Source organism: Cajanus cajan, chromosome 2, assembly GCF_000230855.2.
Source record: "Cajanus cajan strain Asha chromosome 2, NIPB_CcT2T_4, whole genome shotgun sequence".
NCBI lineage: Eukaryota > Viridiplantae > Streptophyta > Magnoliopsida > Fabales > Fabaceae > Cajanus > Cajanus cajan.
In genome coordinates this window covers 68,507,023-68,578,408 of record NC_138518.1, presented here as the reverse complement: position 1 = coordinate 68,578,408, position 71,386 = coordinate 68,507,023, and the positions used below count along the sequence as shown (strand labels likewise).

The 71,386-nt window shown below is 31.8% G+C and overlaps 7 protein-coding genes across 12 annotated transcripts in view; 2 read left to right on the top strand and 5 right to left on the bottom strand.

Annotated features, from left to right (window-relative positions):
* Positions 1-1,304, top strand: part of LOC109810731 (Protein kinase superfamily protein) — a 3,957-nt gene extending 2,653 nt beyond the window's left edge. For 2 of the 4 annotated variants that reach the window (XM_083068833.1, XM_083068834.1), the window contains 4 exons: positions 51-139; positions 325-436; positions 528-634; positions 808-1,304. In XM_083068833.1, coding sequence (XP_082924959.1) covers positions 51-139; positions 325-436; positions 528-634; positions 808-907 — 408 coding nt within the window. In that variant the 3' untranslated portion in view covers positions 908-1,304. Of the gene's footprint in view, positions 1-50; positions 140-217; positions 241-324; positions 437-527; positions 635-807 lie in introns of those variants that run through there. The other 2 variants (XR_014431739.1, XM_083068835.1) reach the window with 2 other exon arrangements.
* Positions 1,305-6,196: 4,892 nt separating this feature from the next.
* LOC109810727 (zinc finger CONSTANS-like protein (DUF3537)) lies at positions 6,197-10,282 on the bottom strand. 2 transcript variants are annotated; one of them, XR_002240786.3, is made up of 5 exons: positions 9,502-10,282; positions 8,651-9,082; positions 8,260-8,566; positions 6,788-7,295; positions 6,197-6,599 (listed from the first exon to the last, which is right to left on the bottom strand). XR_002240786.3 is itself a non-coding variant. In XM_020374269.3 (4 exons), the coding sequence occupies exons 1-4, from the start codon at positions 10,096-10,098 to the stop codon at positions 7,165-7,167; spliced, it is 1,467 nt and encodes a 488-aa protein (XP_020229858.1). In that variant the 5' UTR covers positions 10,099-10,282; the 3' UTR covers positions 6,197-7,164. The 2 variants fall into 2 exon arrangements, 1 of the variants encoding a protein (XP_020229858.1); XM_020374269.3 differs by having other exon boundaries at positions 6,197-7,295.
* Positions 10,283-14,821: 4,539 nt separating this feature from the next.
* LOX6 (PLAT/LH2 domain-containing lipoxygenase family protein) lies at positions 14,822-19,788 on the bottom strand. The gene is made up of 9 exons (XM_020374268.3): positions 19,391-19,788; positions 18,364-18,641; positions 18,008-18,245; positions 17,388-17,720; positions 17,206-17,291; positions 16,782-16,889; positions 16,380-16,681; positions 15,986-16,252; positions 14,822-15,733 (listed from the first exon to the last, which is right to left on the bottom strand). The coding sequence occupies exons 1-9, from the start codon at positions 19,752-19,754 to the stop codon at positions 14,974-14,976; spliced, it is 2,736 nt and encodes a 911-aa protein (XP_020229857.1). The 5' UTR covers positions 19,755-19,788; the 3' UTR covers positions 14,822-14,973.
* A 5,594-nt stretch (positions 19,789-25,382) lies between these two features.
* LOC109810700 (urease) lies at positions 25,383-32,428 on the bottom strand. The gene is made up of 18 exons (XM_020374237.3): positions 32,179-32,428; positions 32,027-32,100; positions 31,785-31,830; positions 31,360-31,465; positions 30,773-30,915; positions 30,394-30,504; positions 30,083-30,246; positions 29,584-29,968; positions 29,387-29,495; positions 28,920-29,059; positions 28,639-28,776; positions 28,476-28,567; positions 27,785-27,914; positions 27,550-27,708; positions 27,125-27,292; positions 26,411-26,545; positions 25,942-26,013; positions 25,383-25,843 (listed from the first exon to the last, which is right to left on the bottom strand). Exons 1-18 carry the CDS (start codon positions 32,302-32,304, stop codon positions 25,622-25,624), a joined length of 2,520 nt encoding a protein of 839 aa, XP_020229826.1. The 5' UTR covers positions 32,305-32,428; the 3' UTR covers positions 25,383-25,621.
* A 4,972-nt stretch (positions 32,429-37,400) lies between these two features.
* Positions 37,401-44,487, bottom strand: LOC109810728 (RNA helicase family protein). The gene is made up of 16 exons (XM_020374270.3): positions 44,208-44,487; positions 44,042-44,134; positions 43,854-43,958; positions 43,528-43,745; positions 42,917-42,969; positions 42,572-42,688; positions 42,173-42,264; positions 41,362-41,448; positions 41,053-41,267; positions 40,697-40,789; positions 40,276-40,399; positions 39,818-39,962; positions 39,383-39,452; positions 38,720-38,880; positions 38,232-38,407; positions 37,401-38,112 (listed from the first exon to the last, which is right to left on the bottom strand). The coding sequence occupies exons 1-16, from the start codon at positions 44,399-44,401 to the stop codon at positions 37,962-37,964; spliced, it is 2,094 nt and encodes a 697-aa protein (XP_020229859.1). The 5' UTR covers positions 44,402-44,487; the 3' UTR covers positions 37,401-37,961.
* A 1,672-nt stretch (positions 44,488-46,159) lies between these two features.
* Positions 46,160-48,128, top strand: LOC109810720 (uncharacterized). Its single transcript, XM_020374263.3, has 2 exons — positions 46,160-46,322; positions 46,784-48,128. Exons 1-2 carry the CDS (start codon positions 46,296-46,298, stop codon positions 47,660-47,662), a joined length of 906 nt encoding a protein of 301 aa, XP_020229852.1. The 5' UTR covers positions 46,160-46,295; the 3' UTR covers positions 47,663-48,128.
* A 9,193-nt stretch (positions 48,129-57,321) lies between these two features.
* Positions 57,322-62,164, bottom strand: LOC109810694 (U-box domain-containing protein 7). Of its 2 annotated transcripts, none has more exons than XM_083068830.1 (6): positions 61,910-62,164; positions 61,141-61,247; positions 60,559-60,744; positions 60,340-60,447; positions 58,843-60,005; positions 57,322-58,403 (listed from the first exon to the last, which is right to left on the bottom strand). In XM_083068830.1, exons 2-6 carry the CDS (start codon positions 61,192-61,194, stop codon positions 57,617-57,619), a joined length of 2,298 nt encoding a protein of 765 aa, XP_082924956.1. In that variant the 5' UTR covers positions 61,195-61,247; positions 61,910-62,164; the 3' UTR covers positions 57,322-57,616. The 2 variants fall into 2 exon arrangements, with proteins under 2 accessions (XP_082924956.1, XP_082924957.1); XM_083068831.1 differs by lacking the exon at positions 61,910-62,164 and adding an exon at positions 61,369-61,880.
* Positions 62,165-71,386: the final 9,222 nt, after the last annotated feature.

Below are 71,386 nucleotides of genomic sequence, written 5' to 3'. Positions count from 1 at the left end.
ACATTCTTGCTATCACATTTATATTGATTTATGTTATTCTACTCATGCAGATTTTCCGGATTCTTGGCACACCAAATGAAACAATTTGGCCTGGCTTCTCAAAATTACCTGGTGTCAAGGTCAATTTTGTCAAACACCAGTAAGTGCTTATGATTTCCTTTTGTTAAAACGTTAGTGTTCGATTACATTGTGCTTATGTTTGCCACTGTTTTCCCAGGCTTCCAACTTTGGGTGGTTCTGGTCTGACTATCTGGCCTCCCTTGGTGACTTTTACTGTTGAACAAATTTTGTATTTTGTATTAACAACAGGAATGTTCCTTTCAGGTTTAACCTCCTGCGTAAAAAATTTCCTGCCACGTCATTCACTGGATCTCCTGTCCTTTCTGATTCTGGATTTGATTTGCTGAACAAGCTTCTAACTTATGACCCTGAAAAGGTAAAAGATTACATGAGCTAGATGAATTAATTTGGTAATAAATATTTATCTGATATCTGAATATTATGATAAGACTTACTATTTTATGTAGCGAATCACTGCTGAGGCTGCTCTCAATCATGAGTGGTTTCGTGAAGTTCCTCTTCCCAAGAGTAAAGAATTCATGCCTACATTTCCTGCTCAACATGCTCAGGACAGGTATTTTGACCTAATAGGAAATGCTGTAGCAATTTTGTTTTTAAGAAAAACTTTACATAGCTGTTCTCTAGTCTGAACAAAAGTGGGCAGTTATGTGAGTATTGTGAGTCTATATAACATCCTTCAATAATTTTTATTTTCGACAAGTTTTCATAATTTCATCATATAAATAGGCGTGTGCGGAGAATATACAAGAGTCCAGATCCTCTAGAGGAGCAGCGCAGGAAGGAGTTACAGCAGGGTGAAACAGGGACTGGTGGAATTTTTGGCTGAGAATGGTGCCTACCAAAGCTGTCTCAATAATCTTTTAACACACTCCAGTGAATGTTTTAGTGTATGAGGTGAGGGTATGCACTGAATGGAAGTTGGAAGCATTGTTTGTTAGACGATCACTCGTGCTGTTTTTTAGCAGGAACTTGTTGGTTAAGCGGAGGTGTATTCTTTTTACCTTCTGGGAACAAGATTTATTTCAGGTTAACATTCTTGATGCTTGATCATTATATAGAAATGCATCTGGGACACGGCTTGCTGCTCAAGGTGTGGCATTATTGGCTTCTAAAAATAGGAATTGTCAGTGTCTACTGAAACTTTGTAACATATATTTCCATTGGCATATTGTAAACAAATTTTATCTGGTTTTGAGTATTAAAGAACTATGGATTTTGTAGCAGCTATATCTTCTTTCTCTTTTAATATTCACATTGTGTTTGCAAGAGACGGTTGGTGTGAAGTGGAAGAGGATCTTCTGTGCATCTTATCAAAGAAATTGAATGACATTATGCATTTAAAGGTAATGCATTCCTTTGATATCTCGGATATTAAGGAATGAGGATATGTATTGTCTGTGAGAGTGATAATGTTTAGAATCTGTACTTATCCTGCTAGCATGGGTGATTTTTAATGATTGATGGTTTTGACTTAACTTTTTTGGTTTGGGGGAGGAGAATTGTTTATACTTGGTTGTGTATTTGTTCCTCACAAGATTGCTACTTGCCCAAATTATTGGTCTATTATTAGTCATCTATTGCATTTGAAACATTCTTTTGAATTTAATTTTGTGGATGGCATGCTTTACTATGAATTAATTTATTGTGGACGTGACAATTTTATGTAAAATCAAGCATCACTTGTTTGGATTTTAAGTGGTTTCAACTTTCAAGTTTCAACCTCTTCTCTGGAGCTCAATGACTGACTCCAAAGAAAAATGCATTCTATAATTTTATTGGATCAGAAGTATCGGATTTGTTATACAAGAATTAATTGATGTCAATTGGTGAATGTTACGGATTGTAGTATGTATAAGCGAAATGAATTGCCATGAATTTCATGGGCTCCTGTGTTTAACGGTTATGCAATGAGAGAAGTTTTTTTGCATTTGCTTTGTTTTTGAGCTGTTGTATTTCAGTGTAAATTGTGAATACTGCCTCAATGAATGTGAAACATGGGTTTTTCTTTTTTCCCACCATACCTGTTGGTTAGAAAATCCTAACGTGTAATGTCTAACAGCTATTTTTGAAAGCATTTTAGTGCTTTCTTTGAACAGGTGCTGTCTAGTATTAGTGACCACAACTTTGAACTAATTTATAACTAATAACAGAAGGAAATATACAATTTATTTTCAGCTTTTTATCCCCCTTGTGTTCGTTGACTGGAGTATAAAGTGCTTAAACGCAATGTGGAAATTAACCAAAAAAGTTATGTTATTTTCTTTTCTATTCGTCATCTGAAGATTGAAGGATTTTTTTATGATATTTGTCTGCAAATGTCACTGCAGTATCAAAGCAAGCAGGTTGAGGAGGTTACCAGTATATCCTAAAGTATAGAACTTCCATTAATTGTTCCTTCAGTCTCTCTAGAGGTACAATGCAAAACTTGGTTTGTTATGTGTTTTTCCAGTTGTTTTATCTTGATAGATTTTTAGGATCTGGATTATTTAGTTATTATGCTGTAGTTGTTTCTTGTATATTATGGTCGCTGTCACCTTTTTTTTTCTTCCCTTGAATGGGATATGATAGATTTTGCCATTGAATTATTATTAATTGCTCAAATGTTTTGTTAAATTTATGGTATAGTGTTTTGATTAAAGCATCCTTTGGAGCAAGTCCTTGTCTGTTTTTTGTTGACAAATTTTTTCCCCTTCCTATGGGTAATATATGAAACATCCCATCAACTAGTTGTAAGAAAATTGTGCAGGGTCTGTATAATGTAAATTTCCGATCCTTATGGCTCTAACCATAGTTTTTGGCTAGGTTCTGTAAATTTGTGGGTGTGGCTTTTCCTTTCTAAATTCTATGTTCACCTCATACAAGTTACTACTAAATACTATGTTGCCTCTACACTATTTGCATCCGGCTCCAAATGACATTAGTTGAGTTTTCTTACTCATGCACTGGCTGCATTGTAGCGGTTGGAAATGATGAATTTTGCTAGTGGAAAATTATCCCGTTGTCTAATGTTGTGAAGATTGTTTCTTGGCTAGTATTAAAATATGACCATGAGCTATTTTGCTGTTAAACAGGAGCCAAAAACTAAATGATGGTTGTTTTGATAACCCATGATTTCTTTTTTAATATTCCAATTATCTTTTACCCATCAAACCTGCAAGTAGTCAACTGGTTCAGTACGGTGGTATTAATATTTTCCTCCGATTTTTACACACTTTTACAGCCAAATAACTCTCTTAGCTCTTGTTTTTTCCTTCCCAACGTTGTCATCGTGGGTGAGGATTTTTTTTTAAGATGGGATCCAGTTGCTTCGCTTTCATGATTTCTGCAATAATTGATGCATTTTTATAATGCTCATAATATAATTGATAATTCTATTAATTGGTACAGCTGGGAGATGGGTTTGCTAAGAGATATAAAGCATCCACTTCTCATTCAGCATCTTTTACTGGATGGGCGATCTAGTAAGCATAAGCTGTATGCCTTTTTTTTTTTTTCCCCTTATGTTTTCCTCTTGCTTTCTGTTGGTAGAAGGCAGGTTCTAACATGAAATATATTAGGTTTGCCGAGTGTAAGTGCGGGTTGGTGGGGTTGTATTTAGGTTGCCAGTGTTCTACATGTGAATGTTCAATCATTTTTACTTGCTGTGAAGGTAGGAATGTGATTGTTGTATGTGATCACATCTTTTTGTTAAATGAGGACTAGACTATGTCGGAGGATTTTGGGAGATGGTTAAAATGGACTAGTTAATAGTGTTTTAGGATTTTGAAAGATAGATAATTGAATATGGTCAAAATGTAGATAAAGAGTTTTACCAAGACTTGCTTCATGCTGCTTTACTACGAATGTGCAACAAACTTTTTCTACAAGAGCAGTACGGAATCCATGAAAGAAGATACACCAGACCTAAATGTCTTCTTGCACGGTGTGAAAGTGGGGGAGCCTTTACTTGAATTTAAAGATCGATGCAACATACATGACGCATGCAGAGGCGGTTTATTACATATACACGTATCGTATTTTGTTTCGGCCTTTTTTTTTTTTTTTTTCTTTCCTATTTACATTTTATCTTCTCTCTTTGCGAGGCGCCATCAATGAAGCATTTTTCTCGACAAAAGTAGGAGGCTGGAATCGGGTAGTTGAACAGTGCGAGCAAAACAATTAGTGACCCTGTTGTAGTTAAACTTATATTTTGTTTATTCATTTTCAGATGGACGTGTAGATTTTTAAGTTTTTATGTGGGAACGAGTACGAGGACGATTGTCGTAGTGGGTCTATAATCCGATAGCGAGGATATGATGTCGAGCCATAAGGTTATACCACCTGAATCATCTGAAAGTGCATATTGGATTTTATCACAATCCGAAATAACGTATATTAAACCGAGTATCTTTGCTAACTATTTATATATAATGTTTTTGTTCGGGGTGTTCATCGGTTTGAATTAATTTGACAAACATGATAATTTAAATTGAATTAATTAAATTGACTTATATATATATATATATATATATATATATATATATATTTTTGAATTCAATCTGAATCAAATTAATTAAATCTGTTGTTGATTGATTTAGGCATCATATTTACACTTTTAAAGTTTAGGGTTAAATTAATTTACATATTATATTTTTAGAGTTAATTAATATTTATATATTATTTTGATTATTTTGAAAACATTTGTATTGAGTTTTTTCATTCCTTTTTATAAATACCTAAAAGAAATCAAGAATTATATTACAATGTAATAATGCCAATTTTATATATTATAGGGCAATTAAAATATTTAAAAAAGAAGAATTATATTGTAAATTTATTAAATTAATTAATTTTCAATAATATACTAACTTATTTTATATTGGAAAATCTATTTTCATTAAAAATTATTGAATATTTGGTGATCCAAATTGAATTAATCTAATCAAGTCGGTTATTTAGGTTAAGCAAAACAATTTATAAAATATAAACTAAAATTAATTAAATTTAATTGGTTCAAATTTTCATACAAATCAAACTAACCTACCTATAAACACCTCTATACACCTATATGTTTATGTTTTTGTAGCGAACTTAGCATTGTTTATAGGACAGGTTATACATTAACAAAAAAATATATAGTATAAATTTTTTTAGCCTAATGTAGGTATATTTTAGAATATTAATTTAAAACTAATAAAAATGATATTATAATATGTTAAATGATAATTATCAAGTTAGAAGTCATAGTTTTTTTTTTATTTAAAAAAAGACATTAGTATTACATAGTTGCTAAGATTAAATTTTAAAAAATATATAACACGGGATCTAGTTGAAATGATTTGTAAATATAAATTAAAATTTAAGCTGAGATCAGCATGCTGACGGTAAGAGTTATAAATTGTTATTGCCTGGTGAAACATTATTTTCATTTTTTTTACTCTAGACACAATGAGGCATTCAAATTTAAATTTTATTCAAGTTTATATCCATTTTTTTAAAAGGCAGGTAAAATAGATTAAATGGATAAATATATATTTGCATATTTATTAAAATTGAAACGAATTATATTTCTTTTTGGTAAAGGAAACAAATATATTACTCGTATTCTCGAGTTTTCTGCTGTGATTTTATTTCATAATATCTTACGAATCTATCCAAAAACAAGGATATCGATAAAACTTCGGGAAGTAATTGACTAGATTAATGTTATACTGGAATATTGCACGCAAAATAAATTTACACTGTAAAGTGGCTTCATCCTTTTATTGTTATCACGCGTCATCCTCTGCTATAACCCATTGTCTATATAATCATCCTCTGCACACTTTAAAAATCTGGGACTGAGATTTTGGCCTGCTTGTATTATGAAAAAGATTATTACTGCTTGATACCCTGTAGTATGTGTTAGGTGCGAAATTTAACGCTCCCATCGATCGCGGCGATTGACTTTCTGAAACCATAATACATACTCCCTTAACCGTTACTTCAAGATTGTTCGCCAAGAGTCATTAGTCAAATAATTCAAAATTAGGACTTGGATCTTTTAACAAGTAATTACTTGTGGTAAAGGCATCATTGCTTATGTAACAAACAAAAATCTAAATTTCCAATCGATTAAGGATTACTTAAATAGCCATTTTGCTAGGAAGAAATTAACATATATTTTGATAAGTAAATGTTAAAAAGGGTTTGTTGCACGACCCAGCAATAAGTACATTTGTCCTTCGAAATACGCAAACATCATTGTATTCATCTCTTAAGCCGATTTCTTAATTCTAATGCACGATTCTGAGATGTAGTATACAAAGGTTATCAGGTCAGCAACTTTAAACAATGCAAATCATTGTAAACCATATACCAATTTTTCTTTTAAAAAATCACTGTAAACTAACTAAATCAGAATTCTACAAGCACAACATTGCTTCGTTGGTAATGACCATCCATCAAGAGTTGCACACCCAACATGGTCCTTGGTTCTCCTCCCCATATTCTTTAGCTAAAAATTTAAACCTGTGTCCTAGTGCCCAACACCTTGCTTCCTACTACACCAAAAGCAAAATGCATAAGAATTCAACAGGAGAGGTCACATATGTCCAAAGGCTGGTGCAATCTTCAACACAGGGGAAGACACGACAACAGATATGATCCTTCCATTTCAAATTATGAATCGGAACAATTTGATAAACACTGCTTTGAGGAGCCCAAGTAGAGAGAAAACAACACATACCTCTTTAACTAGCATAAATTTAAGTTGTTTGCTTGCATAATGTGCACATCATAAGTCATAAGATGAATGATGATAAGTATGCTGATGAGAGGAATGAGAATCACGAACAGAACTTTGGAGACATCTGTGGCGCTACGGATTGGGTTAGAGACCAAGGGCATTTAACAACAGTGCCATAAATCTCAAGTCCACAGGTGGACGAGACACTGTTCTTCTACCTTGCATGGTTACTGGGTGCATGCAACATTCTTGCACGACATATAAATTCAGTTACCTTGGTCATCAGGAAGAATTATGGCTATAAGAGGGGGGCTTTCAATCAAAATGATATGGAAGACCTAAAACGAACGGGTTCCTTGGTGTCTGCAAATTTTGTCTTAGATTAGCGTCTGACCAAGAACAAAGGTAACCAGACTTAATTCAAGGAAAAAAATTGTGTTCACTAGAGACCGGTCGACTGTCCACCCAAATATTGTGATTCCTCCTTGATTCGTCTGCAAATACATCACTGCATATTTAAAGGAATCAATAAGCATGAGATTCCCGTTTGCATAAAACAAGCTAACAGCCTATATTCAATTGTTTCAACCAGAAGTTTTCTCAACTTGAGAATACATTCCAAAAGCAGGTTATATAGCAAGTCTTGTGTAATTTAGCATGACTGTTAAGATATCAATAATAAATAAAGTCATACATACATATGAACAAGGAAAATTCAGTGCACAAAGCTAACAAAATACACAATGAGAAAATTTACTTTAGCCACAATGGTGATCTAGGTACTAATTATTATGAGGAAAATGGAATAACCTTGTAGTCCTCATGTGTAAAATGAAACTTTAGGCTTTCAATATTTTCAAGAGAGATCACATGCTTATGGCACATTACATTACACATGGAAAATGGTTCTAAGAAGCTAATTTGCTAATCTAATAAGGTAATATTATAAATAAATGCTAGCATAGCCAGCTCTACTGAAACAAAGTAGCCATATGAAGCTAGTTTTGGTCCATGATCATGGGAGATGAATAATGAAAATGAATATCAATCTGATAAAACCTTCCAAGTGGAAATTACCAGACATGTTTTTGCTTCTCTTAGACAAGTTAAATACCTCATTAGCTGGACTAAATGTTTTTAATCTGCCTTGTATGTTGAAGATAAAGAATTAAAGATACAGATTTCACAGTATATGAATCACAAATTGATGGATCCAGAAAATTACTCTCTAACATACATAATCTGTTCTTGAAATATTAATTCATCTCAGTTGGGTCTTGCCACATACACACCCCTATACCATTTACCGCACTTCAATACTTCATGTAACATTATAAGATTATTTTAGGTTCCCATGGAAGATGAAATCATAGATAGCACCGATGAAGCTTATAGGATGTTTCTATTTTTTTCACTGTCAAGAAAACTTGTAAAATTCAACAGTTTACAGACAGCAGGATTGAATTACATACCAAAAGCTTGTCTCTTGTGATGAGAGGACATATGGGAAGCCCATTGGGTATTCATAGACATTCCAGCATAATCCATTGACTCTAGATCACTTTCAGAATAGTCTATATGTATTGCGTTTAAATGGTTTGCCGCCTCCAAGTTCGCTGTACTAGCAGAGCTTCTCAATTGAGATGCATCAGAAGATGTGCACGTTACCATTGCATGCCACCTGCTTGCAAGTGAAACAATGCCTTGAGCTCTATGAGAAATTCTTGTTGCGGCATGCAGACAAATAATAATGCCCACCACCTGAACTAGTGTGGATACCTAAAGGAAAGACAGTACAAAAAAAAATGATGACACTCTTCATCTAAATGCCTAAACACTTTAAACATCAAGAGTTGAGCTTACAGCAAAATCTCCACCATTAATGAAGGTAAGCATCTCCCCATATCCAGTGACCTGCAGCAGAGTCACAACCTGACTAGCTGTGACAACCAAGAACTCTAGAAGAAGATAGATTCTGAACCTATGACTTATCTTGGATAGATGATAGCGCAACCGAATGTGCTCCTCCATAAACACCAACACATCACTCTCCCTTTGCAAGAGTTTTCCATAATCATCAAAGTGGATCACTTGCAAATTGCAGACCAAGTGAAACAAAATGCAAGCCGACAGAGAGATTGTACTCATATAAGTCCAAGATATAATCAAAGCCGAAAAAATAGCAAACGAGAGCCACCACGACCCATGTTGTACATACGAAATACGAATAATTTCTCGCACTGTCTTCAAAAGGAAACACGGCAACACCCACAGTATAAGCAACCGCATAGATCCCTGGTAACAGTAAAAAAAGAAAAAGTTCAATATTAGTGTAATTTATTTTATTTTGTGAACTAATCAGCGATCATCATTGGTATGACTTTCTAAAAATAAATTAACCTTATGTTCTAAAAAAGAAATTAGGTTTCCTTAATAGGGAATAGTTAATTTTTCATATCAAAGTTGAGAGAATAATAATATGATCATAAAAACGAACAAGGAAGAACTGAAACCTTACACGATGATCTACCGTGATATTTTGAAAAAATCTCAAATAAGGCGAATGTTTAATAATAATAGAAGAATAGCAACAAATTCTGGTTCCGAATATAATAGAAAAACAAAAACGTATTCTGCAGGTAACGTTTCAAACATGCATATGAGAATGAGAAACAGAGCATTGAAGATTGGAGGCAGTGAATAAGGAAATAGACCGAAATCTGAGCGACGTAGTCGCGGTGAAAGCAATGCATCTGTCCGGAGTAGCGGTCAACGAAGAGGAACCTGCGGAGACCGTACTTGCGGAGGTTGTGCGAGAGACAGAGCAAGGAGACGGCGGCGAGACTCGCCTGAAACGCGACGATGATCATCTCGAAGCTCTGAATCTCGTACCTCTCGCACTCCGCACAGTCGCACATGGAGAGCGCCAGCAGCGGCGCCACCACTCCCACCGCCACGAACACACTCCACGAAACCACTAAACTGAGGACCGAATCCTGGTTGAACCCTAACACCGTGAGAAAACGGTCCAACCGCGCCAAGCTCTCCTCCACTTCACTCTCCTCCTCGTTGTCTCCGTGACCGTGACCGTCTTCGATTTTCTTAGTATTGTCATTGTTATCACCGTTCTCTACTCCATGATTTGAAGATAGGAGCGGAGTTTGACTCTGAGGGGGCTCCTCTGTTTGTATTTGCAGATTGGTCATCTTTGTTGTTTTGCGGATAATCCAACCCAAATTACTATCTACTATCTTATACTCTACCACTTTCTCTCTCTTTAATTCCCACCTTTCGCCCACAACGAATCCCATTGCAGACCCAGCTGCACACGGTGTGCCGCCCAACCCTGGAATCCAATGCAATCTGCGTCTCCTTCTGACGCGTGGCAACACAGGGAAATTGAACCGTTGGATTCAGGAACGGGTGGGTTGCGGAGTGGGTGAGCATTTCCATTGCTCATTTCTTAAGCAGTGTATCAAAGTTGGTGACATCGGATACAGGAATCAATTATTTATATTTATTTTACTTAACCTGCTTTGGGGTTTGGCCTATCGCCTATGCACCTGACTCTCTGACTCTGTCTGTCCTCATTTTTTTTTCAAAAATAAGAAAATTGTAAACTAATAAATATCTTTAAGGTATTAAAATAGTTTTATTTTTACTGAAAACAATGATATAAAAGTACAATAAAAATATATTATTTTTCTTTTAAAACTATTTGCTTTTATTTTAATTAATATCGTACAAATATTCATTTTTATTATTCCTTAATCGAGAAAGTGCCAGAAGATCTTAAACCCTAAACAAACTAGACAATGCCCGCATAATAAGGAGTTTTGATCTCTTTAACTAATTGAAAGTATTTTTTTAAAAACTTTTAATACATGATACAAACTTTTTTTTAATATCAATATAAAATATTTTATTATATATTTTATTTATTATCTTATAATCTATGTATGTACTGTATAAATAGAAAAAATAATTTAAAAATAATATATAATTCATAAAAATGATAATAATTTTTTTTTATTTTCATCAATTTATAATTTTATATATTAAAATAAAAATATCTAATTTTTAATTTTAAAATATAAAAATTTGATTCTCTCACCAAATCGATATATTTATTAATTATTAAATTTTAACATTTACTTATATAATGTAACATTTAATAACATATCATATAAAAATAAAATACTAAAAAAATATAAGTATAATTTTATTAATAAAATAAATATTAATTATTCATAAAATTAAACATAAAAAATTTATTTTATTTTTAAATTTTCATTATTAAATATTTTAAATACTTAAATTATGAAAAATTATAAAAAAATCTCAAAATTTAATAATCAACTGATACTAAATTAATGATAGAATTAAAATTTTATGATTTTGAAATAAAAAAAATTAAGCGTCTCTATTATAAAATAGAAATAATAAATTAACGAAAATAAAAAGCGTGCGAAATTGCAAATAGTTTTGTAGATAAACAGTTTGAAAAGCGGTGTTTTGGATGGGGGTGATGTATGATTTTTTTTTTTTTTTTTTATACAGAAAGCGTCGTGCTAAATACTAATTTCAAACGACAATATTATAACTATTTAATTTACTTCTAAAACATGCATGAAGGTTAATTCACGTCATTCACTTATAAAAATAAATAAAAGATTTAAAAAGTCTTAAATATATTTGGTTTTTATAATATATACTTTTATTTTAGTACTTATAATTTTTTTATAAATTTTATCTTTATGATTTTGATTATTATATTTTTTTATTTGTGTAATATGTAAATAATTTATTTTTAATTTTTTAAAAACTAACATAAAAAGAATAAAATATACTAAAAAATAAATATATCATAAGTACTAAAATAAATAAAAACTGCAATTTTAAAAATAATTTATAAAAATTAAAACTAAAAAGATACATTATAAGAATTAAAATATATTTAAACTTAAAGTAAGTAAAGAACCAAAGCTTACTAATAAGTAAATATGAGACCAACTTCAAATAATAATAATAATATTATTATTTTTATCTACCTTTTACAAAATGTATATGATGAAGGGCAAAATATTTGTGTCTCTCTTATGGAAATAAAGAAAGGTTAGAGCATGTTCGAGGAAAAGACTAAAATAGTAAGTGGGGAGTGGGGAGTGGGGTTGGGCCATTGATATCTCTTACGAGTTACGAGAAGTTGGAGGGTGTCAGTTGACACTTGATACTTTTCGCTGCAACAACATAACACTTTTTCACTTCACAATCTCTGACCCACCAAAAATAATTTTTGGCCCTTCAATCCTCTGTTCGGTGATTTTATCACACGTAACCACAACTCTTTACTTTTTTATTTTTATTTTTATTTTTATTTTTATTCATATTTTAATTTAAGTTAATGATCGGCTGATAATATATTTGATAAGATTATATTGATAAATTTTCTTGTTTCGATAATAATTGAGTTTGATTTTTATCGAAAATAATCATTAATTATAATTTATTTATCTCTTAATTCAGTCAAATTAATTTAAGATAAAATATTAAAATATGAATACAAAATAAAAAAAATGATTAATATGATAATTTTTAATATTTATTTTTATATAATTGTTAAATTTTTTAAAATATTAAAATTTAATTTAAAATTTGGTAAATTAAAAAAAGATAGATATACATATTATTATACAAAACTAAAAAAAGAGTAGTTTAAAGTATTTGAGAAGAAATTTTTAATTAGTTAGGGGAAGGCAATCTAATCATGACCACCTAGGATTTTATTACATGTTAGATTGATTTAAAAAAAATTGTTGTTCGTGTAATACTCCAAATTTTTTAAAATGCTTAAAAAGATATTTTATTAATTAAAGAAGATTTTATAAAATATTTTATTAGAGGTTTTAAATAATTATGAATTTTTTAGTTAAGTAATACATATTTTTAAAATTTATTTTGTATAATATTTATTGATGAAATATGTGTTTTATGGTATTTTAATATATATATATATATATATATATATATATATATATATTCATTAATTACTATTATTATATTTTATTATAAGTATTTGGGTTGATTTTAATAATTGTTTTGATTATTTTATATGTATATGATATATTATAAGGTTTTATAATTAAATGATTTATTTATTTTATTAAGTGAAGAAAATTTTTTGTAATTGGAGTTAAAATGTTTTATTTGTTACAAGTTAAAGATAATGGTCTTAATTTTCTAAGAAAATTAAAATCAACTTGATAACATATATATAACTCTAGATAAAGTGTTTGGATCACACAATGTCTTAAAAGATGAAGTTATGAAATTATAGTTTGTGAACGATGATCATGAATAAACTTATCTTTTAAGTGTTTGATCTTATGAATGATTGAAAATACTTATATCAATGTTTAGGAAAGATAAATTATGAGAGAAATCAATTGTCAATAAGTTATGATGTAAGTTGATGGTTAACGACATGAGATGTTTTAGTGATAGCAATGTCTTGGGACTTAATGTGTGATATCGATAATGTTGCTAGACTAGTTAAGTTATTGATTTAAATGTTTAGTGATGTTGATCTCTTTGTAACTATGGTTGAGGTATTAACAAATGATTAGATAATTTTATAATGATTCTATCTTGATGTGTATCAAATGGTTTTGCATAATTGTTGTGTTTGAATTGTGAACATGTATAATCATTGTATTAATTAATGTTGATAACTAGTTGTAGTATGTGAGTATGTTATTCACATGATTGTGAGTTATGTAGAATTGATTGATGTTCTTTGACATTGATACAGTTGATGTGTATGGATTCTGTGAGAGTCATATGATGAGAAGTTTAAGCAAAACTTAACTATGATATAATATGATATTTTAATGTAGTAATGTTGTTTGACATGCATCATATGCATAAATATTTTTTTAAGGTACAATATGGAATACACCGTTAAGAATGAACTGTGTAAATGCTTGGGAATCAGTCCTTGGAGACAATCATGTTTGGAAAGTCTCAGTCTTACCTATTGTGTGCATGAAGCAAAACGTGCATGATTCCGCTCCTGATTAGATTATGGTAGTTTACCCTCTTAGTGAAAATGAGCGAAGGTGTGACTTGATGTGTACTTTTAGACTACTCTATATGTTGTTTAAGACAATATACCACGTAATATTTTTATCCCATGTTCATTGCATAAATGCATATGCGCAATCTATTGTGTTGGCTTATTATCTTATAGATAATTGTAACATATATGTTTTAGTATCACATTAATGTTTTACCTCTTGTTTGTGTTTGGTTATCCAACTATAGTCTACGCTGTGAACTAAAATGAAATATTTCTTATTCTCCTTGATTTTGTTTTGTTCTTTTATTTTTGTTGTAGGTAATCTTTAGCATGTTGTTGAGTATGTTTATGATGAAACTTAATCCTTTTTGACGAGTTATACTCAAAGAAAATATGATATCGAAGTTTAGTTAAGAATTTCTTTTATAATATGTTTTAAGACAATTGTTATTTCCTTTATAATTTTAGTTAGTTTAAGTTATTATTTATTTAAATAAAAATGTAATACTCTTTATGTGAAACACGTTCTCATTTATGAAAGATTTGTCATTTAATTTATTTATTTTAATGTGTTATGATATGTGGAATTGAGTGTATCATGATTCCTATAATAGAAAAGACAAAAATGACAAAGTAATGGATAGAGAGACGACGGTGAGAGGTTGAACAGGCTAACAAACAGATTCACTACAATTTTAGGCCAGATAAAATGCTTTCTATACTAATTACTAAACAATGAGTTTCACGAAGATAATTTGAATATCACTATTTTCTGGGAAGTGCCACCACTTCTTATTTAGTAACGAATTTCACCTGATAAAGTGCGTGTTTGAAGAATCCTGATCATATAAAACAGGTGTAAATTATTTGTATCTTCTGCAAATTTTCATGGTTTCAAGGTGGTTTTCACCTTGACGTTGCGACAAAAAAGTATAGTAGTACCAAACAGGCAGAAATTGAATTGCGTTGTAAGGAATGGTTAGAAAACATACTGTTATTAAGTTAACATTTCCCCCCATAAATATGTATGCTTACACGTGGTTTCTGCTAAGAAAATATGAATCGGATAAGAGATAGTAAACAATAAAGTTCACATCGATGCACTTGATCATATAGATATACTGTTGGGAATTCCACGACCGGTTACACCTGGCCCTGAAGTGGGAAGCAACAGTTCATAGGGAGGAACACCTGCACCACTTCTGTTTCTCAAACGGGGGTCCTTGTTTCTTGCATTTATTATTTCCTCTATCTCCTCCAGCCTAGTAGAGAATTTATTAAACAATTCGAGGATTTCATGGTCATTGATCCAATGACTATGCAGAGGGTTCAAATGGCCCAAATACTCTTCATCAGGGGAATGAGTGGAGAGTGTGTCCTGAACAGCCATTACTTTGGTGGCTTGAAGTTGAGTAGGAAGTGATGATAGGAAAACAAGCTGAGGATTTTGAATGAACTTCTCGTAATCAGGATCATTCTCCTGTGGAATGAGTTTCCTCATGAGGGTAGGACGGTTAGGCACGTACCCTCCAAAGGGATATTGTCCAAAGTTTATGGCAGCATGTTGGCCTGAAGCAACCCATATCATTGTGGTGAGTATACCAGATAGGTCCTCTTTGGTATCGAGTTTAGGCCACCAGGGCTCATTCTTTTTGTCACAGTGACCCTTTAGCTTGATTTCACTCCACCATGCTTGGAGCTCAACATCTGATGTGACTGAGTTTGGATCGGAGTAGAAGTGTCCAACATAAGATTCTACCCATTCTTTTATGGCAGACCAGATCAAGAGTCCATCTGCAGCATAAGGGTAGTCTTCGATCACAAGTTTTACACCACAGGGCATTGAAGGGTCTTCTACTGCCATACCCCTGAAAAGAAGATTGGCTGTTAAGTATTATCAGACTAATAGTATGCTATGTTATGTCCTATGAACAAAAGTAAAAATGGTAGCAAAGCCATGTTACTAATAATTAAGTGAAAAAAGGACAACAAAGGAAGATTCAAAAGCATTGAAATCAATGTTACCTCCGAATAAGATCTGCTGACAGTGACTCCATATCAAATCGCCACAGAAAAAAGGACAACAAAGGAAGATTCAAAAGCATTGAAATCAATGTTACCTCCGAATAAGATCTGCTGGCAGTGACTCCATATCAAATCGCCACAGGTTCTTGTAAGCTGCTGAACTAAGCTCCATGGCATACTTTCCTGGACTGAAAGATGCTTCAATTATACCCCCTCCATTTATCAGATTTTGCCGAGCAAGTGCATTAATTTCTAACGTGTAGCGCATGTGAGGGTGTAGTAGCTTGTATATTGGATGCATTGAGCTTAGCTGTCTATGAGTAGCAATAATATATGGCTCCATGCATGCATGAGTCCTTAACCTGCACATTACAAATTTACACTGAATGTTACTCTAAAATCTAAACCAAATGTGAGAAAATGCACCATTTCTTGTGAAAAAGTCATTTAGCTATAATTTGGAATTTCCATGATGAGTTGCCTTATTACCAATGATTTACTAGTTGATGGATGCCAGCATCATTAGAGCAAACATGAGCTTTTGCTAACTTCCAAATCCAGTGTGTTGTGGCATCATGCCCTTGTGTGTAAACTCGTTTGTTTGGTGGGGAAGAATGCGTTTCAGGAAGTGAAAGCTCAATTGCTATAGGACGCACAATACCAGTCTTTGCATAAAAGAGAATTGTCCGAGAGGCATAAGCTTTCCTCCCAGGCAAAGAGTTCATCTTCTCTATGAACGGCAAAAGCATGTCATGGTAATCAAGGATAAACAGTCTCTTTTCCTCAATAGCCTACCAATATATATAAAAATAATTGGTAGTAGCTAGAGCTAACGAATTTTTGCCAGATAAACAGGTCAAGCTCAAGTAACAACAGAAATATAGAGCAAACCTGTTCCAAGCTCATTCCACCAAGTTCTTGCTCTAGAAGTTCCTTTGTTATCGCTGATTCGGGAGGGCCATAGACAGCAGGATCTAGCTTGCTGCGGATAGGAAATTCCTGTGGAAGTCAAAGAGAACACAGATAAAACAAACTGATACTCTTTCAAACTCCTAGAAAATTATTTGATTATCTAGAATTGTGAACATGTTTGATACAAATTTCAAGGAATTTTTAAGAATTTTCTATTTAAAAAAGTTTTTCTAAAATTGTATCCAAATCGTCGTGATCAAGTACCAACCAATTTCTACCTGACGACGCTATTATTCTTTTTTATAAAATGAAAAATGTGGTTATGTGTCAGGTATAGATTAATCAGGACACATGATCACCGACTATGTAATAATTCCTCCTCTTAAGAGATATGAAAAACTACCTTCAACAGCTCAATATTCACTGGATTGACCCCAGCTAAGGCTTGCCTCGCAAATTCATTGTCCCGCAACCAAGCAAATCTATCCCCTGGAATCATACAAAAGGAACAAGTGAAATGAACGTTGTTTTGGGATAAAACAAGGTTGTGTACTTGTGTTGTATTTGCTTCAATAGCATGCATACCTTTTATAACCGCAGGGATCTCATATTTCAACAAACTCTCCCCAGCACTCAGGACCTGTTTCATGACCTTGCCAACCAGGAGATTTTCCACCACCCCTTTGTGCTCCTCATCTCTCAAAAGAACACCATCGATATAAAGCTTGTCAATGTCGGAGAAGCACTTGAAAGGAATGTCTGAACTGGACAGAGTTGCCGCGAGGGAGGGTAATAGATTGTGGAACAGAGCTTTCAACCTTCCAGCAGAGAAAGTGTTCTGCTTGATCTCTTCAAAAGTTTCATCCCGCGGCACATACACCGGATGAGGCTTTTCAATTCTACTCTCAGACAGCGGATCTAATTGCATTTGCATAATATCCATTAAGCCATTACACACCCCATTGAACATGCTATTCATTCATTCAAAAAACCCAACACAAAAAATATCTAATAAGATAGCAGTTTTATATTAACAAGTCGTTAGTCCTGAACTCGATTATTTAGAAGTCTCAGGTTCCAGTTTTGTAGATGACAAAAACACCATTAGAAGAAGAAACTCCAGTAAAAGTGTTCAAACAAGTTTCTCAACAAATATCAACGGATGAATATTATGGTTATAAAAAATAATTAATTATGAAGTGTACCAGAGAGAGCGGGAGATCTGCCAGTTCTACAACGACGAGGATAAGGCCTCTCATGACCCCCAAGAACTGGCCTAGCAAGTTCTTGGTCCTTATCAGGGTTGCCCAAGTCATTGTACGTGTCATAATCATAGATTCTCTCATGCTCCTTTCTTTGGCCTTGTTGGTTACCCCTTATGCTTAACAAGTCCTCACGTCGAAGATCTTTGATACCAGCTGGTGTTTGTGCCGGTAAGTATACCTGTCCACGTGATAGTTCATATATAATTATAACAACTGTTACACGAGAATTAGTTTGATCATAGACATGGGATGATCATGCAATGTTTTCTCATTAATTTGGCTTAGTTGTAACTGACTTGGTTGTTGAATATGATTCTGCTTTCGGGGTTGTGATTTCGCGAATGAATCCACGTGTTTGCAGGGAAGAAAATGGGTCCTTCCTTGAAGCCCTTAACGATGATCTCGACTAGGTAGAACTCTTTTCCGTGAAGATTGGTGATGAGAACAGCACCAGGACATCCAAAGTCACTTGGTACGGTGAAATCAGCGGCGTATTCCACAATGTTAGCAACGTTCGACGGCTTCGGTAGCCACCCTCTTACGTAGGATTGCACGCTTTTCCCAGAATTAGTGTCTCATAAACAACATAGCAATAGCGCAAATCAGATAAAGACGTAATTAATTTATTTCATTAAGTAAAAAACTAAAAATATGAAAATAAATAAATAAAAGCACAAGTAATATGTTTTAAATTTAAAGTGCGAATTATTTTTTCCCAAATTTAATAATTTGTATTTATAGTTTACGAATTTAATTAGAATATACGACACTAATATTCAATAATCTGAACAAGACTTTCTTGATACATTCAACCCATATGAAAAATAGTGAAATATTTTTGTACTGATAATAAAATAAAATTAAACTCATATAGTTTTTATCAATTTAAAAAAAAAATGAATAACTAATTAGTATGTCTTGTGTAAAGTGATTTTATAATGTTATGTAAATACAAACCATTACATATTTATAATAATAATGATAATAGTTTTTAATTAGTTGACGTTAAAAAATTGTTTCCACACAACTTGTATATAAATATTATTATACTATAAGATAGTCTCTTAATTATGGAAATATTAAAATAAAAAAGTGCTTCCATACAGTGTGAGGAGAGACTAGAGATAGAGAAAACGAGTTTTTCCTTTTGGTCGAAGAAGGGGACATGAAACTAAAAAAGTTTCTCTTGTCTCTCACTAATCATAATTGGTGTGCAGCAAAACAGTTTATAAAGTGAAAAAAAAGTAGTGCTAATAAATAAAGGTAAAAAAAAAAAGAAAAAAGAAAAAGAGTTGAAGGTGAAGGTTTAAGAAACGAACTAACGAGGGTGAATTTGGTTACTGATGAGATGAATCTGTATTCCTTGACCAACAGCGTTGACCAAGTACTCCCATTGATCTCCAAGCTTGTCACTGATCTTCTCCTTCATCTTCTTCCTTATTGTAACCACCGCCGTCACTTGTATCCCTTCATCAACAACTGATACCACCGACTCCTTCTCCTTCCTCTCTTTCCTGTCCAGCGGAGAAGACGTCGTCGCTGTCTTGTCCCCGCCGCTCACCGCCGCTCTCCGCCATGTGGAAAGCGGGAACTGATTCCCCCTCGGCCGGCGGTTGCTGGCGAGGATCGCCGGAGATGGGCGGAGGGAGAGCTTTGAGTTGAGAGGCTTAAGCGCGAACGTGTCCATGCGTTCTGCATCTGCTACCTTTCTCTCACAACTCACATGCTTTTCATTTTATATATAAAAATAAAATCATCATATGATTCCTCCGCCAATCACTGCTCACCAAATTACTTTTATTTCTCAATTTTAAAATACTACACAACATATTAAAATTTTATATCATTAATAATATTAATAGTTTATTTATTATTTCTGTCTGTATAATAATAATGTGTCTGGAGTTTGGTAAATGCCGACTTCAATTGAGTATGGGATCGCCACTGACTGCATGCACCAACTGTTGTTAAACAGAGAACCCAGCTCCCTGAAATCCCAAGACGCGCCAAATACTCCTATTTTTTTTATTATAAATAATTAAAAAAATTACGAATATTTACAAAGTTAATTATTTATATTAAATTTTATTATTTTCTTTTAAAAAATTATTATTTATTTAAAAAAATATATATAAAAGAAAAAGAAATACAAAGTGGAAGGACCACACCAATCCACAAAGAAAAGCAACTTAGAATTCCAACAATACAAATGGAGCACAACCACTCCTACAGTACATGCTACAGCAGAATTAAGAGGATTTGGCAGATGTGTAATTTCTTCCTTTTCTTGACTTTTGATGGAAAGCATCTTGAGCATTCCTATCATCCAAAGTATATAAGGAGAGCTAAATATTTAAAAACATACATAATGAAAATCACTTGTTAAAGAAAGCTCTCTAGTAACGGAATGTGAAGGCTTTGAAACTTGAGCCATATCATCAAAACTATATATTTTTAAATACATAAATTATATTATTTATAATATCTTATTTGATTCTTTTAAAAAAAAGACAAAATTAAGCACTTTTAAAAAACTAATCGCACGTCATTTTCATACGGTCTAGTCGTTTAATGTTATGTTAGTAAACACATGGATAATGAGGGACCAAAGTCAATTTCCTAACCATTAAGTGTACTTTGAGAAAGACATCCAATGACAAAAGTTGTATAAAAAGTTATAACGTCTTTTTCTTTCCAAAAAAAAGATGACGTTTCAACTTTCAAATCAAGATATAGAAATATCTGAATTCGAAAAGTATTTACAAAAATATTAAATTGACTTTAATTTAGAAAGACTAATAGAGTGTCAAATTTAAGACTCTATCAAGCTTCAACCCTTGAAGAGTTACGCGTAATAGTGTAATACTATGTTTGTGGTTCGATTTAAAAGTTTTTCAATTTATTACCAAAATTATAATTTAAGTAAATATACTAACAATGTAATTTTTTTATACTGATTTCTAATTATAAATTGATATGTATAATAAATTTATTATTTTTCTAGTCTTATTTAAAAAACTATATTTAGTATATAATTTATAATTAGTTAATAATATGAAAACTTTTGGATTGAAAATGTATGAAAATTGAATACTAAACTCTAAAGATAAATCATGATTTGATTCAAATTAATTTGAAAGTAATATCAAATTTAATCTAATTTAATTCAATTGAAAGCGGTATGAATTGAGTTAAGTGATATTATTTTTATATTTTTTTTCTAAACATATAATTTAAACTTTCAAAATAAAAATATACAATAATGACAATAAAAATTAATTTAAATCATCAACTACTACATCTAAATTATAACAAAGTTAAAATAATTTTAAGATTTAAATTTTCATAAAAGAATTAATATGAAAATATATCTACTGCATAATAAAAATATTAAGAAAATAAGTTAGTATAATAATTCAAATTTTACTTATATTTTTTTGGTACACAAATTTTACTTATATAAATATGAGTTATATGATAATTTTATATACAAATGTAACACTGTAAGTTTTAGAGTTGATATTTTTAAATAATGTATATGTTGTTGTGATGTTTTGTGTTGAGTAACTTTGAAATATGAATATTTCTTATAAGTAAGTGATTTAAAAGATTTCTCTAGATTGAAGTTTAGCTTGACTTTGAGGGATGAGGTTCATAAGGTTTCTATTCAAGATAGAGTCCCATAACTTAAAGTTCTCAGAATCTTAGAGAGAGAAAATTATAGAGAGATAGACTTTGGTCCATGGATTCCTTCTCCCTTGAAGTTGCTCTTCTACAAGATTTATTCTCTTTCATAGCTAATTTTAGGTTATTTGTTGTGATTTAGGTTGTGGAAATCTTTAATCAAAGTTTGTAGAACCTTGTTTTTCTCCTCTTCTACCTTGGTTTTGTGCTACCTCAAGGTAAAGGAAGCTAAATTTTTTGTTTAATGGAGTTGTTGAGTTGTCAATTTGGTTATGAGCTAAAAGTTGTTAGAATCTTTGAGACTCGTAGCTTGGTGGATTGATTTTCTAATTGGGTTGCTTGTTGACATTTGAGTTTTGGTGTTCTCAATGAAGGAAAAAGATTTGATGCATTGGTTGAAGATTTGGTGGTTGCGTGCTCTTTTTTTCTTCAAATTTTGAGTTGCACGTTGATTTGTAGATGATATATAATGAGTTGCATTAGGAATTGAGTCTAATTGTGAGGATTTTAACATTTTGAGGGGAAGGAACTTTCTTGAGTTGATGAGTTGTTCTTGATGTTTATGCATGTCTTTTGGGTTTGCTCATTCAGAGCATTGATGTGATTGCTCAAAGCGAGTAAGTGCAACCTAATCATAATACTCTTTGACTTGGCTCACTTAGAGTGAGTTATGATCACTTAGAGCAAGATTCAGTGGCTCAAAGCAAGAAATTACTTGCTCAGAGCGAGTTGACATGGGGTTGCAAGGGTAGTTTCTATCCATTGTCGCTTAGAGCGAATTCTTGAACGCTCTAAGCAAATTACGCTCGCTTGAAGAAAGGGTTGGCTCGCTTGAGGCGACCATATCAAGACTCTGAAAGTTGCTCTTTGTTTAGGCTTGCTCCAAGCGAATTTTGGGCGCTCAAAGGAAATTTATGTCGCTTTGAGAGAGCCCAAGGGCATTTTAAGCACTAGTTCACTTTAGCTTTTGAATTTGATTGGCTATATGTGGTGTGATGAGGAATTAAGGTAGTTTATTGTATGTGTTGAGATAAAATTGTTACTAATGTTATCTATGTTGATCTATGAAGATGATGGTTGGGTGTTTATGATGTCAGATGAAAGTAGAGTTGAATTATATGATGTGTAAATGTGTAACTGTGTTGAAAGGGTATGATGTATGTTGTGAGTTGTGTGTTGATTGTGTACATGTGATGAATTTGCATCATGTTGTTGAGTTGTTGAGATGATGAATGCTAAGAATGCCTTAGGTATTGAGATATGGTGTTTTTGAGCTATACTGACCAACCTAGGATTAGAGGAAAAGTTATTTTTAAAGTTGCATATCTCATTATGTGGATATTGTATTATGGTGCTTTGAGAGCCCAACTTTGTTGAAAACCCTTATTAAAAAGTTAACCTTTGAAGAAGACAGTTGAGTCTCCTCTAGGACCTTAGTTTGTACCTTGTGTAGGAAAAGTTGAGGTACATATGTATAAAATGACCAAATTGAGAAAAGTACGAAGTCAAAAACTTAGTTTATAACCGAGTATCAGAAGGACATAGTATTTGAAAGGTAGTCGGGTGGACTAATCTCATAGAGACTTAGTTAAGCTAGCTAATGTCGTAGTAGACTCATACTCATATGTTTTACCCTAACAATAGTACTAGACTTTCTTATTTAAGTGGCTACATCCGAGAAATGAAATTATTATGTTGTGAATTTATATCTAATTTGTTGTTGATCTAGCAAGCCAAAAAGATCACCTTGTTTTGTTAGTTCAATAGGGTCAAATCACTTAAAATACTCATCTTGTATTGTAGGAGATCTCTTAGTTAAAACACATGACGACACATGTAGTTACTGTGTTGTGCATATGATGTATTGCTTAAATTGTATTGTTCATATGCAATATTGATCTATAATGAAACATGTTGATGTGTTGAGTTATGAGATGATGTGTGTTGTTTGTGTTGACCTTGAGTTCTTATATATTGAGTTGCTTGTATTGATAAAGCTGAATATTGTTGGAGTAGCTGATGTTAGTAATTATGAGATATGATGATAAATAATGTTGTTTATAATTCTTTCGTTATATATGTTGTTTTCTTTTATTAACTTTATCCTATCCTCGTATGTTTTTATGTGGTTTGAATTACGATAATTATACGTGGTATAAAAGTAAAGCAAGGATAGGTGTGAAGAGGTGTATCAAGATGACCATCAAGAGGATGGAGGAGTCGTCCATATTTTGGTGCTACTATTGTGTAGTACATTGTATAGTTGTGCTTAACTGACACTTAAGAATATTTTGATCACATGGAATTGTACAGTTATGTATACACATATGTATCCTTTTGTTAGTAGATGTAAATATATATATTTATAGTAATTGTTAAGGGTTCATTTGATACATGACAATATCCTTAAGTCTTTAATCAATTATTTTATTTTTTGTTATTATTTATAGTAACCTTCTTTATAATATTAGAATAATGTTTATCAAAATATTAGGAAATTAATGTTGCAGTAGAAAAAAGTAGTAGTGTGTATGCAATTTCATAAAATTCAAGGAGTGTAGATACCCAATCGTTGATGTAAGCTCAGTTGCATATTAGGATTATCAAGTTGATAAGATTTTGAAACATGAATAGATCGTCTTGAAACATGTATAAAGAAGAAAGAGAAACTTGACCCTAACCATGACCTGCTGATAGAACCAACAATATAAAAGAAAAATTTTCACAAAGAAAAAACTTAGATATATATTAATTTTAAATCTACCTTGGATGCTTATATGAGAGTCCTATTTATAGAGTAGGATAACAACCTCTCACTTAATTGAATTAAATTCCCACTAACCCTCACTAAGTCTCCACTAGACATTTAAGTCTCACTATCATTTATTTTTCACTAAGTAGTCTAAAAGATATAAAAAAAATTCTGATTAATTTAATAAAAATAAATAAAACAAATTACAATAAAAATAAGAAAAAGACTTAAATAACTTTTAAGCTCAAAAACTAAGTAAACCATTCAAATAAAGTCTAACCCACTAAAATATCTTTAGTAATTAGTGTTGATCTAATTTGACTCTTCAATTATTATTTTTAATTCTTTTTTGTCTTCTTCCATTTATTAGATATTTCATCAATTAAAAATCATATTTTAAAGTATCGGAGACAAGTTTACCAAACTAATCTTATATTATATATATTTTGATTATATCAGTATATGAACTCAACCATATAATTAATATACCAAGTAGGATGCGCTAATCAATATACCAAGTAGGATGCGTCGATATCCAACTTGGACAGTTTTGTCATATCATAATTCATAACCACCACGATTATAGAACTAACAAAAACGCACATATACGGTTAATAGACAAAGGTATGTATAGAATGATAAGTGACAAGACGAATAATCTAGATTAACTTGACTCTCTGGATTAAACAAGCTCCAAGAGCAAGCTAGATGCTACAGTCTCAAGGAAGGGTTTTCAAAAATGTCCATATGAGCATACTCGTTTTCAAAGATTGGAGATAAGGGGAAAATGATTGTTATTTGTTTATATGTGGATGATTTGATTTATAGCGGAAATGATATATAGTGCTATGATTCAAGAATTCAAGCAGTCCATGATGCTTGAGTTTGAAATGTCTGATCTAGAAATGATGCATTATTTTTTGGGTGTTACACATTTAAGTTTACAGAGAAAGGTCATAGGGTTTGAAAAACAACTTATACCAAACCAACACACTTAAGTTTATTGCATCTGAATTCATAAGAACAGGAGTAGGGGAACTATGAAAATTCATAAGAGTAGTGGTACACATTAAAACCTTAGAAGAAAGAACATATTTAAGCTTTATATATGGGAGTACTCAAAAGAGGAAGTAATTTCGAGAAAGGGGAACAGTGCTTGCTACAAAACAGTCGAGAACTTTTCCGTCTGCTGTAACAGTGTAGGTTTCAGGGTCCACTGTGATTTTTGGAAGGGAGTCATTGAGTTTCATGTCTAGTTTGGTGAGCTTCCTCACGTTGCTCACTGCTTCCACCCTCTTGTTCAGTCCGTATAAAACATCTACTCTCTGGTCTAAAGCTGCCTGTTTGTGAAACAACAACAACAACATGAGTTTGTAATCTAAGTAGAAAATTGTTTACGTAGTTGTTTAATTGAGTGTGAGGATAGATGGTTCCATGCCTTGCTCACAAAAGCTATGGATAAAGCACCCCCAGCCTTGCCAAGTGCTCCATACATAGGCCTCATCTTCACCTACAATATTGTGTTTACTAAGTTAGGAAATATATAACAACATTTCAGTATTTCAGCACCCTAAGGACATGTTTGACTCAACTTCTTCAAAAGCATTTCTAAGGGAGAAAAATATGAAGAAAAATTGAAGTAAATTTGTCTATATATAAACTAAAATTATCTTGTTTTAACTTATGCATAAATTAATTTGTAAAAGTGTTTTTCAATTAATTTTTCAAAATCTTATTTTTAACTTATGCATAAACTAGTCTTAGCTTATGGAAAAAGTTATTTTGATTTTTCTTTCTATTTTGTTATCCTAGAAAGGCTTCTAAAGAAATTTTATCCCAACAAACCCTAAACCATAAAGAAAGAGCTTAAAAACTAAAGCCAAACTAGTAAGATATGAAAAGTTTACCGGTTCAGGTGTGGGGATGCTTGCATTTGGGTCACCCATATCAGCCCATGCAACCAAACCACCTTTGATCACCATTTCTGGTTTTGCCCCAAAAAAAGATGGCTTCCACATGACAAGATCAGCTAACTTTCCCACCTGCAAAGTTAGGCACATAAGTGTGGCCATCTGGATAATGCTAAAATTAGAAGGTTCAGTGTCAGATTTATAGCTGTTCTCTAGATGCTAAGTTTGAAGTAAATTATGAGAGAAAATGAGAAACCTACTTGTATAATTATTCAATTTGCTTAATCTAAACTATCCCAAAAAAAAAAAATAAAGTTCAACAAGGATAGCTTAAACTTAAATGCAGCGACATGAATAGCTAAGCAAATTTATCACTATTAGCACTACTCGTAAATTGTACTAAATCTTTATCAAAAAAATGTAGATAATAAGAGTACATATCAGAAAATAAGAAAGCTGGATTTCTGAAAATAGGTCTTTACTTTATTGAGTGAGAGAATGTGAGATAACCATAGGCTATGGCAAAGTGTAATTTTTTATTGTTGACAAAACAGAGACAGAAACCTTACTTCAATCAGTAAAGTGACAAACGTACTATATATATCATAAGTTAGTAAATGAAAAGTAAATCTTAGGTTTTTTTTTTTTTTCCTAGAAAATTCATACATAAAAATTGAGCAAGCATTAAACATTTAAACATCATATATATACCTCAACCGAACCAACATATTGTGAGAAACCATTTGCTATAGCAGGATTTATAGTGTACTTTGCAACATATCGTTTGATCCGGAAGTTGTCATTGTTTGATCCACCAGGTCCGAGTGGTTCTCGGGCTACCTTCATCTTATTGGCAGTTTGCCAAGTTCTGCTTATCACCTATGGAAGAAATAATGCAACATACCTAAGCCTGAGGCATCAAAAATGAAAAGAAAACTATATTTTCATAGTAACAGATCTTAAAACAAAACATATATTGAGAGAAAAGGCACATGCATACTATACCCCATTTCATTTCAACACTTAATTAGACAAATGCATGAAATGAAACACCATACTTATTTTTTCACATATAATAAAGATGAGTAAGGAATAAAATCTTATGTAGATGGGTTGAGCTTGAATAAAGGAATGACCTCTCCAACTCGGCCCATAGCCTGTGAATCAGAAGATATAATGCTAATTGCCCCAGTATCTTGTAAAATATCTTCAGCAGCAATTGTTGGTTCCCTTATCCTTGAACTTGCAAAAGCCAAATCTTCTTCAATTTCCCTATTCAGATGATGGCAGACCATCTGCATGTCAGAAAGTCTAAATTGAGAACCACATGTCAGCACAATGTACATCATTGCAACCAAAGTTATATCTTACCAACATGTCAAGATGCTCATCTATAGTATTAGCTGTTAAAGGGCGCGTTGGGTTTGTTGATGAGGGCAGGACATTCTTTATACCACATACTTTGATGATATCTGGAGCATGGCCACCACCTGCACCTTCGCTGCTCAAGTAAACAATATAGAAATATCAAGAATCAGCCAAGTACAACTTAGACCAGAAACAAGAGCCCCATTGTGTTTTCTATTTCTTTTTGCAAGATGTGAGTATGTAATATAAAGTATAAACCATGCCCAAATCATCATCCCCATAGGAGAACCCAAAAATTTAAAAAAAGAATTGAGGTTAGAAAAATGGAAAGAGAACAATATCCATAAGCATAGGGCATTTGTGGAGTGTTGTGCATAGGACCCAAATTTTCAAATAGGTTTGGTCCTTTTTACAAGACCCAATCTATTATGTGTACACCATTAATTTTTACTTTACAAACATACCCCTATTGAATGCATTTGAGTTCAACAAATAAGTGGAATGTTTAATATATGTCTCTTAAAATACAAATAGCCTCTTTTTCTTAATCTTGGTAAATTAGTTATTTGACCGGAGGGAGTATTAATAAAATATATGTTTGCTCCTTTCTCTACACTAATACTTATATAGATTGAATTTTACATGTTATGTCTGAGACTAGTACAGTGAAAGCAAATTCAAAGTTAGCATATACCTGTGGTAAGTATGAATAGTTCTTTCTTTAAATGCTTCAATACTTTGTTCCACAAATCCAGCTTCATTTAAGGTGTCAGTATGTATATTAATCTGTTATCATAAAAGTTAGCAGCAGGAATTGATTAAAATAACAAAAGAAAATGTATTGAAGAATTTCGTGCCTGGATATCATATTGTTCAGCAATAGTCAAGCAAGTGTCTATTGCAGCGGGTGTACTTCCCCAGTCCTCATGCAGCTTTAGTCCCATTGCTCCAGCTCTGATAATTTCATGTAGTTCATCAGGCTTGGAACTACTCCCCTAAAGCAGCCAATGAAATTGAAAGTTTAATTTACTTATGAGAAAAAAGAGAGGTCTTGTATATGTCCATTACATAACATTGAGCATGAAACAAGAAAAATAAGAAAAGCACATATAAAAATAAGAGAGAAAAGAAAACACACTTTGCCAGTAAAACCAAAGTTTAAAGGCAGGTCATCTGTTGATTGCAGCATTAGTCTAATCTGAGATGGTGCTGGTGTACAAGTTGTGGCACGTGTTCCAGCAGTCGGTCCAGTTCCACCTCCCACTAATGTTGTGATGCCTACATACAACGTACAAAGATTCATTAAACTCCACAGATTCATCTGCATAGGTTGATATGTACCCTATGAAAAAGAGGATGTACAAAGAGGCAAACAGAATATGTGACATTGTTTTAATGAAAACCAATAACCAATATGGATAAAAAATTATTGATTCCTCGGAAATAAGTAATCTCATCAAAACCACAATCTTTACTAAATACAAATATAGCAAAAGCACTACCAAATGATCAAGCATTTACCAAATTTGTCATCTGCATAATATATAAAGACGCCTGCTGTAATGAACTCTTTCAGTATACATTGCTTCTAGTTGAAAAACTCACCACTTGATATGGCCTCGTATACCATGTCAGGGCATATATAATGCACATGACAATCTATAGCCCCGGCTGTTACAATCAACCCTTCTCCAGCAATAACTTCGGTGTTAACCTTGACATGGAAGACATGAAAATAAGTTATTCAAGATAATAGTGCATGTATTCAGTTAATTGCTTCAGATCTTTGGAAGGGAACTTACCCCAATGATCATATTACAAAATACACCATCCATGGTGTCTGGATTTCCTGCTTTTCCAATTGAGAAAATAAGGCCATCTTTAATGCCTATATCCGCTTTGATGATTCCACTATAATCAATTATCACAGCATTTGTTATAACAGTATCCAAGGAGATAGCAGGTGGATGCCCACAGGACTGACCCATTCCATCTCTTAAAACTTTTCCACCTCCAAAAACACATTCATCACCATAGAGAGCAAAATCCTTTTCAATTTCAGCAAACAAATTGGTGTCTCCAAGACGGATTTTGTCACCAGTAGTTGGACCATACTTGTTAGCATAATCCTCACGAGGAATGCTTGTGTTGAATGGACAGTCAGATTCTTCCTTGGTAAACCCTTCACTGGAAAATTTACACTTGAGGTGAGATATCTTCATTTATTCTCAAATGTGGAATTGATAAAGATGTAAGCAAAGGTATATATTCAATATTGACTTCAATAACAAATGAATAAACCTTGCATCTTTCTCTTCCTCGTGTCCAAATCCCCTTTTGCACACAGCCTCCATTGCTGCTTTAAGATTGGTTTCATTAACTGGACCATCAGCAATGCCATTACCTCCTCTAATGACTTTGTTACCTCCAATGCTTACAAGCTTAACGCATTTACAATCCCCTGGCTTTAAAGAGTAAATATGTTTGTGGTTAATCATTTAGAATCTAATAAATGAATGAATTCAACTCCTGAACATGTTAAACCTGCACAAGTTTATTATATTATATTAATAAATTCAAAAACTAGCAACAATGTAGAATTGTAGTTGTACCTCAAAGCGAACAGCAGTTCCTGCAGCTATATTGAGGCGCATGCCGTATGCTTTCCTTCGATCAAAAGTCAAATAGGGATTTACTTCAATAAAATGATAGTGGCTTCCTACCTGAAATTTTCATAAATATTATGCAATTTTTGCTTCAATTAATTTGGAAAGGTTGACAAGAAATCAATTTGCTTGGATATTTGAACCCCCTAAACTTTCTTATTTTGACAAGTTTAAAAAAATGTAATATTTTACCATTAGCCTACAATTAACTTTCTCTAGAAATAAGCAACATTTAACTCACTTTACAAGTAATCAGAAACTGCATAAAATTTAATATGACAATGAAAAAACTCAATTTCTAACAAACTACAACAAATTCTGAAACCTGAATTGGCCGGTCTCCATTGTTGACAACTTTGAGAATCACCGCTTTCCTTCCCAGGTTAAGAATTAGACATCCATCTCTATTTATTATTTCACCTGGAATGATATCTTCTTTGTTCTCAGGAAACATGTCAAGTGATGGTACTGCAAACACATTTTCCACTCATCAAGAGAAATTCCAGCGTAAGTACAGAATTAAACTTGTACTTGTGCATATCCATAATCGCAAGTAGACTATACTGAAGTCTTTCCAACCATATTGCTGGAGATGAACATAATCATATCCCAAGCTTTATTGTTATTACAAGATATTTTGGATGAACATGAGCCAAAAAGGAAAATAAATTGGTTGATGTGTATGTGTGTGCGTGAGTTTTAAGGGGCATTTGCAATGGAAATGTTGATTCCAAAACAGAAAAATAATACAAAAAAAAAGTTATTGATGATAGTGGATAAAAGATACAGTTCAGAAAGTCATGTGTGATTCAAATGGTTAAGCAAAGTTGCAAAGAGATACGTGTGGCATGATCACGTCTGGAAACAATCATCAGAGATAGTATACACCAAGTAAAAAATTGAAAAGCAAACCTGGAAGAAAAGAACCAACTAATGCTTTTTCTAGATCTCCTTTCTCACTCGAAATTGGATCATGAACTGTGACCAATTTAGTCCCATCAGGAAAGGTAGCTTCAACCTAAAATAAAATTTAAATATAGGTAATAATGATAATAATGACTTCAAAATTTGCTAATCACTGTGCATGTCAGTGAGAGGGATGAGTACTGCTGTAAATTTCGACAAAATATGAGATACACATAATCAAATTTTCAGATCCACAATACAGAGACTAGTTTTTTATAATAAAAAATATATTTTTTGAATTATAGCAGCAAAATGAAAGATTGCCATTAGTAACTGAACTAATGAGTTCATGCAATTTCTACAAAGCCATTTGTGAGAGTGCTTTTATTGGTAGATTATAGCTACATTGCCATAGTGAGATAAATACGTACCTGGACAGCATTCAATAGATATGGAACCGCTGGAAGAACTTGTCTCCTGTTTAAAATGGTTCTATCAACTTTTTCTAGTTCAAAATTACTATAAAAAATTATAATAAAAAAAATGGAGTCCATTCATAAACTTTGATGAAACAGTCATCTAAACCAAGGATGGGAAAAGAAGAAAGAGCATATATATATGCACGCGCGCCATGAAGATTGAGAATGAGATGATGAAAAATGACATAATATACCTCCCTAGCAGATGTTTCCCGATGCACATTAGGTCGGCCACAGTCTTATCACCTTCACGAGCAAATTCCATAATCTATAAATAAAAAGCATGCAAGTTAGATAATCCACAAAAGAAAAATGAGAAATTATATACAAATGCAAGTTAATTAACCTGCGTGGCAATGAGAGCCACAGCTTCAGTATAATTGAGTTTTAAACCACGAGCAAGACGTTTCTGAGCAAGGTAACCAGCATTGTGTAGGCCTAGTTTCTCCACTTCTCTTGGACTCAGTTTCATTTTTCAGTGTTCAAACTCCTAAATCCTAAGGAACAAAGCTGAAAACTCAATGAAAAAACTTTATGAGGAGGAATAAAAATGATAGATAGTTCATGAAGAGTATGAGATTCGTGTTTCTTAATTATAGCAGAAAGTTTTACCACTGTCAACAATGAGTCGATAAAAACAAACCTCAAAATTAAATAGGCGAAGTGCCACCTTTCAATAGGAGCTGCATGCGGTGCAATATGTAGGAGCTACACAAGCTGCCACCTTGATGTAGAATCTGCATGCACGTGTGTAACTTTAACTACTCTAGCTAGTATCGCAAATGAAAGCATCGAAATGAACACTGTCTCCTTTTGTCCTTCATCAAACTTATTGCTTATTGTGAGGATCAACTGTGACATCAAATCATTGTAAGACTTGGTTATCAGTTTCGAGTTCAAACTCTAAGCGTTAAATAGTTAAAAAAAATGTTGTCTATAATAATCTTTTCTGCATGAAGAAGATTGTATCTGTTGTAGAAAAACTAAGAGAGACGAGTAACACTAAAATTGTGGGTGATCGTAGCAACTCACTGTGATTTTTATTGAATAAGAGATGGCCTTTAAATAGCCATTGTACAACGTACTGAATTAACAAGAAGATAATAAAATATCTTATCAAATCAAAACTTACCAAAAAACTATCTTATCTAATCTGAAACCAAATAACTCAAAATCAAATAATTCCAGATAACTAAATCGGATATCCCGGATATCTTGGATATCTCGAATATCTCGGATATCTCGGATATCTCTAGAAATTTAAGATTATCCAACAAAACTCCCCCATAATCTTAAATTTCTCCTTCTTCTTTCATTTCGATGCTTCTTCCACCAGAGCGCGATACTCCTCTGTGTACCATGGCCCCGCGAGCCATGCAACGTCCAGCACCCCCTGCGTCGAGGTGGCCGATGCCTCTTTTGGGACACAAAAATACCCGTTGCTCTTTGGTCCACCTTTAAACCCAGAAAGTACTTCATGATGTCCAAATCGGTCATCACAAACTCCCTCTTCACTTCTTTAAACTCCTCAACTAGCTCAGCTTTACTTCCCATCTCACTCTTCTCAATTGATCCGATCTCCTCATCCGTTGCTTTCTTCCATCTTTCATCAAGTACCACCTCTTCAGATTTTATGTCTTCTGTTCTTGTCAATAGACATACTACATGTAACTCGTCAGTGGAGTTGTAGATGTCTTGCTCCTTTGCTTTGTACTCGGACGAGCTCGGAAAACTTGTTCTTGAATACCCAACACCACGTAGTCCATGCACCAACTCCTTCTTTGATAGCTCGGTCAAACCTCCAATGTTTAAATGCCCAAAACGAGAATGTCTCATCATTGCTTCATCCTTCACGTCTAGCTTTAAGCACTTATTTTGAATGATGTTCATCTCCAGTTTATACATCCGATTCTTTTTCATCTCCACTCGGGCTATTAAACGATCATGCTTGTCCTTCAAATAAAGCACTCGATCCTTCATCAGAACCGAGTTTCCTTTCTCCATCATCTGCCCCATGCTTAAGATGTTATTCTTAAGCTCGGGAACGTAGTAGACATTCCTTATTTCTCCAACTCGTCCATCCTTCTGTATAAACTTGATGGTTCCACGCCCTTTTACCGCCACCTTGGAATCATCCCCAAATGACACGAATCCAGCCTTTACCTTGATGAGTTCATTGAAGAAACTTTCTTCTCCACACATATGATTGCTCGCTCCAGTGTCCAAATACCAGATCGAGTTGTTTAGGCAACTCGAATCAAGCTCGGCTTCTGACTTCTCATATGAGCTTGGAGGCTCAATTGTTGATCTCTCGACGCAACTCAAGTTTAGCTGGACCTCGGAGGCACAACTCGGACGTAGCTTGGTCTCCGAGCTCTGCGTCATCATCAAAATTCCTGCTTCCTCGTCCTCTTCTTCTGTGAGAAGATTCTTCCCTTTTTCTTCACTTCGGCTTTTAGCTCGGCAATACTTTGCTATGTGACCGTATTTGCCACAGTTGTAGCAATTTGCCGATCTGCATTCCTTTGCGTAGTGGCCGAGTTTGCCACACTTATAACATTCCACCTCGGACCTTGGCTGACTTCCTTGGCTACGATCACCTCGTCCTTGTCCACCTCCATGGTCACCTCGTCCTCGACCTCGTCCTTGATCACCTCCATGATCACCTCGTCCTTTGCCTCGTCCTCCATGATCACCTCGTCCTTGTCCTCCTGATCTTCGGCCCTGAGTGTTCCGAGTTTCATTCAAATCAAGTTGCGCCTGTAATGCTTGATCAAGAGTATTCTTCATCTTCCTCCTCCTTTGTTCGTGGGCTTCGAGTGACCCAGCGAGCTCTTCCACTGAGAGAACTGACAAGTCCTTTGACTCCTCAATTACGCATGCAATACTCTCGAAATCATCTGTTAATGATCTCAAGATTTTCTCCACAATTCTACTTGCTGGCATTGGCTCCCCATTCCTTCCTAGTTGGTTAGCCACCTTCTCCACCCGAGTTATGTACTCGGATACTTGTTCCTTATCCTCCATCTTCAAACTCTCAAACTCTCCTCGGAGAGTTTGAAGTCGAATCTGTCTGACACGGTGGTTACCTCTGTGCGCAACCTCTAAGATCTTTCATGCTTCCTTTGAAGATGCAGCGTTTGCAATCTTCTCGAAACCTGACTCATCCACGGCATTGTACAAAAAATACAAAGCCGATTTGTCCTTCACTCGTGTCTTTTCCAATGCGGCAATCTGAGCCACAGATTGGTCTTCGTCCTCCTCGGGTTCTTGGAACCCCTTCTCCACTATGTCCCATAGACTTTGGGAACCCAACAGGGTCTTCATTTGTAAACACCAATTATCATAATTGGTTTTCTTTGACAGTTGTGGTACGGTCATTCCATTCACAACCTTTGCCATTACTCTCTCTTTCTTCTTTCTTCCCCCTTCACAGGCGCACACTGTTTTCCTCTCACACTCGGCACTCAGAGCATATAGCTCTGATACCAATTTGTAGAAAAACTAAGAGAGACGAGTAACACTAAAATTGTGGGTGATCGTAGCAACTCACTGTGATTTTTATTGAATAAGAGATGGCCTTTAAATAGCCATTGTACAACGTACTGAATTAACAAGAAGATAATAAAATATCTTATCAAATCAAAACTTACCAAAAAACTATCTTATCTAATCTGAAACCAAATAACTCAAAATCAAATAATTCCAGATAACTAAATCGGATATCCCGGATATCTTGGATATCTCGAATATCTCGGATATCTCGGATATCTCTAGATATCTCTAGAATTTAAGATTATCCAACATCTGTTAGGATGCAAGCAAAGTCTCACATCGTTTAAACAAGAGGATGAACATGAGTTTATATATACACAGTTATCTCCATTGGTTGAGAAGCCTTTCGAGTGATGTCTAAAAACAAATCCGTGATGGTCTAAGAAAACTCCCTCACTATATTAGGGATGATGTGCATAATTATTAAGCTGACTTGTGAAGCATTTTATTAAAACATCGTTTTCACACGAAGGTATCGTATCAATTCTCTTACACTTACACCTGCAAACTTAATTTTGTATGCTAGCTAGAACCCTTGGTACGTGCATTGCATCGACAAAATTTCTATCTTATCGTCATTCTGGGATCCTTCTACGTGTCACGCTACTCTCTGTCGTCCCGTGAGTCTGCTTTGCTACTTTCAATACAAGAAGAACATCCGTATATAGCAGTAACGACGTAATTCTTTTTCTGTTCTGTTTTATTTGAAATAAAAGTTTAAGAAAATAAATAATATCCCTCTAACGTCAAAAGTACGGATAAATTTCGATAATAGTTCAATTAATTTATGGAAATACTTCTAATTGATCCGTTAATAGAGCACTACCATTTGAGTCGATATCTACAGCGATCGATTGGAAAAGAAAGAGTTTTAGTAAACAGCCATAATATTTATACATGTTTTATGAGAATAAGATGAGCAACGCCTTCAATTAAGAGTATGTATGGATACAATTTAAAAATACTTTTGAGAGTCTCTCTAGTGAAAATAAAGAATATCTTTTAATAGAGAAACTTTTAAAAGTTTTAAACCTGTATCCAAATATGTTTTAAGTCTAAAAGATATCTTTAACAAAAAAAAAAAGAATATGTTATAGTGTAAGTCGTTATTATTATTACTATTATTATTATTATTATTATTATTATTATTATTATTATTATTATTATTATTATTATTATTATTATTATATATATATATATATATATGGAGTATTTCAAAAGAAGTTTCTTATTATTTGAACCTAATAAACCTTGAGTGTTTATATATTATAATATATCTTAACATTTTCAAAAAGATAAAGAAAAGGTGGTGAACTTGTATGCATGAGTATGGGTCTAGTAGATTCATTGTAGTACAAATCCACTTGATTTGTCTCCCCTTACCATGCTAGATCCAAAGATAATTTTATTTTCAGTCACATTAAATTATTTATTTATTTATTTTATTTAAATGAGACTTTTTTCAATCTCCTCACCCATATATAGATCTTTGCCTCGCTATTTTTTACCTCTCATACTTGAAGTCTCTCCTAAAAAAACATGGAGTGAAGCAACAAGATTGTCTCACTTTATATGTTTTTTATATACAAGGAATGCATCATGTCATAACTAATGATTATTGAAGAAAATAATTACTGTCATACAATCATAAATGATAATTTAATTTAAATTACAAGTTAATCAACAATCTTATATAATGCAAATGACTCCATAATCAAATGATAAATTATAATATGCACATTATTAAACTTGGTTTGAATAATATACATTGATAGAGTGTTTGGGGTGACAGTGATTTGAGAGAAACAATTTCAATTTCACAGTGAAAGTGAAGCAATATATTGTTGTGAAGAGAATACGTTTTTTTACATGATTTTAGGAGTCGCCACGATTTTTACCCAAACACACTTATGAATTTCACCTACAAATAACATTTAATAAAAGTATGGTTAAATTGTATTTATTTAGAAAATAGAATAATATCCGTGTACACTATATGGATAGTCTAAAATGTCATCCAAATTAAAATTCGGTTGATCAGGCATAAAAACTACAACAATGTCATTAAAATTTCAAAACGATGAATTAACAAAGTTTCAATAAATTTTAGAAGTTACACATCCGATTAATCCAACCATAATTTGCAAAGTATAATTCAAACACAGCTATAATAATGTTATGTTCTGTCTACCTAACTGATTGCATTTACTTGTCAAAGGGGCTTGCTACTTGTCTCCTTTTTCCTTCCTCTTCCTTTTTCTTTCTCTATTCTCGGTATATTTCAGATCAAGAGCACTACCATAAAGTGTATATAATTCAGCCACTCAACCAACTTATCAGAATGGCATGAGACCAAATCTCAGGTTTCTGTGTTAAATCTTCTGATGTTTGCGAGAGACAACTGATGAGAATAAAGCTGAGATAACATCACGACACGAAATTGTTGTGACAATGTGAAAAACTCGAGGAGCAGCTCATTTCGACTCTCCATCATTTCAGGTAACTTTACCAGTTAATGTGCCCCTCTAACAAAATGCCTGACAAGCCAATATCATCTCCACAATGTATCTGTGCTTATTTTTTGGCTTTACGAGCAAGAAATCGTTCTCTAGCAGCTTGGATTCTACTTTCACTGTCATCAGCAATACTAGCAACCTCAACATCCTTCTTGGGTAAATCTGGAAGATTTTTCTCAGGTTCCTCCTCAACATGATGAATACCACCACTGCTTCAGATAAAGGAATTAGAGCCATCAACGATCACAGCACCCCCAGTAAAAATAAAAATAAAAATTGTGCATGTGTGCCATATTTTTCCAAAAGTTTTAATGCCATGATGGTTTACCTTAATTTGTACACGTCCAGGGTCTTGAGCTTGTTAATAATGGGTATAACCCATCTCATCTCAACAGCACACACATTTCTCATGTATGGCCGCGGCGTTGCAATTAGTTCATGAAACACAACATAGTCAGGGAACTTCCCCATATCATCAAGACTCATCACAGATGACGGATGCACCTATTACAGAAGATTCAGGTAATTAAGGAATCTACAAAACAAGCATTCGGTTGAAAACAACAAATACTAGCTACTAGTTCTGAACTTCCACAAATTCACAGTACATAGCCTTCAACATCGGTGATACTAACCCTTTTTTTATCATTGGACATTTCTGCAAGGACTGTTACCCTTAGATATGGACTTCACCCGTAAAAGAATGTGGATTTAAGGAAAAATCACTTGAAGGAGATATTATATTAACAAAACACGAATTAAAAGTGCTGCTAAAAGTAATGGTGACATGCTATACTGACTATAAACTAATATTACCTGGACAACTTGAGCTTGGAAACCCAGAGTTCGATAACCATTGTGATGCATCTTTCTTTCAGCCAGCTGATTTGCATAGCCCACACATAAAGCCTTCCTCAGATTTCGATAATCCTGTCGGAACTCTTCATTTTTCCCTTTTGCCCTTACATCCAGTGATTCTATTGCAAGATTGAAAAAAAATATATGTAAAGCGGCAAGGAAACAACATGCATAACATAATAGATATAGTGGAAACAATTTGTTTTACTCGAAATGAATGGTGAAATATCTAACTATGCAACTATCTGTTTCCATGCAAGAAATTGTTTGCATTAAAGCAAAATTTCTATCACTTTTTATTCCTTTAGGCATACTCAAAAAGTAGTTACAAGTTACAACTCAATACATGATACAAATCTGTGATAAAGAAGAAACAACAAAGTTCTTTTCAAGCTGATAATGCTTTTATTGTCAAGCCACATAAATGAGTTGTCAAATATATTTAGTGGTGAGTGCATATTTAGATGGTAGTGCAAGTATTATTATTATGCACTTTTTAATTATGCATGTGTCAAAAATAAAAATGCTGGGTCTTTATGCTAGAGACATTACCACTGCATCTGAAAGTATAATATTATTCAATTCATAGAGGTAAATTACTCAGGAATGTAGAATACAAACCCTTTGACATTTTCTGCATTATCTGGAATAACTGCTTACGGACGTCTCTGACAAACAACATCCCTCGCACCTTCAATCAGTTCATTCCATGAATGATCACATAAATTATGCATTAAACAAATACAAGTGATCCATATGTACATATCACTTCATATTTTAGAATGCTCTCATATGAAGATTAGAAATTTTAGACAACTGTTAGTGAAATAAAAATGCAAGAATGCATTATCATCGAGAAATAACAGAGTATGTCTTTGTCAGTAACCCATAAGAGTTTTTCTTTAAAGGATACAATATCTGGATCAAATGAGTGTAGACAAATATTCCACAAGGATATTACTAGCCTTTCTAACTAAATATTTTAACAGACTTCACTGCAAAAGCTCAGTCCCAAATTTATGTCATTCTTGACATTCCTAGAACACATATAGGTACCTGCAAGCCATTGTCTTTGCACCAGCCAATGTCAAAATCAGTTTGATCCCAGCAGTCATATATCTGCAGCAATTGAATGTGATCACCCAATCCAGAACCATCAGGAAGGTTAGATATTGTGTGTTTCCTTTTTTTCTCAGTCTTTCTGCACATTAAAGGAATGTTTTAGTGCTCAGTTACTCAGTCAGACAATCCCTGTTAACATATAGATGTATAAACCTCAGGAAAACCGAAAACATAAGATACACATCATCCTATGTTCCTGGTTTTTCTCATTTGTTTTGTTGACTAATAGTAACAATATTCACAAATATGGAAATTGTAAAACATTTTTATAATAATGGAGTTAAATGAAAGACAGTAGGCTTTTCAGTTTAATTGAAAATGTGGAGGATGCTAAGTGTGCATGTCTGTGTGTGTGTGTATATAAACTTGGGAGTTCAGATGAGTCTGTCCACCTCTGCCCTGGTAGCAATGTAGTTTCAGCTGATAACATGGCAGCAACAGTCAATGCCTCGGATAAGCAACCATAATTGTTTGCCTCCATTAAAGTTCTTGCCAAGGATGGTTCTAATGGAAGCTCTGCATAGAATCAAGAAACAACTCAGGGAACCAAGAGAAGTACTCATCCTTAAAGTTAAACACCTGATTAGGAAAATGAATAGGTGAGAAAAGAATAAATTTTATGGTCAACACAAAGCACAACTTTCATTGTCAAGTCTACAGAAAGAAGTTTCTATGAAAATAATAGACAGAAACATGGTAAACTAGTTAAGGCCCTTATCACATACTTGATGAAGATAGGAATATTACATGTGTTATTTCTCCATACAGATATTCAATATTCAACAGTAAAATGTAAAGAAAGAAATTAAGTACCAGCCATTTTCTGTCCAATACTTGTAATCGCTCCACTTTCATCAATAGCATCAATCAGATATAACTGCTTCAAGGCATCTTGTAAGGACTCAGCTGCAGATTACCCAGTTATTCAATCACCAAATTAAACTTGAGTAAAACTCATTAACTTGCTAGTTTCTAGTCCAGAATAAAGAATGTTTAAAACTAAGAAACTAATATAGTATCGAACCCCCTGCCCCCAAAATAAAAAAAAAGGAATTAAAATGTTAAAGATGAAAAAAAAAATTCCCAGGATCATCAATGTGAATCAAGTTTAGTCACTTAATGCTGCAAGGAGAGAGTGTCAATAAATAAATAGATAGATAGTATTTTACTTGATGGAGGATCAAGAAAGTCAAATTTTAGGATGTCAATATCTGGGAGGTCCAATGACTTCAAGTAAAGAACACTGCCAGCAAGAGAAGATCTCTGAATTTCAGGAACTGTAACATCCAAAAACTCATCATTGTAAACATGGGAAGGATATAGACGGTAGCATTTCCCTGGACGTGTTCGTCCAGCTCGGCCTGCACGCTGATTAGCTTGCACTCTGCAGTCAGGAATATTTTGAAATCATCTTAAAGCTTATGAATTGGGTATTTAAAAATTTATGAAGGCCAGATATCAAACTATTAATTGCTTACTTGCTAATTTGAACAACATCAAGAGAATACATGCCACTGGATGGATTGTACTGCCTTTGCTTCACATACCCAGAGTCAATAACATATCTAAAACACATAAATTAATAACAATTTTAGAAACTGAGTAGACAAGTTTATGTGCTCAATCTAAAGGAGAAAATATCAGTGAAAAACACTCCAAATCACAATAGGTGAATTCAAATGGCAAGAAGGATTCGTAGTCATATATTGTCTGACATGTCTCAATAAGTTCATCTCATAATATGCTACAGGAAATCACGTCATTATTTTTCCCCGGTTTAGTTTTACATAAATTGTCATTACAAAAAGGCAAAATTACAAACCTCAAAAATATGCAAACTAAAGAATAAGTAAAAGCAACCATATGTTGCATGTGATTTTTTAAATTATGTCAGAAAGAAATACAACACATTAGCAGTTGAGGTATATACTGAACACTCATTCGTTTGCCAATGATATTTTCATCCTCTTCTGGGTGCAACATTATGCAATATTGACACTGCTTTTAAATATATAGTTTAATCACAAACTTCAGCACATATAAATTGACTACAGGGATTTTGGTTTCAAAGAACTTTTAATCTCTTCTCTGATTAATATGGAAATAAATATAGGCCACAGAAGAAAAAAAAAATCTGAATCATAACAAGTAATAAAAGCATCAACAACAATAGTAATAAACAATAATTTATCTTTACAATGATATAAAACTAGTCACCTAGGTATGCATACCTCAAGTAAAATCGTAATCATAAAATACTGATATTTAACCAAGTATCAATGTCCTTACACTACTCCATCAACAGTCAAGGAAGTTTCAGCAATATTTGTTGCAACAATAATTCGTCTACAATTTGGAGGTGGAGGACTAAATACACGCACCTGTGTGATTTGACAAATGGTGACAAAGGAAACAAGGTAAGTAACAAGTTAAAATAGGAAAGAACTAAGATAAACACACTCAAGGCAGTTCTACAATTAAGCCAGCAACATTCTTCAAATTCTGACTACTCAAGTTTTCTATCAACAAAATTCAAAAGAAATTAAGAATTATATAATGCCATTCCAAATATTCTCACAATCACTTATAGAAATTTGATTATATTCAAAACTAAGAGTGAGTAACTCGTGCCAATGTTAATCAGATTTTTTTCAACAGAAAGATTTTACACAAACAAAAACTACTTGCCTGCAATTCAGGGGGCAAAGAGCCATGTAGGGGAAGGATTATAACATCCATGCAGGAGCCTTCCTCAAGAGCACGAACCTTGTCTTCTAACTTAGTTACCAACTTCTCTATGTCATCCTACATGAAGATCACTGAAACTTGTTCAATCATTAATTATATCATATCAGAAACTAAGGAATTTTGGATACGGGTTAATTCTGGAAAACAAATGCTTATACACACACCAAAAAATTGCTCAAGAAACTTCAAAATAAGAAAAAGGACTATTTCCCCTGAATAAGTTATAATCAAAACACGCACTAAGATTTACATTCTGGAGTAGAGAAGTAAATAAAAAATGTTCACCTGTCCAGTCATAAATATCAAAACATCCCCTTCTGGTTCACGAATATGTATATCTGCAAAACCAGTACCTCATCAATCATCAGAAATAAAAATAAAATAAAATACAACTATAGGAAATAATACATCTGAAATGGAATGAGTTCAAGTCAACAAAAACATGACCACATTTCCTGACTTTCCGCTTGCAGAGCTACAACTACAAGCCATTCAATCAGTAATGGAGCTGAACAAAGTGAATGGGATTATTTACATCAACATGAACGATAGATTTCACAAATCAGATTTAAAATACACCCCTCTCCCCTTAGCAGCTTATGTTCTTACCCGCAATGATATTAACCATGAGCATTCTCTTTTTAAGAGCCAATACCAGTTTTTAAAAAAACGTTACCTTAATGATGGCAAGTAAGCATGTTTCATACAAGATTTTATCAATATCAATATGCAATGAACAAGGCAAACATTTAACATGACAGAACTTTTACTAACTACCAGATGCTAAGGCAAATTTATTTACACACAAATGCAGGACAAATGATCAATTCCCAGCACAATAAAACCCATTTAACTCAACAGTCGACACACAGATAAACTTAAAATTTCATTCATACCAAGAGCTGTTTTCAGCGAAGACTCAAGATAGCTAGAGGGACGCTCACGGCTATAAAGAATTTCAACCGGATACAACTTTCCCGGGATGTTCAATACAGGACAATCAGCAAAGAACTTTGACACTTTATCACCATCAAGAGTCGCGGATGTGATCAAAACTTTGAGATCAGAGGTACGAATTTTCACCAAGCGTTTCATCAGCCCCATCAATATATCCCTGAAAACCAACACGCCACGCCAATAAAAAAAATTGCATAAACAACTATTATAATTTATAAACCTAACACTTGAGAACAACACATAGTGACACAGCATTCAATCCTACGTGTTTAAACTCCGTTCATGAGCCTCATCCAATATGATTACAGAATACTCATTCAGTTCAGGATTAGCCAGACTTTCCCGGAGAAGGACTCCATCAGTGAGGTACCTTAATCAAATCAACGACATCAGAAACCACTTGAAAATAAAACCAATTCGATAGAGTAATATTCAAAACGAGAATGCAATTACTTAATGCGCGTGTTGTGTGAAGTCCTGTCCTCGAATCGAATGGCGTAACCTACTTCCTCGCCGAGCTGAACGCCGAGCTCGTGCGCGACTCGTCTACGGAAGTTAAACGACAACGTATTAGTGAGAAACGGAAAAACCTAGTAGAGTTGGAAATTGAAGTGTTTACCTGGCGACGGAGACGGCGGCGACTCGACGGGGCTGAGTGACAGCGATTTTGCCGTAGCCGCGGCGGTGGAGCATCTGAGAGAGTTGAGTGCTCTTGCCGGAACCAGTCTCTCCGATAACGACGACGACGGGGCTCCGCTCAACGGTTTCAATGATTTTTTCTTCATATTGAACTATGGGAAGAAGAGTCGCCATTCTGTTCCTCTCGCGAGAAATACAAGTACCTTTATTGCAAATGATTTTGGCTCTTCTCCGCTCAAATTGAATATTGGGGTGATTTTGAGTTACTACTTACTAACGTCAACGTATAACCTTGTCAAATACTTTTGGACGAAGAATTTTATAAATTTTAAATTCTATAATTTTAATAGCTTTCATTTTATTTTTATTGTAATGCTTTATTTAATTAATTTTTAATTTTAATTAAACAATTTAATTTTTATGATAAATAAATTTTATTTTTAATATATTTTTTTAATAAAATTAAATATATTTTTAGTTCCTAAACTATTAGTTTTTGAACAAATTTTATTACTAACGTTAATTTCTAAAAACTTTTTATCTTATTTTTAGTTCATGAATTTTTTTCGTTAACATTTTTGTCCTATGATAAATATTTTTGTTTATGAAAGAAAATTTTAACGATTAAAATCAAATAAAATTTGTTTAGAAATTGAGAATGAAAATAAACAAGATTTCAAAAACTAAAAACATATTTAATTTATATAAAAAAAATCAAGATTAAACTTTATAAAATAAACATCGATCAATTTTAAATATTTAATGATTTTAAAAAATTAATGTTAAATAATATTTAATAATTTAAAAATATTTTTGAATATATAATAATTAAAAATTAATATTTTTTATGTCAACATTAAAAGAGAAAAGAGAGGTAAGAGAAAAAAGAAATAGAAAAAAAATAGGGATGAGAGAGAAATAGAGAGAAGAAAGGAAAAAAAAAAGGATAAATTGTACTCTTAATCTCTCATTTTTTATTTATTTTTTTTAATCTTACAAAAATATTTGACTAATTTCAATTTTTCAAAAATTATTCTGCTCCATTTTTAGTCCCTTATTTTTTTCTTAATTTCATTTTTAGTCTCTCAAAAAATATTTGACTGATTAACATTAAAAAAAAAAATGAATTAGTCTCACAAAATCTTCATTCCAACACCCTATTAAAACATTCTTTTTTTTATTTTATACAAGGGTAAAAGGAAACCAAAAGAAAGAAGAAAGTCTAACTAGCCTCCTCTTAGGTAGGAAATACCCAAAGACTACCGATTTTAGGGAGAGCCACAATATTCAGACACTTATAATGTTTCATATAGGTTAGAACTTAGAAGTAAAATAAAATAAATAAATAAATAAATAAAAATCAAATAGAAAAATATTTTTTTTGGATGAATTGAAATAAGAGAATTTTGATTATAATTATTTTAGACAAAAAAAAAATAAAAAAGATAAATTGCACTTTTTTTCTACTTATCTTTTTATATTTTGTGAATTTCATAATTTATACCTAATTTTTAAAATTTTATACATTTTTTCATTTTATTAATTAATCATTCAACATCATTAATTAATCATTGAAGTAATTTATTGATTATTGACATAGTGTATTAATCATTAGTGTGTCATATCATCACATGTATGTTTCAATAATTAGTATGTCATTTCACAAATCAAGGTGTTAATTATTGAGATTAATAAAATGATAAAATGTGTTAAATTTTAAAAATTAAGTGACAAAATATTTTATTTTAAAAGTTGAGTAGTAAAATTTACAAAAATATAAAAGATGAGTGGAGAAAAAAAAAATTGTAATTAAGTCAAATATAAATCAAACGCTGGAACACGCCTGTGGCTAAATCTAACGGTTCCTCTCCATTCCTAGCAGTTCGGAACCATTCTCTGTTATATGGCAAGTTTGTTTATTTATTTATTTTTGATAAGTAGAACTTTATTTGTCTTTTTATATTTTCAGGTTGTCGAAACCATTAGATCTGTAAGTTTTCGTAAGGAACAAAGTTACCTGCAAATTTCTGGACAACTAATTATCATTTTCTGTTCCCATAACACAGATATGCCACCCGCCAATTTCTTTTCCCAAGTGAGTTTGGAAATTCTGTTGACGTTTCTTAATTTTGTCATTAATTCTATCTCAATTTGATGTTTTTATCCGGAAATGCTGTTTAATTAAACTGCATCAATATCAGTATTAATTAGTTTGAAATTGTTCGTTAACATTTTTCAATTCTCTGTTTTATTTTCATTAGATTTCGCATACACCAAATAAACCATTTATGTTTTTCTTTCATGATTTGTTTGAGATATTGCATGTTTGATTGAATCGATTAATCTCTACGCATGTGAAGTTAAATAAATGATGAAAAGACAAAAATTAGGATGAGCATGGATGGTAGATTTGTTATAGAATATAACAACGTACGATCACGCATATGAGATCTGCTACTCGGATGAAAATTATATTTCAATGATCATATAAACTTTGAAGCTTCGCATAATACTAATGTGTTTTTGTCATTTTTGTCTATAATTATGATTTCCCAGAAGCGTAGGACAACCACAAGAATAAGTTCAAGGCATCGTCCAATATTACACACTTGTGGAGTCTCCATGTTGGCAATTGTTGACATTGCAATAGGAAAAACGCAAAATATCAATGGACCATTAGGCTCAACATTGAGAAGAGCTACAAAGTTAGCCAAATTTGCCACCCCTTTTATCTACACCATGCAATTCCAATGGCTAACAATGCTTTCTTTCATTGATGATGCAATCCTAGCAACTGAAAAAATCACCGAAAAATTGTTCCCCCCTTCAACCCGCCTGTTCGACAAAGTCGATGAAATATTGCTTATGGTAGTGTCCCTCCCAGAAAAATTTGATGGTGCTGTGAACAAGTTTCCCACAATAATCCACGAAGTACCATTCTTGGATCGGACACTGACCCTTGTCATCTCAAGGTTGAACATGTTGGTTTCTTTGTTGAAACATTGGGGACATGATTCAAGGGCAAATGAGAAAACTATAGGTGTTGATAATGAATCAGCATGTGAAGGGTACCTTTCTATGGATGATAATATAGCTAATGAGAATGTGGAAAGTTTTCCTCCTATATCAGAGGTTGAATGCAAAGGCTCTCAAGACATTGCAGTTAATTCGACGAGTCACATGAAAGGGTCGTACAAGGAAGCATTGGAGAGAGGGAAAGATGAGACCCCACTTGAGAAAATGGAGAAGGAGAGTGAGAAGAAGATCATGGAAGGTGATGATTGTGAGTGTGAAAGAGGAAAGAAGAATGATGGGAATAATGAACAGTGTGATGTTGCTGTTATGAAAAATCAAGTTGGAGCGAGTGAAGGTATAAAGGATGCTCTTCTTGAATTGTTTGAGTCAGCATGGCTCATGAAAGCTGGTCAGTACTAGAATTGAAAGAGACAAGTAGAATGAAATTCTCCTATGCCAGTAGAAAAATTATAAGAATTTATTTTGATATAAGTTAGAAGTATTTTTAGAGATTTCTTTTACTAAAAATAAAGATTACTTTTTAGTAAAAAGAAATCCAAAAACATTTCTAAAATTGTATCTAAGTAAATTTATAGTTTTAAAACATCATTAATCTATGATCACGATCAACTTTATTCTTTGAGTCCACAAAAGAAGTTAATTACAGAAACTCCCTTATCATCATGTGTATATTGATTAAATCTATGATAGTTAGGAATTATGGAAGTAATTTCTAGTTCATGTCACTCACATTTGTGACACTAGCTAGCATTTCCCTTCATGGATAGCTATTTACAAAAGGTAGTGTTTCTTTTATTATTAGTTTGTTCTTCCAATTGTTACTTGAAATCTTAAAAGGAACTTGATAATAAAGTTTGTTTTTGTTTATGCAGTTCTTTTTTTTTTAGAAGTTCACATGCAAAAATAAGACGAATCAAACGTTATAGAATATTATAATTACTAAGAACTCAATGCCTCGTTCGTTAATTAATCCTAAGCGTGTGATTCAGTGGTAGGGATTGGGATTGATCCACGCTTAAGCAAGGTCAGGAGTTCGAATCTTACTTTGTGTATATAACCGCATTAAATTTTGGAGCCAGTTATCTCACCTTTTAAAGTGCCTCCCTCCTAACGAGGAGATTATTCTAGGAAAGTCGTGCTCTTATATGGTAGGTGTATCAATATGTTGTTTACGTAAAGTATTTCACTTCAAACATTATATTCACTAAGTCAGCAATATTAATTATGCTGCAAAATATGGTGTGCTATAATTATAACCAGGTCATGAGGCATTAACCAGCCTTGTTGTTACCCCACCATCGTCAAGAGATGCGATTATCTGTTAGAATTCAAAAATATGAAATTTATGTACATAGTGTTCAGAAATGAATATCTATTTTGGAAATCTGTAATATATAGATTGAAATCGTTCGCTTTTTATGTAACCTTTTATGTCTTTTCAATTATAAAAGTTATCTCTATTTTTTTTGTCACTAAAGCCACAAGATGATCCCCATGAGAGTGTTCCTCTTTTGGCAAAGAAGGGAAAGTTCAGCATGATAGCTATAATGGACAGAGGGCATGGCACTCGTGGTCCTTTTATCTTACGGAGGATGATGAATGCATATATAAAAAATGACATTCTAGATGTCCAAAAAGAAACTCTCCTTTTTTATATGCAATCAACAAAAGTATAGGAAATATTATATATATATATAGTATATTTTTTACACTTTGCATGATTGCTTATAAAATAAAGAGTTTTTCTGGATATTTAGGATGTCATTTTTTATATATGATATTTCACAAAATTATGAATAAAAAAATCATTAATACCAACTAAAAGTATAAATAATTTTCAATAACATATATATAATTTTTTGTAATTTTTTTTAGTCATGGAAAATTATTAGGCAAGTTGCAAAGCTTTTGCCTTTTAGTTTTGATAATTATTTTGTCTTTGTAATCTCATAAATTTTACTTTTTAATCTATATAATTAAAAAATTTTCTTTATATACATATATATATCATTTTCGGATTTTTTAGTCCATGTTATATATTTCTATAAAGACTAAAAAATAATATATATTTATGAAACTATAAAAATTAAAATGAAACAAAAAATTGTATGAATAGAAACTAGAATAAAATAATTTTTATAATAAGGATTAAAAGATAAAATTCATAAAATTATAGGATATAAAAGAGTATTTTTTTTTTTGATAATTCATATCCTTTTTTAGGCTTAAAATGTTGTCCGAATTCTTTGATAATTAGAATATATTCAGAGTGTACTGATCTATTTTATTATAAACATTTTTTAATATAATTATTGTATTAAATTTGTAATAAAATATTAAATTTATATATATATATATATATATATATATATATATATATATTAAACATGTTGACATACATCAAGATTTATGGTTAATTATAAGCTTGTAATACAATAAATTTAAGTTAATTTAAAGACGTTATCGCAAAATATGTATTTAAATAAGTTTTTGTGAATATTTGGTTTTCTATATTATGTAAATAAGTTAGATTATTTTTTAATAAAACTTAGCTTTCACCTTTAACTTTTAAGCAGTAGTGATTTTAATTTTTATATTTAATCATTTGTTTTTATAGAGTTTTCCTTTATTAATCTATTAGATTATTAGTGTATTTAGATTTAAGAGATACCTCTTATTTATAATTTTAATATAAAATAAGTTATCATTATCATGTAAATAATCGTTTTTTTATAGTTTAAAAAAATATTACAAAAAAATTTACTTAAATAACAATTTACCAAAATAAATAATTTTTATTACATTAACAATGATACAAATAAAACGTTACTAGTTCTAATTGTTTTTGTTGTAAACGAATAAAAAAAATAAAGAAAAGGAGTACATGAGAGGTTGATGGATTTTTCAACCCCAACAAAAAGAAAAGTTAGCCACTTATGGTGATGAGAGCTAATTCAAAATACATGGAGAAGATGTAGAAGAAAGAAAACAAGATCCTAGAACCCCCATTCCCAACTAATTCTTGGACTCCTTGTTTGCTCCCTATTTTTCACACAAGTCTTTGTGGTTCCCTGTTTTTTTCCTCCCAAATCCTTATATACATGCAGCAAAATAAAATAAAGTATGGAGGAAAGAGAGTAAATCGCTCAGCCCTTTTCTAAACAACTGAGCGATTTGGAAAATTCTTCATGGTGAAACAATTTTAATGGCTAAACCCTTTTGAATCCGCTAAGCTCCCGAGAAACAAAAAATTTGCACCCCTTTGGAGTCAATCCGCTCAACCTTTTAAAATGGCTGAACGGTTTAACCTTTGCTTCAAATTTTGCCCTCTACCTCAAAAGGGCTCAACCCTTTCAAAAGGGCTCAGCCCTTTTCTAAACACTTAATTGAATTGAAATTTTTTGAGACTTTGGATCTTTATTGACTCCTGCAAGATATAAAACAATAGTTTAAGTAAAATTCCATCAACTCTTTATAAACTAACTAATTTACACAACTCTTTATAGGTAAGTGTCAAAATAGTTAAGTGATTTAAGTAATTGATGCTTGTCAGCGACATTGGAGCACAAAAGCTTTTTCTCGCCAAGTGAGACCTAGGCACTAAGTGAGAGACCCCTGAAAGCAACAAAGACATTTTCTCCCTCAACAAGTTATTGTGATTGTTGAGCAAAAATTAGTAGAAACTTGGACATTTGAGACAAAGAGAATGTCCTTTATTAGGGCAGACTTGGGGGTTTAAGGAACATCATTGAATACACTGTTGACAATACCCTTATAGGTTGGGAACACCCTAGGAGAGCTCCATTTCACCGTTTCTATCATTTCTTCACCATTTTGTGTAGTTCCAATGGCTACTTGTAACTAAACTCTCACTCATTAGGATTGGATGTAACTAGCCAAACCTCATATATTAACTTTGCTTCATTAATTTGTGCTTCATTTGTAACGACCGGGCTAGTCACTACACACGGCATCGCACACTAGAAACTCCAGACAGATAGAACAAGTATATAAATATAGGATCTAGAATATATAAATATACAAAGTTCTAGTCTGACTAGGGTTAAAGTGTACCAAAGAAAATTACAACCAAATGCTACTATCCCAAGTAGCTACCAGCAAAATATCCACACAAGCAAAACAGCTCCAAGGTCCGCCGGAGACTCACCACTAGACGCCCACATATTCCTGTTCTGCTCCCATACATAGTATGATCATCGCAGTCCAAACACCATGGAAAAACAGTGAAAGGGTAAGCTAGTGTAATTAAAAATCAGCATACAAATAGATACATAGCAATGTAATTAAATTTCATCATTATGAGTATCAGCTCATCTGCATAGCTTATATCACACATCAATACCAGCACCACGATGTGGCTACATCAACACTGTAGAACAGCAACAACAGCACCACCTCAAGTGGTTATAACAGCACCGCCTAGCGGCAACATCAGCACCACCTCAAGTGGTTATAATGGCCTTTCAACTAGGCACACATCAGCACCAGCTAGCGGTTATTACAGCACCACGATAGTGGCTAACAGCACCGACATAGCGGCTATAACAGCACCACACTAGTGGCTAAACACAGCATACAGCTCAGAAATAAACAGCACAGCAAAATAGCTCACAGCACAACACAGCAAAATCAGCATACAGCACAGCCAAGTAGTATTCAACACAGCTTACTACTCACAACTCAGCTCATCATTCTAAAGTACAGCCATATTATAAATTAGCATTTAAAATCATCAATAACAGCCCAGCTCAGCATAGCAAGACACATCTATTACAGCTTAACATCATCTTTCAACATTTACATCTAGTCAGCACAACTTATTTATCAATTTCATCTCAGCTCAGCAATCACAGCAAAATTCAACAATGATCAGCCTATAATTCAGCTCGACTCAAATAATAAAGTTTAGCATTAGCATCACATAGCACAACCCAGCGTTACATCATTAACAACATACCGCACAACACAACTTTTCATCACACAGCATTGGCAACATTAATCAGCACAGCCTATCGTCTTACAGTACATCTAAGCATCTTATAGCAACATACACCTAACACAGCTCAACATCATCAAACAGCAATTTCAGCTAGTCATCACATTATAATCAACAGCTTCTCCTTAAACTCAACATAAACAACCTCTAACATCCATTAGTGAAGTCACATCCCCGCGCCCGGCACACTCGTGGTTGCGCCCAGCGCAGTGCAACCAGAGAGCACCAGGGGGCCAGCGCGCCCAGCGCAAGCATGCCCGCGCCCGGCGGGACCCAGCCAGAGAGCCCAAGGCTCACTCACGCCTGGCGCAATACCAATTGCGCCCAGCGCCCACAAGGCAGAGACTCCCAAGGAGTCTCACGCCCAACGCGACAAGGGCCGCGCTCAGCGCAGCACATCAACATCATCATTCAGCTCAATAATCATTCATCATTAACAGCTTAAAACAACATGATCAACACCTAATACGACCCAACCATCTTATTTACAACTCATCTATCTTGTCCAATTACTCACCCAAACAACAAAAGTACACCTAAGCACCTAAAACAACTTTCAACTTAACCAAATCACTAAATGTGAAATGGCAACCATCACTACAAACAGCGCATCGGGAGTTATACTACTCCTACCATGCTCATCCTTATCTCATATGAAAGATAATCAAATTTCCTACAACTCTCATTAAGACACCAAGTCCAAATTCCTTCATCTACCTTGTTAAAAATGATGAAAACCGCAACAGCTATAACCAAAGCTGACAGCTCGACCCCTCTTCACTAAAACAGCCACATTTAGAGTTCTACAACTCCTTTTTGAGTGATTCCAACGCCATTGGAAAGCTAACATCCAAGGCTACAACTTTCATGAAGACCTCAAAATCAAAATACTCAATCCCGGCGCGATAATATCACGCCCGGCGCAAAACTCAACATAGACGCGGCTTTAAATTGCGCCCGGCACGAAGAACTGAGCCCGGCGCAAATTCAAACTGCAACTGCCCCCAGATTCGAAAATTTCACAAAACCTGCATGAATCAACCAAAAATCCACATGCAAACGGTCCAAAACATCACATTTTCATCAAACAACCCAAAAGTACCAGCTTTTTCAACATGCAACATCAAACAAGGAAAATCCCCAAATTTTCACTCAAACCCCGAAACCCCGGAAAAATCCATTTTCATCAACCTCAGCTCAAATCATCCAATGTTCAATCAACAATGAGCTACTAGAACTCATTTTCAGCAATTAATCTACAAAAGAAGCTAGCTTCCCTTACCTTAGCTTGAAGATTCGAGCTTCGAGAAGGAAAACGAAGAAGAAGAAGAAAAATAAGAAGCTCCGCACGGTCCGGATCCAGAAGAGAATCACCTAGTCGGTACCTTGAATTTGAATGGAGCACCAGCAAGAGAGCACAAAGTCAGCCTCAGAGAAGTACAGCGAGAAGTGAGCGAGAGGAGAGGGTTAGCAATGTAAGGAAGAAGGAAAATGAGAATGGGCCTCGGGGGAGAAGGAAATAATAAGGGGGTCTCACATCATTTCACTCATTAGTGTTTTCATTCTTCCTTTAATGCTCTCTTGATTTGTTATATCCCGAGTAGATTTATTGCTTTGGTTGTTGTTGGAAAATGTTTCTTTAGCTATGTATAAGTTAAAACACACATTGAGAGTCATGTTTAGGAATGAATGAGTCTGAATGGAGTCTCAATGAGCATTTGTAAACTACTCTTATTTTAATGCTTGTATTTTAGTTAACCAAGGAATTGGATATTTGAGTGAAATACATGGTTTTCAAGTTCTTAATGGATTAGGACCAGTGACGGATCCATAAATTTTAGATAATGGGGGCAATATTTATTTATATATTTGTAGTATTAAAAATTTTATGTATAACTTTTAAAGGCATAAATATATATCATAATTATTTTTTACAAGTTTTTATATCTACGATTACAATTAAAGATAAAAATAAATTAGATTAGACTAGATTTTATTATAACTTAGTAGGTTTGAACCTAACTTTCTTTAAAAATATATATCCTAAGTATGACTTATTTATCTATCATAGACATTTTTTAAATGTTTGGATAGAACTACAATCCTAAAGACCTACTTTATAATAATTTAATACTATTAAAAATATAAAAATAAATATGTTAAATTTTATAAAAACCAAGTTTAATTTATTTATGATATAAACATGTTTTTAGTATCTAATATATATTTTTATATGATAATTTATTTTAAAATATATTTTATAATAAAAATTTTAAATGAAACATAAATCTTTCAATTTTTTTATTTTGATTTTTTTTAATCAACGTATACAATTTTACTATTTTAATTTTTTTAATCAACATATACAATAAATAGAAAATATAAAAGGTAAACATGCATACTACAAATTTTATTTTATCAAAAATTAATTTTTTAATATATTACATTATATATGTGAGTATTAATATATATATATATGTGTGTGTATGTATTATAATTAAACTTTTTTAAAAAAAATTGATTCGTTATTAAGAAGTATTATTTATCATATAAGAGAATTAATCTCCTTTAAAAGTTTGATAGATATCAAATAAATAAATATTTTCTCTGAATCTATATTTTATACATATGATAATTTAAACATATATATTTATTTTATTAGAATATAATTTTTATTTTTTGAAATATATTGTTCTTTTAAAATAAAAAATTATGTATGTGTCAAATAGTAGTGGGGCAAGTGCCCCCATACTCTAAAATGTGGATTCGTCCCTGATTAGGACTTGAAAATTTTATGTGGTAATGTTAATGTTGAGATATAACATCGATGAAAATCTTTTATTAACTAATACCTAATGGTGGTCTAGATAAATTCAACCCCAATGATTTTTTCTATTCGATTTTATGTATTTATTCTCACACATGTTTGATAAAAACTCTAAAAGAAAATTTCAATTTCTTTGCTCGTTTTATCTTTGTTTATGCAAAAAAAAAAAAAAAAAACAACTTCAAACAATTACAATTTCATTCTTGAGTTATAGTATAATGTGCTGAGTTACAATTTCCATATATTGCATAAGTTCCCTTAGGAAATGACTTTAATTCAAAAATACTATACACAACTTGGTACACTTGTCAATCAGCTAGCAGATACTTCAAACTCCAAAGCTTGTTCACAATGAAAATGAGGAAGTGTCCAAAGAGATAATTTTTCATGAGATTTAGTTCTAGAGAGAAAAATACTTGATAAAATTGAAAGACAACACGTCAAAAAAATTGTTCAAGGGGGAGACTCTAGTTATTTTATCTCGCAATACTTTTCTAATACAATATTAAAATAATAACAATATTAAACACTTTTTAAATACTTTATATTAGACTTTTCCAAATCAAAATGATAAAATATCAGAAACTTAAATATTACTAGTATTAGTTTGCTAAAAAAAATATTACCAGTATTAGTTTAAAAATTGACCATTATCTTAATAAAAGTTTAAAAAAAAAATGACTGTTGCAAATCTTCAATTTTATAAGGATACAATAGAATTTTTCTTTAAAATAAAAGGTTTTTCCAATTAGCCTTTAACACGAGGAATAATGATTTTGAAACTTTTACTTTAATGAATATGTGATCCAAGTCAGACTAGACTTGTGAACCCAATCCCACCTAAGCAAACTCAGGTCTGAACTCTATATTGTTTGGGAACATTTTTTTTACAAAAAGCATATTACTATAATCTAAGTAGATCTCTATACAGTAGTCCGTGACTAAATTTATGGATGAAAATAGAGAAAATAAGTGGAATCCAACTCTTCTGCCAACAAAAACTTAATGGACCAAACATGTTGCATGTGCATGTGTTTTCAACCGACTGGTCTTGAGAATGTGGCAATAACAAAATTCAACACTCAACAGGTTGACTTTTCATTGCTGTATGGATCCCCATCCTGGGTTTGACTAGTTGTGTCAAACCATCAAAATGTTATAGAATTTTTATTTTTTAGACACTACTTTCCATTTATCTTCGTTCAACAGGCTTCATACAACCAACCCTGTAAATAATTGATTCGCCGTTTACCACCTTAAAGACTTCCAGAACCAGAGTAGGATGTTGGTAGAGAACGGTACCTGATTAGTTTAGATTGCGACAGATTTTTTTTTTCTTGAAAAGAAAAACAATGGGTAGAAATATTTTCAAAAATAATATATGATTCTGTCTCTTAAGAAGACAAATTAAATTTGAGGCGTTAAATACATATAATTATAATAATGAGTGTTTAAATTAAATTTTGTAATAAATATTAAATTTAAATATTTATTACAACATATGAAATTAATTTTAAGTGTTGACCAAACAAATAAGAAAAAGATAAACCTCTCACACAAAGAAAAAAGATAAAGGAACACGAGACGGAAAGGAAAAAAGGAAAACGAAAACTGAGTGTACAAATATAATAACTCAAACAAAATATTAAATCACCGGAAGATTAGCTAAAGGAAAGGTAGTTGACCAATTGGATATAACTTTTTTGAGCTTTTCCCCCTTCCTGTGACGTAATAATTTTGGTAAAACAAATGAGCAGCCAATATGTAAAAAGCTACAATCGTACTTTGTTATCCTTTTATCTCCGATAATAATAAAATAAATATACTTTTTCAATTCACAATATTCTCCAATTTTACTGGTTGCTGGTCAAATTATAAATATAAATTTTCCAACGGTACAACCGAAAGAATGTGAACAATAGTGTGGGTGTGGTTATAAGAAAAACGCAACTCAATGCTTCAGATAGTAAATACTTTATAATTAAACCATAATTTAAAAACAAAACAAAACAAAACGCAGCCGCTTTGGCCTAATCCAATGGTTTTTTCCTGCACTCAGAAAACGATTAAGTCATAGTCATAGAATAGAGACAATAGCGGAAAAGCAACCAAGAAACACGGACCAAAGAAGACGCATGAGTGTTTAAAGCTGAAACTGATGGCTAAAGCGACATCCCTTAGCTTTTTAATAGAGCTTGGACTCCTAATTACTAGTTCACAGAGGAAACACCTTGAGACATATTTATATAATTCACAGTTAACTTCAAAAATGTAAGCCTAATCCCATATAACCTCCAACACCAGCCCGAAAAAAAAAAACTAACACTTGGAAAAGGTGATATTACAAAGGGGAAAGCGAAAGAAGAAAACAAAATCCATAAATTACAAAGGCCTGTACATCTCTTCTTCGCTTTGAACCAAAAATATGCAGCACCCATGTGAACAGAAAGTAGAGGAGGATAAAAAGCAATAAAGATGCTAACACAGATTTACAATCACCAATGGAACTTTAACACTGGTAAACAGAATAGCTCTTGCTTTTCCAGAAAAAGTTGAAAGTCTTCCCAGACTTTCTTCTTGAAATCGACTTGCATAGCGGTTGCATTTCAGCAGGAGGCATAGACAAATCACTGGTTTCAGGTGGGCTCTCATGTGTCTTAATTGGTGATTGGTCCCTTCGCTGCTCTCGGAACAGCATCAAGAGTTTCTGAGCTTTTTCTCTTCCTCTTGGGGTCCCGTTCACTGATATTGAAACCAATGCTGGTATAACCCCTTCTTGCAGTACCATCTCACTACAAGTCTCACTTCTATTGCACAAAATTAGGAGGCAACACACAGCTTGCTCCTGTTCTAAGAGCTCACCAGTGTCCAATATCGAAGCCAATGCACTAATGAGTCCAGGTGTAGATAAAATTTCCTCCCTACCAACTTCTGAAGTAGCTAAATTTATCAAAACAGCTATGCTTTTTTCTATCCACATGCAATCACCCTCGCCTACAAGAAGGGATTGTAAACCACTAGTGATGCCAGATGAAAGGAGGTACGGAATATTGGAAGGCACAGTAGAAAGATTATAGAGAGCATGGAGAGAATCTTGCTTGCATTGAACATCAGCGTCAGATTGAAGAAGTTGGATAAGGAACTGGACAGCCTGACTCATGCCAATCATAGGCTTGGCTTCTTCAAGGCAAGAGAGATTCAAATAAAGAGCAGTTGTACAACCATAAGAACTAGTTTTTGAAATCATTTCCTCCAATAACGATAATACTCCAGCTGATAACATAATTTCCTTATTTCTGTTGAAAAGTAAAGAAGATCAAGTTCAAGTTAGAAATGTGTACTAAGGTTAAAAATAATAAAAACTATGTGAATTTAGAAACATTAACAATATACCATATTGGTAAACTTCAGCCACATTTAATTGGGAACATATTAACTGAACGAACAAAATCATTTTCTTTCTATTTTAAATATGCCAATAAAGAATCAGAGTCTAAATACTGAAGAAATTGTGTATGTCATCAACTTGTAGAAATGTAATTAATGTGGGCAGTGATCAATTTTTCACATCCACTTGCACTATGCAAATCTCAGTGATCAGTTTTGATCATAATGGCTTTGGCTAAATCGCAAGGTTAAGCTTCTCAAATAATACCGGCAACTGTTTTGATTTTGTAATCACATTTGAAAAGCGTTTTACTTGATGATTAAATAAAATACAAATATAAAGCATACCTGTTATTATTCACAGCCAAGTTGAAGAGAGCCATTGCTCCACTTTCCAGAGCCATCAAACTACCTTCACGCACAGCTGAATGCAAAAACTGCAAAAGTGCTTCAACAAACCCATTAGCCCCCATAAAAATCCTAGCTTCCTCATCATCCCTCAGCAACAGCCTTAACTGTTCTACCACTTCACATTGCCTCCTCCAATTGTTCTCCTCAGTCAGGACTTTCAGAAAACTAAAATACTGCTCAGTGTCTTCCCCTTGTACAGACACACTTTCAGTTCCATTTTCCACAGATTCCTCTGAGATACCACTCTCTTCCAAAGGAACCACTTGGACACCCTTCAACTTGCAAGAGCTGACACTATTTACAGATTTTGAATTTGTAGATTCAGACTCTGATAATACCAACCCCCAGTAGTTAAGATCAAGGGATTCAGGAGGGCCTTCAGGAATAGGAACTCCATTTTGTTCACACCAACTAGCAACAAGGCCCTTAACACAGTAATTAGGAGTCAAACAAAGATGTGAAAGTCTCTGTTGGGTCTTTGGGCAGTTGTTGTGCCCATCACTGAACCATTTCTCTATACAAACCCTTTCATATGTTTGCCCAGAAGCAATGATAACAGGATCATACATAAGTTGCAGAGATATTGGACACCTTAACTCTTCAGGTGGAAGAGGCATCAGCCCTGACTTGCTACTATTATTTGGTTTGAAATTAAAACAACTGAGTTTTGAAATCTGTCTGTCAAAGGCTTGTGAGTGACTACCAGGAACACTATCCTCAATAGATCCCTGAACAGTGGGAGAACAAGGTGAAGAACCCTGAGAATCATTGTCATCCGAGAACTCACTTCTAAATAACTTGGAGTATTTCCTCATAAGATGTAAAAGATATGCAACAATTGATTCCTTCCGCTTGTCTTCCTCAGTTCTAGCCCTTTCTATGAGTTTCTTGAGAGCTCTTCTTTCAGTAAGAGCTGCTCTTGAAGATGTGATTCCAAGTCTTGTAGCAGCCTGGTGAAAAGATTCAAGCTCATTGCTGTCACTAGAGTCACTAAACTTTCTTCCCTGTTGGAGCAATGCTATTAAATCATCACCAACTTGCTTTTCTGATGGGTCAAGTGCAAATTCTATAGTCGCAAATTCATTCACAATCTCCTGAACCTGAACAGGTAATGAATCAAACCTCAGACCGGGTTAAACATCAACAACAATAACAAGAAAGAGCAAAATCTGTGCATATGCACATATGAATGCCAGTGTTACAGAAAACCAAACTAGTGTAATGTAATCAAGGTGCATTAAATTATTTCGGAATAACAAAATCTAAAATCTAAAATAGCGGTTCATATGCTCACAACAGATATCAGCAAGAACAAGTAAGACCCTCCACACAATATAATAATAGGATCAAGAACCTACAAGGCTAAAACTAACCACCACAACCCCACATGGAAAAAAACTATACAGTGTCAGCCATATTGCTGAATAATATTACCTGACAACCTATAGATTGTGGAACAATATCTTCCACCCGTCTAAGACTATCTTCAAGAGCACATTTAGCCTTCTCAAATTTTAGAAGGACAGAATCTCCAGTTATAGCCTGCATCATAATTAATGCCATATGTAAGATTATTTACAAAATGTATTTCAGATCAAATAATTTTACTAGCCAATGTGAATAACTGTTTCATAAGACAAGGTAAAATCATACCAAGTAAAGTTTACTACACTCTGAGCAGTGCTGAAGAATATTCTTGACTTTCTCTAAGGCTACATGCAATGAACATAATGCCTGAATACCAGATTTACTCCTAGGCCTAGCAGCTTCTAAAGAAGGAAATACAGACAATACTTTGCAGTATATTATAGAAAGGGTCTTGCACATTTGTCCATGTAACTGCATAAGAAACCAGATAGAAATTGGTCAGACTACAGTTCAGACAATATAAAATAGAATAAATAAAACAGAGCAAGAAAAACAGTATTCAAACAGGACCTTACTGTTTTTGTTTTTCATTTGGCCAGCAACGAAAAACATTTGCTTAAATAGGAGTTATGGTAACCATGTAAAGCATTTTGTTCATGCACCTCAAAAGGTAGACAGGTTTAACTTTTTTTTTCCTTAGTTAAATGAATGAAGAACACAAATAAACTAATAGAAAATAGATTTGAGTCTTCCACTAAACCTTGGCAAAACGACTGTACATACTGGAAAAGCAATTTCCAATTTACTATGCAAAAAGCATTAGATTTTCCAAAACAGTATGCAAAATAATCGAAGACATAATCATACCTTGGCATCACTTACGGCAAATAGATTCTCTTCAACCTCAGCAACATCCATCATTCACACCCACTGTTCCTGTTAACTTAGCTACCAAAGATTCTCAACTACTTTAGCTGCAGCACCAAAAAGAAGAAGGAAGAAGAAGAAGAAGAAGAAAAAAAAAAAAAAAAGTAAGTCACCCAAAAAAAAAAATCAGCTCAATCAAAATTCAAAACACCACCAGTCTCGCCTTACATCCAGATTTACTTAGCCTATAAAGAAAGCAGAGAGTAGCAAAACACTAAAGGCCAAACACAAGAACCAAATTTCAGCAAACTTGGAAAGAATGAGGAAGCAGAAAACAACAAACTCAACCTTGTTTTACTTGCAAAGTATAAATCACAAAATATCAAGATATCTGAGGCGTTATTATTCCATTTAGGCAAAGAAAACAAACAAACAACGGCTATCAAGCTAGCAAATCAAGAAAAAGCCAACTAAGCATTAGATTCACCATCTATGTATGCCCTCAATTTTTTTTTCCCAAAATAAGAAACTTTATTTTTCTCTTTTCGCAACACCTTTCTCCCCAGCTGAATAGACCACGAGAAAAAAAGACAGATAGTAGACGTCGCTAAAATTTCAAAACAAGACCGAATAATAATCCATCGGAAGCAGAGCAGTGATTCAAAAAAGACACAGCGGTTTCATCAACCAGCTCGCGATTCCACCAAAAACAGTTAAAGTAAAATCTGATTTCGGGATTAGGGTTTGGTTTGGAAGCAAAAAGACATACCGAGCCGGAAAAATAGTGATAAGAGAAAATCACAGCCAAGGAGGCTTCATGAAAGAAGAAAGAAAGAGTTGCGGAATCACGGAAATAGGGTGCGGAAGATCTGCAACGAAGGATGAGTGTGGTGAGAGCAGTGACACGCAAGTTTGAGGGAGAAAGAGAAGAAGAAGAAGAAGAAGAAGATATGGTTCATTCAATTGTTGAGTGGAGTTTTAAGAAACTTTTTAGTTAGTTAAGTGGGAATTAAAATTCAAGTGTATATTTTTGTTTTTTTCTTTATAACTTATTTTTATCATCATTATATAAGAAGAAAATCAGCTTTAGGACACTTGATAAACTTAATAAATAGTAATGCCTTAAAATTTTATATATTTGAGTAATAGATGGAAGTTTTATCTTCCATTAAGAAATATAAATGTGGAATTAGTTAAATTAATTAATTATTTTGAAGTGTTGAAAAGAGATTTTGATGGAGGCGGGCGGAGTTAGGACATATAATTTGCGCCGCTTTTATCTCCCCCGGTTCTCCGGCCCACAGTTGCCGACCTCATCCCTTGTCGGATAGAAGAATTGTCATAATTGTTGCCCAATTACGCTTTTGTCCCTCTCTCTTCTTTTGTCAACTTTTCAACATCTATTCCTTCCTTTTTACCCATTTCCAATTCAAATTCAAATATATTCTTCCCATCATTACTTCTAACATCTACTTTTCTAAGAATGCTTCAGTTAATCAATCTCCTGTAAGTTCTTATGATATAATTGTTTGTGTTATAAGTTGTTATTATAATCGATGAGAAAGTAATTAACGTTAATTTGCTTTTATATAAATTATGACTTATGAGTTGTTTTCATAAATTATTATGAATGGTTTATTAAAATAAGGTTTAAAAGATTATAAATTATTCTCGTAATTTTTTCCCCCAAAATGTCGTGACATAAATTTAGGTTATTTTAAATAAACTTATGGATAAGTAAACTTAATGAAAAAAATTATTTTATAAAAAATTATTTCAAAGATTAAAATGGTAAAAGAAAAACTTAAAAGAACCTAAATTAGTTATTAAAAAAAATAAGCAACTAATATTGTAATGTAATTCTAAAATATTCAATCAGGATTTTTTTATAAATTATATAAGGAGAAATTTTGTTCTTGTGTTTATAAAATATATCTAAAACTATGTATTATTGTAGTAACAAATTTTACCATTATAATAATAATAATTATTATTTTAATTATACTACTACTATAATAGTCATTATTCTTATGGTACTCATCATCATCATTATCATTATTATTATTATATTGTTTTTATCAACATAAATTTGTTAATGTTATCATTACTACTTGTTACTTTTCACTTATTATTATTATATTGTTTTTATCAATATAAATTTGTTAATGTTATCGTTACTACTTGTTACTTTTCACTATCTCAAAAGAATTTTAATCCAAAAAGTAAGGATAATTACGTATATTTTGGATCAATTAAATTTTGATATTAAATTTTGAAAAATATAACCAAAACAATTTTAAAAGTAAAAGGTATAAAGTTAATACTAATTTTATTTTTTAAAAATTTCCAAATCTTAAAACTTACAATCTTGGTGTAAAAAAAATGACAATCTCAAAATTTTAGTTATTAAGTTTTCTAAAGAATCTGTGCATATAAAGTATTTCCCGTACATTTATACATAAGAATAAAAAGAATTTAATTTCACATAAATTAAGAAAGTTAACTAAATCTATTTATTTTTCATAATTTCAAATGAAATATATGATACATTTGTTAAAAAAAATTAATCACATAGATTGTAAACAATATTTTTATTTATTGTCTTAAGAGTGTTTTTAGAATAACAACATTAAACAAAATTGAATTGGTTGAAATTTACATATATTTCAATTAAAAAAAAATTAAATATTTTTTTTACTTATATATAAGTTTGTTTTACTTATTATTATTATTATTATAAATTTTATACAATTGGTCATTAGTTAAAATTCATCTTTATTAAATATATTTTAAAAGTAATTATTATAAAAAAAATGATTTTAATTATGTAATAATTCATAATTAAATGATAGTGTAAAATATGAATATATTTCAATATTCATTCATAAAAAGTTGTCAAAATGTAAAATAGGATATTAAAAAAAAGAGTGTATGATTTTTCCTTTAATAAAAGTGTTCCAAAGAACTAAGGCTTGAATTGGGGAAATTCGACCAACCTAGCAAATATTGCGGTTGACAATGGGTTTGAAAACTTTCCATGCACATGGCCATACCTTGAATTCATGGTGAAGCTTAGTCACAAATATAGATGTGACAAGTCGCAACTGTAAACATATTCAAGATTAATGTACCTACGGCCACGTAGATGTGCCTATTTCAATTCCTTTTTAAATTATATCATTTGAATGATGTGATTCGGGACTCTATCTATATAGACAAGTTTACGTGGACAAAGCTCAAAATTTAAGGATTTATAAAATTTGTCTAGACAATTTGATTAATGTTGTGTAAGTTGTTTTGATTAGACCAGTGATAAGCGACTTAAATATAAATTTCAATTTTTGTAATAATAATAATAATAATAATAATAATAATAATAATAATAATAAGTATTTTTTCCTAATATTGTAAACATATCAAAATTATCATATCATCGTGGAAAAAAGAATTATAACAACATTGATCCAAAATTGCTTTCCCTTCACTATGTACACCTCTGGGTAAAAAGAACAAACTATAAAATCACGTTATAAGTATTGCAAATTAATTAATTAATTAATTAATTAATTATATATATATATATATATATATATTTTGAAGCACTACAATAATACATAATTTTTTCTTCCTTTTTTTTTTCTACAAACATGATCCATGTAATTTCAAAATTAACAATTAAAAATTAATTTACATTCACAAAACATAATTTTTATTCATCAAATATTATTTTAACACAAAAAAAAAATAATAAAATCTAAAAACATCAATTCAATCTCTGTATATTAAAATAAACCTCGTAAGTACTAGACTAAGATGTACCTTAGACATTGGAATTAATGTTAAGTTAGACTTATGTTACGAAGAATAGGTACTTTAGAAGACATGTTTGCTCCGTTGCTTTAAAAAATTACCACTTGAACTCCAAATAATTAATCACGTTCATGAAGACTATATAGATATACAATCACAATCTGTCGTCACTAGATTCCGAACAAATAACGACTCTTCCGCTAATTTACCTATCAAATGTATCAAACAAGCAAATCTTTTTCTCGTGGTCAAAAACCCTAAATATAAAAAAGAAAAAATCCTTATCCGTGAGAGTGATCCTTCACCAATCCTTGATAAGGGAGATAAATAGGTTTTTATGTACTTGTAAGTAGGGACTTTGCCAACTCATATATATTTCCTTTCAAACAAGTCAATTAATTAATTGACATGGACGTCAGAACTTGCATAGTATCAATTAAATTATTTTTACTAATTAAAAATCTATGTAGGGAATTATATTTGGTTTATTTAATTGAAAGTATTTAATTTTGGAAAATAAAATTGACCCAAAGTACTATATATGTAAAATATAATATTTTACGATTCGTGTTATTTTGTATTTATTTATTTATTAAATTAACCTTTTTCAACGAAATGCATTAATAATTCGGTTGTTTAAAATATGAACAGGAAAACTTTTTTATTTTATTTAATTATAATTAGATTAGTGATGATTGAGTTGTTGATGAACCTGGATATAGAACTAGTCAAAATCCAAAGGTAGTGTTGATTAATATTCTAGGACAGTTACACATAAACGTTAGATATTATTCTAGGTTCGTTTGAGATAATATATTCCAAAGAGATACAACTAAACAAAAATATTGATAAAAAGAAAAAAAAACTATAAAGCTCAACATATTATAATTTGGTGAGTAGAAGTCTAATATCCATCCTAATTCACTTGAAACCTTCTAAGCAACAAACTAGAGGCAATAGATAAGGTTGTTAATTAGCCACAAGTACTTACAAATCATGAGATTCTATGCGAGGCTTTCACACACTAGCTATTACATGGGAAGTAGGTAATGCCCTAACTCAAAAGTTTTTGCTCTTTGCTAACATAACAAGCACAAGGAACACAGTACTCTCCATTCCATTTCATCTTATTTTATAACACTAACTTAAATATTAGAGTCCTCATAAGTGATTCACAAAAACTTTACTTGTAAATGTCCATCATGGACAACTTTTTCATACGATATTCTACTTCCTTTAGCTAATGATGATTGATGAACAAGTAATTTTAGATATCATACGATAATGTATATACATATATATAATATCATTGGAAAAATGAAGAAATTATATATAATTTGAGTAACATTTAAAGGGGCTTTTGATAAGAATTTTGTGTTTTATACTTGACAAATATGAATCTTGGAAATCGAATCATGAATCCTAAAAATCCAAATTATTGAAAATACTTTAAATAGTTAATCACAAATGAATTGTCGAGAATGTTTATACGTAAGTATATGAAAATTAAACACTTTTTTTATTAAAATAACTTCATTAAATATATATTTCTTTATTCAAATCTCATAACAAAAATATTAAACTAAACTATGACTTCAAAAATCCAAATACATTTCGAAGATAATAAAAATTTAACTACAAATATAGAAAGTATAAACATTTATATTATCTTATTCCATTCAAAAGGATAAAGTGTGTCAAATATCATTAATTTAAAGAAACAAAGTAGGCCTAATATTATCATTAAGATTCACCGACCATATTATAATAAACGTAATAATCACAATAATATTATGTAGGAAAAAAAAGTATCTCATGTCTATGAGATTTAAAAAAAAAAATAAAAAGTGTAAAAGTTTTATATTAATAGGTAGTTATTCGAGGAATGTGAGTTCTTTTTTTATTTTTTTATATCAACAAAATAGTATTGTATATATGTAAAAAGGTATAAGGGATACCTAAATCACTACTAGATTTTAATTATTTAACAATATTTTTTTTTTACATTTGTTAAAATGTTACTAAATATTAAACAAATAAGTTATTTTGCAACACTTTTTAAAAAAATGTCATTATAGATAGAGTAACATTTTTATTTTAATATTATTCTTTCTAATTATTTTCAAAATCAAAGTCCCATATCGAGTAAAAAAATTTACATAGATTATTTTGCAACATTTTTTTTGAAAAATGTTACTATAATTGCTTCTAAAATCAAAGTCTCACATCAAGTAAAAAAAGTATATTTCTCTTATCTCTAATTATTATCCATAATTAAAGTCCCACATCAAATAGATTAATGACTCATAAAGAGTATATATAACCATATAGTTATAGTTAAGATAAATAAAATTTGATATTTTATATATAATTAGTGGTAACTAATTAAGAATGTCTTCCCCTAAAAAGTAACTAAGAATTCTTAGGAGTTTAGGAATAAAAAATATAATAATTGATAGTAATATATCTAAATTAAAATTAATTATTATTTTATAAATTAACAAAATATTAGCAACATCATTAAAATGTTACAAAAATATTACTTTGCTAACATTTAAAAAATGTTACTTAATTATATAAAAATGTTATTAAAAGTCTTTAACAACATGGACTATATACAACATTTGATAATATGTTGCTAAAACAAATTAGTAACATTTATACATAATTAAGTAATATTTTTTAAATGTTGCTAAAAGCTATTTGTGTTGTAGTGAATGTTTTACAATAATCACTTCATACCATTAGTTACCTAAAATATAAATGTATATATAATTACAACATATTTAATAAATCCTTCATGTAAATATTGAGTAACCACTAATTCTCACTACTTCGAAGAATGTGAGTAATTTATAGAATTAGTTAAAGAGTGATTAGATAAATAAAATTTTAAAAAAATGTGTATGGAAAAAAAAACTATCACTTTTATTATATTATTATATTTATAGATGAATGGAAAACTAAAGATTGATATTATTGATGAATATTCTAGATGAATATTGGTATAATTCCTAGTTCACAACTATATGTCCGAATGTATTTGAGATATTCTGTTGAAGAATGTAGATCAGGAAAGGCCTTTTTGTATATTTGTTATTAGAAGTAATTATGGTCAGGAAAGTTTTGAGGAAAAAAAGTTGAAAGCTTTTTTTGTAAAAAAAAAAAGAAAAAAGAAAAAAGACGTATATTCCATAATCTCTCCTCAACAAGAATATATCGGTAAGATGACGTAGTGAAAAAGAAAAATATATTTTTACAATAGATGACTAAAATCATACTCAGTGATAATTATCTACCATTGAATTTCTTGGCAAAAATATGTTATAACAACATGTTATGTTCAAAGTATAGAATATGACAAGAAAACTTATGAAAATAATGAAAACGACTCAACATATTATTCTTGCATTTTTTTTTTCGGCATGTGAATGTTTTATTTTGAATAAAAATAAAAATCAACTTGAATAGATGTTCAAGGTTGAAAAATGAACATTTCTTCGATAGCTATGAAACTAATATAATCTTTAAGATGAACTTGTAAAATTGCATATTGATTCTTCGTATACATTGAGAGAGTGTTTGGTAAGGAAAATAATTTTTCATACTTAATAATCATAATTTTTGAGAATTATAAATAATAAGAATCATGATTTTTTTTAAATAATGAAAATCTATTTAGTTATTCATAAAGATTTTTGAAAAATATTCATACATGATTCATTAAAATTATTATTTTTTGTTTAGTTATAATAATATATTCCTAGATATATAAATATTTTTTTTCAAAGATATCCTATATTAAAATAACCATACTAGATATATTTCTTTACTCAAATTTTATTATAAATATAACATTAAACTATTTTAAAAACTTGAAAACTTATAGTTAAAATTATTTAAATATAAAATTCAACAAAAAAAAATGATACCTTGTAATTAAAAAAGATAAAAATATATTATTTTATTTCATTCAAAAATTTTAAAAATGTTAACAAGTATTATTTAACTGCAAATTTTTTTTAAAATAATATTATTAAAATTAACAAGACTAATAAATAATAAGATATAAAAGAAAGAGATAAATATAAGTATGGAAGGGAGAGAGAAAAGAAAGGGAGAAGAAGGAGAGATAGAAAATGAGAGGAAGAGAGACAACAAAAGAGAAGGAAGAGGAGAGGAAAAAAAAATAAAAAGAGAAAGATATATATTTTGAAAAAGATAAATCTCAATTACACACAAATATATATATATATATATATATAATTTTTATAAAAAAAAATGATATTATAATTTTTTTAACATACATAAAATTTTTCTTCTAACTCAGAAAAATTAGATTATCTACCCCTATAAGAATATTTTTATGAAAAAGTGAAATAAAAATAGAAATGACGTCTTCTAAATTTTAATAATAATTATCAAATGTGAAAAATCAAAATTTTTAATTTAAAATTCACAAAATAAATTAAAATATTTAATTCACTTACCAAACATTAAAAAAAAAACAAAAAAGTAATAAACAATCCACCACAACAAACGGTCCAAGTTGCTTAGTCAAAAGCACAAACAAGACGCAGTTGGAAGTTTGTCGTTCACGTACCATCTACAGAATTTCACCATTGGTGAGATAATTGACAGAACCTCATTCAAAAATCTTGCTTTCATTTGTCGTAGTTTCAAATATTAAACCTAAAACCATTGAATAAGCCTTAAAGACGATAATCACTATATAGAGAAAAGTTTTAAATAATCAAACACACACAAAATAAATAAATAAATAAACACATGTGAGATCATGTGAATGAAAAACATAATATAATAAGAAAACATTACAATTTTGACTTGCCTTCAACTTATTATCTTTAACAATAAAAAAATCTTTCACGAATGTTACATAGTGAAAAATCAAATATTATTTTGGGTGAGAATGTTATCAGACTGAAACAATATCTCAGTATTTGTATTTTTTGATAACTTTAGTGGCTCTGCACATTTATAGTACTACTTGCAAAGAGTATGAATATAAAGTAAACAATAACTTTACGTTTGTAGGTTATACATATTATTTGTAAAAAGGGTTTTGGTACTCATTTGTACCACATAATAATACAAGTTTTTTCTGCTAATAAAAAAATGATGATATAAATACTACAAAATTATTGCATCCAAACAAAAAAATTGTCATAATATTAACTGTAAAAATATGTATCAAATTTAATGTTTGTTCTAACTAATATAATCTTTGCTAAACGACATTTGGACTACAGATATAGATATATTATTGAGTTATTACACATGATAGTCTAATTCGCCTAACAATATTAAAATATAGTGATGATATATACATTTTCTATTTTCTATTATAAGAAGAAAAAAAATAATTTTATACATATTTAAAAAATTAGTTATTTATATTAAATTTTACTAATTTTATAATATTCTTTCTAAGTCATCTTTGTAATAAATGTCCAAAGAAGCAGTATAATTGAAAATTATATATTAAAAGAAAAATATTTTAAAAAAATTTCATTAAATAAGATAAAAATAGTTAAAAATTATTTATATTTAAAAACAAAAAATATGTGTACTTTTTTTACTTATAATAGAATAGAGAAAATATTAGTTTTTTTTTTTTTATATTTTATTTGCCGATATGAAAGCAAATCTAATCATTATGTTAAAGGGGAAAAAAAAACTTGCATGTCAACGAATCTAGATTAAATCTGTAGAATTTGAATAAATTCATATTATTTTCTAGTTCAACAAAATTCCCTTTTTTTTTTGTAATGATTGGTGTAAATTAATCATGCTTAAACTGTTTAAAAGGATTAAGCAATATCAAGTTACCATTATTTAATGAGTATCTAAAAACTGTGTGAGGAATATTGTTGCAATCATTATTAAAAGGCATACGTAAACAGTAAACATTCCCCTTCTGGATGAAAACTATATAAACTAAGAAGTCGTAAAAGCAAGTTGCTATAACTATGTAGTTTATTTAATTATTTGACCAAAACCAATAAAAATAATAATTAACACGACATACTAGCAGTAGTTAAAATGAAATCAATGATGGATCATATATAGATGGCACGTGATTGTCTCGTATAAGAGAGGTAACAGAGACCACGTTAGTTGCATGAAATTGAAAGGTACAACACCACTGGAGAAAAGAATCCAGCTACATGGCCCCTGGAATCCACAATGTTTATTTGTTCATCACACATGATCTATTTTTGTATCCAACTGCAACATAATGAATGTTTAGAATCTGAACTAAGAGCATGTTCAGGATTTCTCGGAGTCCACACATGGGTCCTATGTATATATGATCGATCAATCCAATTTTAATTTTCTGTCCACACACAGAGCTCATGATCTTCAAGGGCTAGCTTATAGTTTTATCTTCTTCTTACTTCAAAGGAACTTGGAT

Excerpts from the sequence above, each read along its gene's own strand:
- LOC109810720 (XM_020374263.3), top strand. The coding sequence starts at position 46,296 with ATGCCACCCGCCAATTTCTTTTCCCAA. Across the intron at positions 46,323-46,783 it reads CCGCCAATTTCTTTTCCCAA|AAGCGTAGGACAACCACAAG; the intron begins GTGAGTTTGGAA and ends ATGATTTCCCAG.
- LOC109810694 (XM_083068830.1), bottom strand. The coding sequence starts at position 61,194 with ATGATGGATGTTGCTGAGGTTGAAGAGAATCTATTTGCCGTAAGTGAT. Across the intron at positions 60,448-60,558 it reads AGTGTAGTAAACTTTACTTG|GCTATAACTGGAGATTCTGT; the intron begins GTATGATTTTAC and ends ATTATGATGCAG. Across the intron at positions 58,404-58,842 it reads TTGGCTGTGAATAATAACAG|AAATAAGGAAATTATGTTAT; the intron begins GTATGCTTTATA and ends ACTTTTCAACAG.
- LOX6 (XM_020374268.3), bottom strand. The coding sequence starts at position 19,754 with ATGGACACGTTCGCGCTTAAGCCTCTCAACTCAAAGCTCTCCCTCCGC. Across the intron at positions 16,890-17,205 it reads TGAATATTGAGCTGTTGAAG|GAATTTCCTATCCGCAGCAA; the intron begins GTAGTTTTTCAT and ends TGACTTCCACAG. Across the intron at positions 16,682-16,781 it reads GTGGAATGAGCTTGGAACAG|GCTATTGAGGAAAAGAGACT; the intron begins GTTTGCTCTATA and ends ATATATTGGTAG.
- LOC109810728 (XM_020374270.3), bottom strand. The coding sequence starts at position 44,401 with ATGGCGACTCTTCTTCCCATAGTTCAATATGAAGAAAAAATCATTGAA. Across the intron at positions 43,746-43,853 it reads CATGAACGGAGTTTAAACAC|GGATATATTGATGGGGCTGA; the intron begins GTAGGATTGAAT and ends GTTGGTTTTCAG. Across the intron at positions 39,453-39,817 it reads GCAAAGACAATGGCTTGCAG|GTGCGAGGGATGTTGTTTGT; the intron begins GTACCTATATGT and ends AACTGATTGAAG.
- LOC109810727 (XM_020374269.3), bottom strand. The coding sequence starts at position 10,098 with ATGGGATTCGTTGTGGGCGAAAGGTGGGAATTAAAGAGAGAGAAAGTG. Across the intron at positions 9,083-9,501 it reads ACTACGTCGCTCAGATTTCG|GGATCTATGCGGTTGCTTAT; the intron begins GTCTATTTCCTT and ends TACTGTTACCAG. Across the intron at positions 7,296-8,259 it reads TCACAAGAGACAAGCTTTTG|TGATGTATTTGCAGACGAAT; the intron begins GTATGTAATTCA and ends TTAAATATGCAG.
- LOC109810700 (XM_020374237.3), bottom strand. The coding sequence starts at position 32,304 with ATGAAACTGAGTCCAAGAGAAGTGGAGAAACTAGGCCTACACAATGCT. Across the intron at positions 31,831-32,026 it reads GGGAAACATCTGCTAGGGAG|GAGACAAGTTCTTCCAGCGG; the intron begins GTATATTATGTC and ends CATTTTAAACAG. Across the intron at positions 26,014-26,410 it reads GCATCCCCACACCTGAACCG|GTGAAGATGAGGCCTATGTA; the intron begins GTAAACTTTTCA and ends ACAATATTGTAG.